Here is a 71,314-nt window from a genome sequence, read left to right as displayed (position 1 = left end):
AAGCAGTGGGATGCCGTTAGAATCCACCACTCACTGAGAATAGAACCCCCACAGAAAGGTTTGCCAAGCTCCATAAGCTCCACATGCCATGGGAACTCTGAGATGTTCACAGACTGCCCTCCTATGATTTCAGAAACACTGTGGGGTTGTTCAGATCTGGCACTTACCCTCTGGCCACATGTTACTAAAAGGAACAAAGAGGGAGGAAAGTTCTAGCACCCAAAAGTCGAGACTGGGCATCTTTGAAGAAGCTTAACTACGACCCTGCTCTCCCCACTCAAACACAGGCAGCAGGCTCAGCAAAGGAACACTGGTAGGGGACCCACAGACTAGTCCAAGTCCACCCCATGTCTCTCAAGGGCTCGGCTACACAAGTGTGGAGGAGACTGGGTGCCACCTTCACGGTCATTTGCTTCTTGGAATGATTCTTTGAGGGCTGTGAGAAGAGAGACTCAAAACCGCATGGCCTGCAGCTGGATCTTGCTATTTCCCCTAAGTCTGTATAGTGGTATTCCTTTCTTTAAATTGTGTCTCACTGTCCCCCGAAATACCCCGTAGATCTCATGTCCCACTGTACACAGTGAATGTGCGTTTTCCTGAACCCTCCAGGAAGCTGGCATATGTTTAGTGGGGTGTATGTGGTGGAGATGGCAGTGTGCGTCAGAGCATTACGTGTGGTAGGATGGTGGCTCTGATGACATGTGGGAGTGGGATTGTGACTAGAGAAAGCTGGAGTAGAAATATTGCTATAATTTCCTCTAACAAGTGTGTGAATGCTACTGTATCAGGCCATCACCCGTGCTCCCAACTCAGCTCTGCTGGAGTTTGAGGCTCCGGAAGCTGGGGTCTGAAGCTAACCTGGGCTACAGGAGTATTGTGTGTGTGGGGGGGGATAAATTTACATTGCCTTTATTGCAGTATCGTTTTGTATTAGGTATTCTGCTCAGAATATCAGCAACACTTAACAAATGTTTGTAAACTCCTGACATCCACTTCTCTCATTGGTCAGAGGAAGAGAAGATGGTCCCTATTCCCGTCCTGGTTTTCCTATTGTGAATAAGGAACAAGCTCTCATGCCACTTTAGTTCCAAAAATCGCCCCAATTCTCCCCAGAAGAGAGTTTGACATCTTCTATGTGACAGGGTTGTTTGACATCTTTTACTGCCTTTCCAGTATTCTTTCTATTTTCTTCTCCTCTTCCAGCTCCCTGTCCTCCTTTCTTCTTCCGTTTCCTCCTCCTCTTCCTCCTCCTCAGTACTGTGTTTCCACCCCTGGTCCCAGTGCATGCTAGGCAAACACTACTGCTAAGCCCACCCATACCCTTCCAGTATTATTCCACTTAAGAGAGAAATGAATGCAATAAAGTCTACAGTATTGAGTACTGGCTGTTTGTAAAGCACTGTCCCGTTTGGTCTACCATTATTGCTGCCCTATTTTAAAGGAAGGAACCCGAGGCTGAACATCAGGCCAAAGGCCAACAGCTTCTCCCCAGCAGAGTTGAGTTGGGAGCACGGGTGATGGCCTAATGACAATGACATTCACACGCTTCTTAGAGGAAAGTATAGCAATATTTCTACTCCAGCTTTCTCTAGTCACAATCCCACCCCCACGTGTCATCGGGGCCACCATCCTACCACACGTAATGCTCAGAGCCACCATCCTACCACACGTAATGCTCAGAGCCACCATCCTACCACACGTAACGCTCTAACGCACTCTGCCATCTCTGCCACACACACCCTACTAGCATGCCTACCACCACAGACCGCTACCATATACCTACTACTCTACAGCCCTACCACACGATCACAACACACTCCATCCACACGGTCTCACTGCACACCCCATCCCCATACAGGCCATCGCCAGAGAGCTCTGTCACCAAAGAACTATACCACCACAGGAGCCCACCAACATATACCCCACTACCAAGAACTCGGACTTTACCACAGGACTTTACCATACCTCCCTGCCACGCAGTCCCATCACCAACACCACAAACCATCGCCACACACCCACCGTTCATCACCACAACACTAGTGACTCCACCTCACATCGCCACCCCCACTACCGGCCGCTGCTTTCTCTTTCCATGTCTTTCCCAATACCCCAGACCTTCTTTCAATTCCCTGGAAGTGACCTGCAGCCTCTGACCTCAGGGTCCTTCCCCTGCCTCTCCTCTGATCTGTGCCTCTGTCTATCCTGGATGTCTTCATAAAGATGTGGTAGTATAGTTCTTTGGTGACAGAGCTCTTTGGCGATGGCCTGGGCTCAATCATATAGCAAGTTTTGCTGAGCTGGGCAAAACTGAGGCAGGAGAAACTGGAGTTTGAGGTTAACCTGGGCTGTGGGAGTGTTGTATGTGAGGTGTAAATTTATGTTGCCTTTATTGCAGTATCATTTTTGTAGTAAGTGTTAATGCTGGAAACCGTTATAAAATGTTTGTAAACTCTTGACAACTGCTTTTCTCATTAGAGTCTAATCCCCATAAGGGCAGGAGCCATATGTGACTAATTCTTAGGGCCACACCACCTAGGCAAAGAGGCTAGTATTATGCAAGAACCCAACACATAGTAATGGAATAAATGATGTACTGGCAGGAGAGTGATATAAGCTGGATGGCTGACTAGATGGAGTAGGTAGATGTGTGGGGAGGTAGTTGACTGGATGGGTGTATAAATGACTGGATAATTATGAACAATCTCAGTATCAGTGATAAAATTCCTTGAACCACCAGTGGCCTGAACAGGTAGTTGGGGATTGAGGAGCCTTTGCTCAAGGCATTAACCCTTTCAGTCCCCCAAATCAGGAAGCCAGAGTAGAGGGTAACTTGGTGATCAACAGAAGTGTCATCTGGTTTCCAGGAGAGTGGGTGGTCTGTAGAAGTGTTGTTGCATTTAAAGATGTGAAGAGTAAATCCAGGAATCCCTGCCTCATCTGCCTTGCTCATGTCAAGGAGGCACGTTGACTCTTCCGGGGAGGAGCCAGCAGACTAGAAAGCACCTACAATCTAATCTCAGATGGAGACACCTGGTATTCTGGCAAGGGAACCTTAGAATTCCTACACAGTCAAAATGGCATGTTGGTCAGGAGTGGGGGAAATTAACCCTTACTTAAAAGGACTATTTGTGAATATGTATGCAAAATGTCATAACTGGAAGTCAGGTTGGGTCCATAAGGTAACTCAATTCAGTCTTATCTTTTTGAAATATAGTGACATCTGCCTCTTCTTGAGCATCTTTGCCGAGCCAGCTAGTGTATTACATGTGTAAGCAAGAGATTCTTAATAACCTCAACAAGCCCCCTCCATGGTGTGTCTGCAGCCCCTCTTTACAGGCAAAAAAAGAAGCTGATCACTCAAGCTCACACAAAAGTAGGCTGCAGAAACAGACTTTCAGCTAAGTGTGACTATGTCTAAACCCAGCTGCTCCCTCGCTTCTTGCTCAAGGCTTAAAAATTCCACACACTGCCCAACCCGCCCGATCTTCAAAAGCCTTATTGGGACCAGTAGCATGTGATTTCAATGATTGCTTACTGGGGTGAACCTGAGACATCCTAGTCTATTGCTTGTCGGGACCCTGTCCACCCTGTTGAAGACTGATGAGGGAGGAAGGCTTCCCTGGAGAGCTGGGTCTGATGAGTAGGTAGTGACTATTGCTACCTTCTGGGCAATCAAGTCTGATGGTGCATCTAAGCTGAGCAGAAGTGCCAGCAGTTTCTGCTGACAGTTGGGCAGTGCTGGGTTGTTGGTAGGATTCTGAGTCCCACAGCCCTGAGAAATGTCTCTCAAAGGCAAATGGAAAGGTCATCTGGTCCTGGGATGGGGTTACATAGCCATGAAGCAGCAGAATTAATGGTAGTACACATGGCACTGTGGATGAACCCCATCTTGTCAGATTTAAACCCTGGGATTGACCTATTAGTGTCACTGTCAAGAACAGACCGGCCTGGGGAGATTGCTCAGTTGGCAAAGTGCTTGTCATGCAAGCACGAAGACCAGAGTTTGATCCCCCAGAACCCATGTGGTGCCCTTACTGGGGAGATGAAGACAGACAGATCTCTGGGACTTTCTGGCTAGCCAGAATAGAGGAACCAGGAACTCCAAGTTCAGCGTTTTGACAAAGGTTGGCATATCAGGGCCCTGTGGGTCTCTTTTCTCTGCACCAAGCAGTCTTTCCCTTCACTCTAACCCATTTATACTGCCCTGTCTGCCTTTGCTCCTTCCCTGTGCAGGGACTGTGCTTCCCCGTGCTTGCAAATATGCTTCTCCACCAGCAAAATCAAGAGTACTGACTCCAGAAAGACCCTGGCTGACTAGCTGATTTCATCATCGGCTCCTCCCAGAGTTTTCACAGTGCTAATCTGTTTTGTCTGTTTCATACCATTGTACAAGAACACAACCAACAAGGTTTACTCAAGGATTTTGTTGTTGTCATATTGGGGGTGGGTAAGCATTCTTCCTGTGAGCAAATATTCCCTAGCCCTCTTTTCATTTTTTATATTGGAAACAGGGTCTCATTAAGTTGTCCAGGCTAGCCCTGAACTCACTTTTGTAGCCTAAGCTAGACTTGAACCTGAGATCCTCTTCACTCATCCTCCTTGGTAGGTGGATTAAAGGTCTGAACCAACGGTCCAGCTTCTGGGTTTATGTTTAAGGCATCATCCCCACCACCAGACAGGCCAAAAACCCTGAGGGAAAAAATCTATGTCCTTCTCTGCTGTAAACACAGTTTCTAAAACAGCACACCTTGGGCAGGGGTTTGAAATTTGTTGACCAACCCATTGACCACAACTGCATATATTCTCTGCACTCAAACAGGAGCCCATCACTGGGGACACTGATGTCCCACCTTGCTTAAGTGCTGTAACATGGTGGCTTTACAATAGACCCTTCAGAAGGTTTTCAGCATGGTGGCAGAAGGAAAGGATTCAAGAAAGATCTTTGGGGACTTAAGCCTTCCTGATGTGACCAGTAGGCATCACTGCCCCCAACAGCTGGCTACCTTTTCTGAAGTATGTACTGGAGTGTCCACTAACCCAAGAAACTCTAGTACTTACATAGATAGCAAATCATGTGTGCATTCGTACACACACACACACACACACACACACACACACACACACACACATGCAGAGAGAGACAGAGAGACAGAGAAAGAGAGCCCAAGCTCTCCCCACAAGCATCTTTAAAGGGTAGGTGTTATAAGAATCTCAACAATCATTTGTCAGGGACCAGCTACCTCAGTTTCCTAAATCCTGCCCCTCTAACTTCTGAATCAGCACCCCAGAGAACCTGCCTTTGGAACTAGCTTCTGAATGATTCTACCACCCCTTAGGGACTGAGCCACAGGCTCCCCAGAGACCTACATGCCAGTGAGCTATGTGCCCAGGGCAGCAGGAAGGCCAATGGCAGCAACAGGCCTGTTCTTCCATCCCGCCATCTTTTCATCAGCTTGCCTGCACAACAGCACCATTAACTTCAGCTGAGGCAAGGGGATGGAGGGTGGGGCCTAGATGGCCACTGAGATCATAATAGGCCTGAGTAGGCCATCCTAGCCAGAGTCCTCCAGGCAAAGGAGGATGGGGAGGGTGCGATGATGAGGGTGATGGAAGGTGGAGTAGGGGAACTCCATAAACAGTGGTGTTCCCAGAGACTGGTTTATGGATGCCCCAGAGAACACAATGGCTGAAGGCACAACCTGTGTCAATGAGAAGGAAGCTAAGGTATGTGGTTACAAAAAACCAGACGACACACCAGAGATGCGAATGCACACTCCATGGGTGTAGCTCATGTCACCAGCAGGAGTCACTTAACTTGGATGCCCATGTCTATCTGAAAATGGATGATGACACATCTCTGTGGTACCAAGAGGGCTAGTACACTTAGACAGTGGTTCTCAGCTTTCCTAATGTTGTGACCCTTTAATACAGTTCCTCATGTTGTGGTGATCCCAATTATAAAATTATTTTTTTTTGATTTGGTAATGATTTTTTTATTAGTTCAAGTTAGGGAACAAGCTTGTTTCACATGTAAGTCCCTTCTCCCTCTCCCTCCCCTCACCCCATCCCTCCTCCCCCACCCCCAACCTACCCCCACCCCATCCACCCACCACTCCCTCAACGGGGGCTCTGCAAAGTCCACCAAATCTTCCTGTGCTGGTCCTGGGCCCTTCCCCATGTGTCCAGGCCAGAGTGTATCCCTTCACGTGGGATGGGCTCTCAAAGTCCCTTCTTACACCAGGGAAAAATACTAATCCACTACCAGAGGCTCCCTGGAGTGCAGAGGCCTCCTTATTGACATCCATGTTCAGGGGTCTGGATCAGTCTTGTACTGGCCTCCCAGACAGCATCTGGGGTCGATGTGCTCTCCCTTGTTCAGGCCAATTGTTTCTGTGGGTTTCTCCAAACTGGTACAGACCCCTTCGCTCTTCATTCCTCCCTCTCTTCAACTAAATTCCCGATTTCAGCTCAGAGTATATCTGTGGATGTCTGTCTCTGCTTCCATCAGCCACTGGATGAGGGCTCTAGGATGGCATAAAAAGTAGTCATCAGTCTCATTTTAGGAGAAGGGCTTTTAAGTTATCCTCTCCACATTGCCTGGATTGTCAGATCGTGTCATCCTTGTAGGTCTCTGGAGATCTCCCTGTTTCCAAATCTCTTCTCGGACCTAAAGTGGCTCCCTCTGATATGGTATCTCTCATCCTGCTCTCCTCTATTCTTCCCCCAACTGAATATTTCTGCTCCTCCATTTCCTCTCCTCTACTCCTCTTCTCCTGCTCTCATTATGGCAGCTCCCTCTCCCCTACCCTCATGCTCCCAGTTAGCTCAGGAGTTCATGCCACTTCCCATTCTTGGGGTCCATTTATCCCTAGAGTCCTTCATGTTTCCTAGTTTCTTTGGTGAAGAGGATTATAGGCTGGTAATCCTTTGCTCTATGTCTAAAATTCATATATGAGTGAGTACATACCATGTTTGTCTTTTTGTGACTGGGTTACCTCACTCAGGATGGTTTCTTCTAGTTCCATCCATTTGCCTGCGAATTTCAAGATTCCATTGCTTTATTCTGCTGAGTAGTACTCCATTGTATAAATGTACAAAATTATTTTCATTGCTACCTCATAACTGTAATTTTACCACTGTTACGAACCATAGTGTAAACATCTGTGTTTTCCAATGGTCTCAGGTGACCCCTTGTGAAAGAAAGGGTGGTTCAACCTCAAAGGAGTCACAACCTATAGGTTGAGAACCACTGCACTGAGACCTGTATCCCAGCACAGGACCTGATGGAATCCCTCTGGATCACTGCTACTATCTCCTTGCAAAGAGAGTGCCTTGACCAGCAAGTCCTCTCATCAGAAAGCTCTGCTGGTACAGCCTGGGGCTATGGGGGCACACCTTTTTGGGGTGCTGGGGCAGATCCTGCCTTACTCACTTCTCATTTGTGTTGTATTCTAGCCCTGTTGAGCATTTCCACATACCAGTCCTGGAGGATGAAGCCAGGGGAACGGTGGGTATTTCCTGAGCTGTGGGAACTTCTATGCTGGGGTTAGGGGGACGCACAGACCAAAGAGAGTGCTTTAGCACCATGGGGTAAGGGTGTGTGCACTGTGCTAGGTGCCTGAAGTAAGGGTGTCACTGGAGGACAGAGCAGAGTCACAGTGGAAGGGGCCATGAGGCAGAGTTCTCAGAGGAAAAAGCAGAGGCAAACAGTGGCCTGGAGAAAGAGCAGGAAGAATTTTCTATACGTTGAATTATGGCCTCCAAAATCTCCGTGACTGGGCTGGGGAGACAGCTGAGTTCATAAAGTGCTTTAAAGAACAAGGATGAATTTGATCACCAACTCACATAAAAATAAAAACCATGCAAGTACCCTTATAATCTCAGTGGAGCGGGGGAAGAGCAGAGACAGGCAGATCCCTCAGGACTTTCTAGCTAGTAAGCCTAGTCTACTTGGTGAGTTCTAGACCAATGACAAACTGTTTCAAAATGGATGGATGCATCCATCTCAGAAGCGACACCCAAGGTCATCATCTGGCTGCCACACACGTGTGTGCCTCCTTCCCAACACATGTTTTTGCGCATACACACACACACACACACACACACACACACACACATTCTATCTCTCCTCTCTCTCTCTCTCTCTCTCTCTCTCTCTCTCTCTCTCTCTCTCTCTCTCTCTCTCTCGTTCAAGGCACAGAACTCAGAAGGTAGAACTCCTTGGGAAATAGTTCACAGCAGATGAGATTCCTCCATCATGACTTGACATCCCTTAGACACACAGTGAGAACGCCATGTGAAGAACACAGGTGTGCTGTCAGGATCGGGTGACCACCAGGAGCTAGAGAGGAGCCACAGAAGAGTCTTCTCTGGCACAGTCTGGGGTGGTGTGCGAATTCATGCTGGCACTGTGAGTTTGGATCTCTTCTCCCAGGACTCTCGGCAACACTTGCTGGTATTCTAGGCTACCCACCCATTTGTGGGACCCAGGCTCAGCAGTCCAGGGAAGTGAACACAGTGTTTCAGGTGGGGAAACCTAAATTGAGGTGTAGGAAGTATGAAAACTACAGAACTACCATCTTGGTAGCTTGAAAACAACAGACTGTTGCAATTCTGCTTAACTAAAGTATTGTCAGACCAATCATGTGGGGCCTATTGACTGAGTAAAGGTCAGAACTGAATAAACAGTCTCCCCAGCTCTGTGGTCACCAAATGATTCCCAAAAGAAAGCCCACAAGGTGACAAATGTGTAAACAGCCATCACTACTGAGGTTTGACTAGGAATTGCAAGTGTAAACAGTTTCCAAGTTTTTCTTTCTTTTTTCCTTCTGTCCTTCCTTCCTTCCCTTCTTTTCAAGACAGGGTTTCTCTGTGTAGTCCTGGCTGTCCTGGAACTCGCTCTGTAGACCAGGCTGGCCTTGAACTCAGAGATCTGCCTGCCTCTGCCTCTGGAGTGCTGGGAAGAAAGGCATGTGCTACCACTGCCCGGCTCCAAGATGTTTTGAGGCTTTAAAATTTCTCAAACCTCTTGCAAGTGGGCTAGCTCAGCAGAGAAAGGAATTTGTGGCCAAGCCTGATGACCTATGTTCAATCCCTGGAACCAACAAAGTTATGGGAGAGAACCAACTCCACGAGTTACCCTCTGACCTCTACACGAACTCTGTGGCACACGGGTACACACACACAGACATACACACACACACACACACACACCCTAAATAAACAAATGCAAATCTGTTTAAATTATTTGAAATGTCTCATCAGAACAACTGAAAGCCTTATGAAATGTTAAACAGTTCATTATTGGATGTGATATTTGTCATACAGAGAATGTCTAACACTGCCAATGGCTATAAGCTGAGTTTTGGAATTCATCCAGTTAGCTCCTACCTTTTCACTGCCAGGTGGGGACCAGAAATGATGGGACAATCTCCTCCCGGGTTTCTTAGTAACAGAACCTTGTGGCTCTCACTGTTTACAAACAATGGGGCCCTGGGGGCATGATGGGGTAGGGGGGTTGGGAGAGGTGGGGGCCACATGTGCATGTGAGATGGAGTAAGCCATGCATAGAAATTTCCCAGAAATTCCCATACGTGCCACCCAGCTTTTCTGTGCGTAGCTTGCAAGAGAACACATATGCACTATCTGCATTTATACCCCAAACAACCTCCAAGCATTCACAGCATTCACATGTTAATCAAAACTCATGGGCTAGGCCTGGTGGCACAGATCTGTAATCCCAGGCAAGAAGATCATAAGTTCAAAGCCAGTCTGGACTACAAAATGAGTTCAAGGCCAGCTTGAGTAACTTAGATCTTATTTCAAATTAGAAAAAAGAGAAGGACAGCTGATGATGAGGCTTAGTGTCCAGTGCTGGCCTAGCGTATGTGAGGTTCTAGGTTCAATACTCTGTTCTGTGAAAAGAAAGGGAAGAAGAAAATGAAAGAAAGAAAATACATGTCCACACCAAAAACAATTCCTAGCATGTGTAGTGGCTTTATCTGCAACTACTAAACCGTAGTAACAACCTACAAGCCCATGCTTTGGGAACTGGTTACACAAAGTGGCACACCTGCAGAGCAGTAAGACCACTCAGTAATGAAATGAAGCCATTACCGAACCAGCCAGAACTCCAAACACAAGTGCATTAGGCAAGTGATAAAGTCAGACACAAATAGCTTCTTGCCATATGTTTGTAATAGTATGACATTCTACAAAGACAAAACCACAGGCATAGAGAAAACACCTGCCATCGCCAGGGGCTGGAGCTCAAGTAGAGGATGGACTTGGAAGAAGAGTTAAGTTTGACATCTTACTTCGAGGTCATATGTATGACTTTCCATTCACAGAGCCTTACACTTGCTCCATAGAAGTGACAATGCAAAAGCCAGACTTTTAAAATACCACTGCACTATGTACACAAACAGATCCGCTGATGTAAGCAACGGGAGTGGTGGGTGTCCTGCTGTGGTTTGAATGTAAAATGCCCCCTATAGGCTCCTGTGTGTGAATGCCATGGCTGCTGCTACTGTTTTGTTAGGTAGGATGGAATCTTTTGAACCTTGGTTGGGCCTGTCTCATTGACATAACCTCCTAGGGGTGGGGCGTGATGGTTATAGCTGGCCTGCTTCTTACTGTGTGTGTGTGTGTGTGTGTGTGTGTGTGTGTGTGTGTGCGCGCGCGTGCGCGCGCGCGCGCGCGCACGCGTTGTGTCTGTATGTTTGTGAGTTGGGTCTTCATTGCTCTCTGCCTTGTTCTCTGGAGACAGAGCCTCTTATTGCCCCCTGAATCTTGTTGTTTGGTTTAGGCTGGCTGGCCAGCAGGTTATTAGGATCTCTCTGTTCTCCCCCACCCCCATTGCTGGGGTCCTGGGTGGTGCAGCCATACCTAGACATGAAGTGAGTGCTGAGGATTCAAACTCAAGTTCTCATACTTGCACAGCAACTGTTCTTAGCCAGAATCATACCCTATGCTGTGGGCCTGGTTCCTCACTCTCTGCTGCCATGATGTGACTAGTGATGAACTCCCAATGCCGTAAGAGTAGCCAGCTTTCTCCTACCATGATGGACTGTGTACACTCTGGAACCTGCTGAGGGAGCCTCTCTACTCTGAGGAAAGTAATACACACTCCACTTGCTGATAGCACCTTCACTAGAATTCCAAGGCCCACCACGTGAGCAGAAATCAGTTTTTAACACTGTACTCTGTTATGGAGGTTTCTCTTGTCCTGCCAGGCCTCTGTTGACCAGTGTTTTAGTCATCAACCATAAGAGAAACATATATACAGAAGGACATCCCCCATCAGTCCTCCACTGCCAAGGCTGCCACCACAAGAAACCTAGTCTGAGTGGATAAAACACTTGGCGCTTATTTTCTGAATTAAGGACAGAGTTGCTGGAAATTTCTCAACAGTGTTAGATGTTCAAGATCTAGGTTCCCAGGGAAGGCTCTCAGCTTCCAGCCAGGCAGCTGAGTGTGTGACTCTTACAAAGGTATTCTTAGGACACTATCCTGTGTGACCTCATTTAACTCTAAATGTCTTCCTTCATGGCTCCACCTCCAAACCAGCTACACAGTAGGTTAGGAGCACACACATTGCTCAGCATACATACACGGCACTGCTCAAGTAATGGTGGTGGTAGTCAGAAAAGAGAGGGGAGGGGGAGCTCAGAGCATAGTGCTGGGCAGAGAACTTGGGACAGACCCAGAGGCTGATGAGGGTGGGTTATCATGTCTGGCTGAAGACATGTAGCTGGGTGGCATTCATCTTGCTTTGCCTCGGTGGGCAGGATTTGAAAGCAGGTGAGAGTCCAGGTTTCAATGCTGCTATTTACATTATACTGCCAGCTACTCCACTGTCTAGATGCTGCTGGAACCCTAGGGTTCTGCTAGAAGGCATCCCCAAAGCTCTCTCAGCAAGCAGATCCCCAGATACCGATAAGAAGAGGGGTCAAGAAGGGACCAGGGGCTATAGTCTCCCAGGGCTCTGTCCCTCCTAATCCCTGGTACCCAGAGGGCTCTGCTCTGTGGCTCTAGGGAGCAAAGACCCTGCTCAGATGTCCTGGGAGCTGTGTGTCCTTGTGAGGTCTGTGCTCCGAACTACAGGCCAAGAACCTGGGGAGCCAGATCAGAGGAGAACATGGCCTATGGGCTTCTATCAGCCCGTCCCCACCTTCCATGACCCAATTTAAGTCTTGGTGGCATCTGCTGCCCAGGCAGGAAACACATCAACACAAGTGGGGGAGGAGAGCAGAGCTATTTGGGGCAGGAGACAGATTAGGAAACAGACATTACTCCCTGTGGATTGCAGCTCTGCCTTTTTCCCTTTTGGATTTCAGCTCTGTCCTAATTCTTTCTTGTTTGAGACCAGTTGGATCACCGTGTGCAATGCTACAGAAGCCCAATTCCAGATCTAGTGATGAGGATAGGGGTGCAAGGTGACAGAGGGCTCTGGCCTTGCATTTCCATATGGAATTTGCCTGATGACTGACCATCTACCTGGAGATGAAATTGCCAGGACATCTAAGAAAGGTGAATCTAGTCTGAGGCTTCCGGCACCCTTCTCCCGAACCTCTCCTGACTGTCTGAATCCTCAACCTGTCCCTTTGAGGTAGAATTAAGGAGGCTGATAGTTCTAAAATTGGCAAAGCCCTGGGTTAGAAGAGTGGGCCGATTATTTCAGTGTGACAGGTTGTATTCCTGAGTGTAGCAGGCTCTACCTACCCCTGGAGAGTTTTCGCTGTCTTGTGTTGCCTGTTTACTTCATACCCAATGCACCCTTCTCTCAGTTAAGGGAGAGGTGTCTCTGTGGCTGTGTAATTAATGCCTATGTAACAGAAACCAAAGCTACCATTTGGGCAAAGTCAGAGAAATTAATATTTTATATTTATTATGGGAAGGGAGGGTGGGGTGAACAAAACATGAGCCCCTGACACTCTCAATTTTAGACCCATAAAGTTTTTTTCCATATGCAGCCTGACCAAGATTCAAGGACCCCTCAACTTCTAGGACTGAAAAAGACCAAAGGATGGCCAGAAGGATCCCTAAAGGTCCCACACCTTGTAGGATGTAGCCCTACTCCCTCTGTCTCCATGTCATCCTCACAAGACCTCTGGTCTGTCCAGAACTGTGAGGAGGTGGAGAGGAACACCGCACTTCAGTAAAAGAAAGCAAGGAAAGGCCATAAACAAAGACAGACTTGTATTTTTTTAAATAAATACACTTTACATTAAAAGAAAAGAGTGAGCCTGAGTTCAGTTAGGGAGGTGCTGGAATTTCACTCTGAAAACTTGGATGGAGACATTCTGATGTTGGCATGAACAGACTAACCAAAGCAGTCAACCATGGGGGAAAGAGGAACTCTTTCCTCCCTAGACCCAGGGAAAGCCACAGGGGTGAAGAAAGGAGGGGCACATCATTGAGAATTGGCCAGTAGCAGTACTATGACCTAAACAGGAAGGGGGCAGGAAAGAGACACCCCTTACCCATCTCACTTTCTGCTCTTGTACTTTGGTCAATGCTTTCTGAAAGGAAGGCTAACAGCATCCGAACAGCAGGTGACTCAGGCTTAGGAGACAGCCTTCTCAGACCCAGGCAAGAGCTGCAAACAGACCTGGAGTGGGAGAACTGGGGCAAATGGGGAAATAACGGGCCAGCATCTTCTAGATCTTTCTGGTGGAGGATGAGTTGACTGCTATAAGCCGTGCTGATTTCAGGACTAACGAGAACACGAAGCTACCTGTGATTAAGCCTCATTGTATGCAGAGTACTATGCTCAGGACTAGGGAGCGTGAACTGACCCCTCCTGGCAACTTTCTGCCAGTTAGTCAGTTCCCACATCAAAGACTGCATTTTAACTCTGCCATTTTAAGCTAGCCACTGGACACGGACAAACTATGTTTCTCAGATGCCCAAGATGCTTTGAAACAAAGCTGACTAAGGTACATGTCTGAGTTCCCTTTTCTCTTGCTGCAATATAATACTCTGGCAAAAGCAACTGAAGGACAAAAAGGGTTGTTCTGGCTCAAACTTTAAGGATACAACCCAATGTGGTATGAAGTCAGAGCGGCAGGAGCTGATCATGCTCATTTACAATTTGGAACAAAGAGTGATGCATGCATGCTGTTGCTCAGCCCCTTCTCTACTTACACAATCCAGGATCCCAGCCAGGGAATGGTGCCACCCACAGTGGGCAGGTCTCCCCACCTCTACGAATACATCATAGTTCCACACAGCATGTCCAGAGACCAGTCTTCCAGGTGATTCTAGATTCAGTTGTGTTGGCAACACCAACCATCACAAGGTGAAATCATTTTCTCAGAGCAGTTGTAGGCAGACATACAAACACCATTAGGTGGTGGCCATGAAATTTAGCCACAGACTTCAATCCCCCCTGATACTAAGGATAACTAGGAAATCATTAGCAGGAGTGGGTTCTGGTGACTCCTATAGTTGACCAAGCCCAGGCAGGATGCTACCATCCCCCCTCTGCACCTCTGTGTGAAGGCCTTCAGTGCTTCCCGAGCCTTCATGTCCATATCCTACATTCCTTTCTGCCCAAGGAGTGCTTTCTTTTTCCCAGACACATTCCTGATACAGACTTTGCCAATGAAAATACTAGAAAATACCACTTCAAAGATGAGACTCTTTTAGGTGTGATTTCAGCCTGGCTTGTTTGAAGTCAATAATGACCTCATTGCTAGTGGGGAATAGATTGTGGTTGTCTGTGGTATGCTGTGCTCCTAAGTCAAGTTAGCCCCTGACTTAGGTGATAACTTAAGTCACCCTGAAGCTCAGTTATCAGTGAAAGGGAACCAAATATCTCTACTGCAAGACTCTACTGTAAAGGTTGCAATTATTAAATGCAGTAGAAAGCTTCAGAAGAGTCAAACTAAACCAACAAAATGGGAACACCCCCACATCTTGGAGTTTTAAATTCTCAATGTCAAGATGTAATCAAAGAGCTTAAGAAGCTTCTACAATTAGTTCCAAAAGAATCTTATTTATTGTATCGAAGAAATCATACTGACAGTTTCTGAATACCAGAGCTTTCCTTGTTGGCTTATGGCTCTGCTTTCTCTTAACCTTTCATTGGCAGGCATTTCCTAAATGATTGGACTAAGTATCTTCAGCAGCATCCCCCCTGTTTCCTTTAACAAACTCAAGAAGAATGCCAGACAATGAACTGATCTGAGAACCAAGTGATGGAATTCCAGTCCTGGGTGGTTCTTGACACAGTGTAGAGGTTAGGATTTACCCCCATCAAGTGCTCCCAAATAGCGATTCCCATTTCACACCCACTGTTAGATCCTAACACCTTAGTGAGCCGAGGTCACTTACTGTTGTGGCTGGAAGCTCTCAGTCCATTTCTTCTCAAGGGAAAGAATTCAGTCAGGAGACACAAATGATTTAAGTAGAAATGTATTTGGCAAAGCAAGGAGAAACTGGGGTGGGCTGCCCCCCCCCCGGCAGGTATCAGCACAGTGGGTCCTGCATTGTGAATCTGAAGGTTATATATTTTGAGATGGGTGGCACATTCATGACATAGGGTGACCCTTTCTCCCTCTGAAATCATGATGGACCAGATCTTCCTTTTAGGGTATGTTTTGTTCCCTCATGATACTCTTGAAAAGTTCATTTAAGGGGGTTAACCACAATGAAATGAACATAATAATGAAGCCAAGGCCCTTTGAGGTCATATACCTTTCCTCAGTGTGAACATGCAGGAACTGGGAAAGTGTCCTGGCACCATGGTTTCTTTAAAGGGCACATCCTAACTGCAGCTTCAAGGATGTTTAACCACACAGGAGCACCTAGACTTTCAGAAGACATATCTGAAGATACAGCTGCGGTTTACCTTGGTCATGCATATCTAAGTCCTTGCTTACCCAGTATCAGTGATGGGTGTATTGCTTTGTGAATTGTTAGTTCGAGGTGTGCATTTGTGTGTGTGTGTGTTCTGGGCCACAAGGTAGGATATATTTCTTACTGTAAGTTAAAAGGTACCACTGTACCTAATAATCCCTGTCATGGTCCAGTGTCTTTTCTACAGATGTTAGTCTACAGATGTTAGACTACCCATTCCCCACAATTCTTAGAAACTGATGGACAATAGAAGATAGAATGAAGTTATATAAAATGTGTGTGTGTGTTTGTGTGTGTGTGTGTGTGTGTAAGTATATGTATGCTTGTATAGTGAAAGTAATTACAAAGAGACCCTGTGAAAGGATGTATAATACATAAATATAAATGTGATGTACACATTTGAAGACACGAGCCTCCCATATCTTATATTTTTCTGTATCCTTCCTATGCATAGTGTTCACAAAATATTCAGATGAATGAATGGGAAAATAAACTCCTGTGTCCATATCATCGGTTGCCTCCTTTATATCTATGCCATATAGACTTGTCCAAGAGGAGATCTAGAGATGTAACTAATGTCCCTTGGATACATGATATGACACTGGTCTTCTGACATGATCTTGTGGTTTTCTAAGCCCAAATTCTTACCCTTTGTTTTGTGACTAGCAATAAGCTACTCTGTTAGTTGTCTCTAGCGGAAGGGCATGTTGGCTCTGATGTCCCTGGATTAGTTCAATCCACTCTCACATATGATGGGCAGTGACTTTGGTCATTGGGATGTTTCAGTCTCCATGTGCTGGAGAAGTGGATTTACATCAATGCCCCTGGAACAATTTGTTATCCTGAAGTATTTTTTGGATAAACTAAAAACTGGAAAGAAAGGGGTGGCCTCCAAATCCTGAGTCATAATCTCCCACTTTGAGCTTGAAATTGGACCAAAGAGCCCTTGCCCTTACCTGTCACACACAGATCTTTATGCATGTTCTGGACATGGAGGCATCTGCAGGCTAGGTTGGGAACCCCTGGGTGCAGACCTAGGTTGGGTGCTGGACTGACATAACAAGGCTGGTCTATGGCTGGGTTTGATCATGTCCCAAGATAGACAGAAACAATTTGGAATGTCAGAGATAGGACTCACAATGCAGGTGGCACCTCCTTCATAGGGAAGGATGGGGTGACTTTCCATGGGAGATTTTCAAAGATTTCCCGAATTACACCCTCCTTTGTCAGAGGACTTGATGTTTTCCTCTGTGGTCCCCCACAGCACCTACATCACTTCTTTTGGCATGGAGTTTGACATTATTACGTTAAAGCATAAGATAGGGAGCTAAGTCTGTGGCTGACTCATCTGATGTAGAGACCAACCCATAGTCAGTCCGAGGAACCTCGGATGCTTGTACTAGGTTGGGAGAGAACAGACTTGACAAACAGTAATAGGTTCAGAGCTTAGCAATTTGATATATCCCCAGCAAACATGGCAGCAAGCAGTATTTGACACCCCAAGCTTAACAATATGGAGCATCGCGAAACGCAAGTCAAGGGGATTCTTGAGGCTTTTGAGAGGGTGAGGGCTCTTCCCTCCCTTTGTGTCTCCTCCAGGATCCACGGGATAAACTGAGCCACAGACACAAACATACCAGGCCTTCCCCTAGAACCGGAGGTTATGCCCCAGCTGAAGACACCCACTTGAAAGAGCCTCCGAGTCTCCCAGTTAGCACAAACCATGGGTGCCCCGCTGTCTCCCTGGGAATGAGAAAAGCAAGGAACACTATGTGTGAGAGGCCAGTGGAGCCATCCAGCAAGAGGATATGAAGGGGTGGCTAGTAGTATAAGCAAGAGCCTCCCTCCCGGACTCCTTCTGGGAACCTAAGAATCATGGGGTGTGGGGAGGAAGGGTGTGGCAGGGGCTGAGTACCTGGCACTTGCCGTTGGTGCCTGCTTCCTTCCAGGCACAAAGAATGTTCCTGGAGAGCTGAGTCACCCTCTTGGCACATACTTTCCATTCAATCTGAACCACCCTCAGCTTCTTCAGGTGCATGTTTAAGCCACTGGTTGAGCCTAGAAAAGCAAGGAAGCTAGCCTGAGAATGAGCATGCATTGGCTGCTAACAGTGAGCACCACACACACATCAGGGTGGAAGTCCTGGAGGGTTGCAGTGGCCAGAAAGTCAGATTCACAAGTCCTATAGTATGGATGGTTTAGTGCAAGACTCCATTCTGTCATCTAGGTGTCCCAACAAATCATCCCTCTGAAGCAAGCCAGTCCCTTACCAGCGACACTACATGGAGATTTCTCTGTGTCCCTATCCTTGCTCTGAAGCTAACCTTTGTCCTAATGTTGAAGTTTAGAGCAGCCCAAGTGCTTGGGCAACAGTGACCCACATCTTGTCTTTAGAGAAATGAACAGAGACACATGGAGGTACACCAGTTATCTTCTAGGGGAAATAACCACAGTGCTAAAGGAAATCCTGGCTTTCTCTCTACTCATGGTCCATGAGTGATCAGCCTGGTGCTCTGCAGGAAAATGAGTGGAGACGCTGGTACTCACTGCCCCAGGGAAACCACTGGTTTGATTATATCAGCAAATGGTGGACTCTATGTGAGGCTAACAGATGTGTGATCCAAACACTTTTTATGGAATCTATGAAAATGACCATTGCTTTCAAGTTTTGAGATTCTTCTATGTCTCATGTATTTGCAGGGGATTTTATCTACATAATTTCATTTATTTCATCTACATGATTTAGTTGAGGGAGGCATTGCTGTTATTCTATGGGATGGCAAAAATGATGACAATGAAGGTAATGAATGCTGCCACAAATTCAAACCTGAGTCTTCCCCATCTAAACCATCATTCTGCTCAGCAGAAGGCAGCCTATAAGTGATCTTCATACTGGCAATAAGGCAAGGTGCATACCGTAGCCACGTGTAGGTGCCCACTCTGTCATCCAGCACCGGTCCCAGGACCTCTCCTTCTGTGGCAGGCAGATGGGCAATTTGACCTGATTAAATTGCACTGGTGTGGCAAGCAGGAGCAGGCAGAGGTCGCTGTCGAGGTGGGGCGGCTTGTAATCTTTGTGAACAATGACCTTCTGCACTTGTTTTCTCTCCAAGTTGATGTTGCTGAAAGTCCTGGTCCCCATGACTACAGTGATGTTCACCACTGCCACTTCTAATCTGAAGAATGAATACAAAAGCACCATAGCTTACAATGGTCATGGGGCACGTATATCTCCAGACACATTTCCAAACAGTAGAACTTACCACAAAGTAGTATAGAATAGTGGGTATGCTGTGGACAGGGAGTCTAGAGAGACCAAGGCGGTCAGAGTCAGGGACCAGACCCAGATGGATCTCTGAACAGGTGAACCAGTAGCTCAGGGGAAGGTCTGACCAACAAAACTATAATGTACCCATTGAAAAAAGAGGATGTAAACATGTTAGAGACAGGAATCTTGGCTCTTTTTTATTTTATTTTTTTGGTTTTTCGAGACAGGGTTTCTCTGTGTAGCTTTGGAACCTATCCTGACACTCGCTCTGGAGACCAGGCTGACCTCAAACTCACAGAGATCCACCTGCCTCTGCCTCCCGAGTGCTTGGATTAAAGGCGTGCGTCACCAACACCCGGCTGAATCTTGGCTCTCTTATTGACCGCTATATACCTACCTCTTAAAACTGTACTCAGTAGGTGCCCAATGCATACACAATGAGTAAATGAATGAATTTAATGTGTCTTAGTGTCCAGGTGGTGGGCAGGAAAAGGGAAGCCTACACTGATTTTTCTAACACTGAGTTACAAGAAGCAGCCAACTTGGGATATAGTTGATCAAGTCAAGAGGGATGAGTAGATAGGAGCAGACTTCAATCCAAAGCCATTGGACGCGGAGCCTATGCCTTCAAAAGCTTCATGTACTAGTGACTAGTCCAGACTGCATGAGTAGTACTACATGTGACATAAATTAAGGCGATGCCCAGACACTTACAGGGTTCTTGGGAAGCAATGTGCTGCCGTCAGAACCCACCACTGATGGATGATGGAGCCTCCACACAGATGTTTCCCAAGCATCTGGATACTCACTTGCCATGGGAATTCACCATTCTGGACTTCAAGCAGCTCACGGAATGGCAACCATGATGAGTTTGGGAAGGCAGGTCTGTGGCCACACAGAACTGATTTTGAGAGAGAAAGCAAACAGACAATTGGTACCCAGACATGAGGGGCCCGGACACAAGGGGCCCAGACCAGAAATCCTCATTTCAGATTCCCAGAACCTTCCTAGCTAAGGTCAGGGTGGCATCTGAGGGAAATCAAATGAGAAAGTTCACAGGACAGATCTTAGAAAATACCTCCAAACTGAAAATGGCCAGTGCAGGAAAATGCAAACTAACAAAAAATGGACCTGCCTCAGAAATCATAAACACATACCCTATGTTTAAAGAGTGATGGAAAAGCAATGGGAGGAAAAGCAACAGAAATTTACCTATTAATGCTGCTGCTTGATAGAATTATAAAATAGCTGTGAGTGGCTTCCAGGAAGATGAGTACACAACATACCCCATACACTCTCACACAAACACATAGATGGATGAAAATAGATAGATAGATAGATAGATAGATAGATAGATAGATAGATAGATAGATAGATAGATGAGGTAAGAAAAACTGGTTAAATACAGCAAAGCCACTCTGTGAACTATAATGCACATCAGCATCCTTTTATGGGGGTCCTACTGTAATTCTGCAGAAAGAGTACCAAACATTTGCATATCTGGTCTATCTACAGAACTTCTCTATGGAGCATCTCCCAGGACCACAGAGCAAATGTTACATGAACCAAATTCTTACATATTATGTGACCTAATAAATATTTTCTAAATTAAATGTATCCCTATTCAACTCCACACCTTTCTGCTGCCTCTTTCAGGATCTGGATCTAGAAAGAACCTTGATTCATTTACAGAAAGAAAGTTGAGTAGGAGAAATATAGCCAGCTGTTGATCTTGCCCCAAGTCCCCTGTGCTTCTAGAACTCTGGGCCCCGATCCTAGGGGATTCACTGTAGGTATCATCCTCAACTAGTGCAATAAATCTGCTATGATCAATAATGAATCATAGTCCCCTCATTTCCTGAGCCAGATTCCATCTGCTGCCACCTCTGGTGGTGAAGAGCTCTGGGTCTCTGGGTGAGATTTTATGTTCTCTGGATTTGGGTTAGAGACCTCTAACTCTATACCCCCTGGAGCTCCCCATCCACTCTAGAGGGCCCAGTGATGAAATGGCAGGCTTTTCCCTACCTTTTGTTCTGGGCTAACCAGACACTAACCTTGGTAGTCCTGGGCATGTCCCTTAGATACCATGAACAGTGCAATTAGAAGGGAGAGCATCATGTTGTCATTCCAGTCCGATGTTGCCCACCTTGATGTCCTGCCTACACTGATACAGCAGCAGCCGCAGCTGCCACAGTTGGGCATCACAAATGCATGGCAGAGCCTGGCCTGGTGACATCACAGTAAATGCTGAGATTAGAGAGGAGGAGCAGGCACAGCCTGATTGAGCCAGGTCCCTCTCCCCGTCCCTTCTGGTTTGCATTGCAGCAAAAGGATACCCTGGATGCTTCATCGGCCTGTGTGCTCTGGCCCAGCCCTTGACCCTGAGCACTTTCAGGATCCATTTATTCTGCTGCCACTTCTGGAAGTAAAGAGTTTTGGGTCACTGGGTGAGATTTTATATTCTCTGAAACTGGGGCTCAAATGTTCCATGTACCTCTATAGGAAACTTCAACCCTATCATGGGTTGGTTGGAAGAGAATTAAAGTGAGTGTCAATGTTACATTAAAATGTTACTTAAGATCACTCTAAGGCAGGTTGCAGAAATAGTTTGGTCAGTAAAGTGTTTTCTTGCAAGTGCAAGGCTTGAGTCCAATCTCTAGAAGCTATGTTTTATTAATAGGGTGGGGGCATGGTGTCACGTGCTTGTAATTCCAACACTAGAGAGGCAGAGGTAGGTAGATCCTTGGGGCTTGCTGGCTAGCCAACCTAGCCTACTTGGCAACTCCCAGGATAGTTAGGAACCCTATAGTTAAAGAAAATATGCAGGGTCAGTGGTGGGTCCTGAAACAAATGACTTATCAATTAAGAACACTTGATGTTCTTGCAGGGGGCCTGGGTTCAACTCCCAGCACCCACATGTTGGCTTACAATATCTGTAACTCCAGTTCCAGGGGATCTGATGCCTTCTTCTGACCTCCAGGAACACTATATATCACATGGTACACATACATGCATGCAGGCAGAATGTTCATACATTAAAATGAAAACACACACACACATATACTTGCTCTTTTGCTGTGAAAAATGCTCCTACAAACGCAACTTAAAGAAAAAGTGCTTCGTTTGGCTCACAGTTTGAGGGTACAGTACATTGTGGTGAGGGAATCATAGTGGCAGGAACTTGGGGAAGCTGGCCACATTGCCTCCATGGTAGGAAGCAGAGAAAGAGGTGGATACTGGTTCTCAGCTTGCTCTCTTCTTTTCATTCAGTCTAGGATCCCAACCTAAGAGATGGTACTGCCCATAGTTGATGTGGCTTTTCATACCTCAGTTAACTTCATTTGGATAATCTCTCAGAGGCTGTCTTTTAGGTGATTCTGGAGTCTGTCATTTTGACAGCATTGGTCATCACACTGATCCTTGTTCAAGCTCCTCTCTATGTCCTTTGCCTGCTCTGCCTTCCCTTACCACCAATGGATATCCAACACAGTCCACATCCTCAGTATTACCACTTTGTTCCCCCTGTTAGGTTCTAACTCTAGTGAGGCAAAGACCCTTTCTTTTTCTTTGCTTTTACATCTTCTGTTCTTAGAATGCTACCCAGTACTTATTAGGTATTTAGTAAGTAGTTGGAATTGAAGTGGATGGGAACAACCACAAGGACATGAGATCATGTGTTTCCTTCACCCTCAATGCTTACCTCTCTTGGCTTTGTTGTAAAACACAGGATGAGGCCACACAAAGAGAATGTTTATTAGGGTCTTCCCTGAACCCTCAGCTTGTTCAGACAAGCACCCACTGGGTGCTGCTAAGCAAGAGACACTAGATGATAGCCCTAGGACCCATCCGATACAGCTAGCATCCCTTTGCCTAGCTCAGAGGTGAGCAATATAGTAACACCCCACTACCTTTGCTTGAAGATAGCATCCCTAATCTGTGGGTTAGATAACAGTTACCTAGCTTCTTTTGTATAATGTAAAGGTGTCTTTTTTTTTTTTTACCAAAGTAGGCCATTCTTATAAAGTCCAATAAAAGCCTGCTGCACTCTGTGTTGTGTGGCATGGTCTGGTGGATATCCTCAAGCTGCCCTTCTCTCATCCTTATCCCCAGAGAAGTTTTGAATGTCTTATTCAAAATGTGTGTCTTGGTCTTTCTATTGCTTCCATGCCAAGAGATCCCTCATTCCCACATCAGAATGAATAATGGGTGACTGAGAAGTCTTGCCTCCTACTCAGGGTGGAGGTTGTTCCATTCTGGCCCCACCCCTCAGGGTCTATATTATCTTGAACAAATCATTTAAACTCCATGAGGGCCTTCTTCCCACATGAATGTCGGAGAACATTAATTGAAACTATGGGAGAGTTAGAGATTGTTTGTCTAACGGCCCGAGTCTTCCCCTCCCCCAACAAAACAAGGGAAGGGCTTGCTCGACATAGTTTATGGAATTTTTATGCACACTGAAGATGGACAGCAAATGACTTCATTGCCTGGAGTAGTCATGAGAGCAAACCAATACTCTACACCTGAGTTGTACCTCACTTTTTAACCTAAGAGGGGAGCAGCAAGGTGACCTCCAAGTTTATGGCTAGGATAAGCCAGAGATTATGATCTTTTACTGACTCCAAATGCAAATATAGTGGTTAAGTTGTGACCTGTGTCATAGACCTTTTTTTGTCATTGTCACAACAAATGTCGCTATGACCACAGTCATCCTCTCACCAGCTGAGAGGGCTGTTACTGGAAAAACCCTCTGAGACGAAGTACCCCCAGGTCCTTATGGGCATAGTGAAAGCTGCATTTGAAAGTGGGTGGCTTGTACACCCAACTGCAGAGTCTGCACTATCATGTAGTATGAAGGCTATCTCCTTTCAGTTTGATAGCTGTCTATTAGTCATGGGCACTGTGAACAGTGGGACACCTCCAGGAACAAAGTGTCCCCAGGTGAGGTTCATGGCCTTTTCTGGATGCTGGTGAGGCCCTGTGCCCGTAACGCAATGCTCCAGTCGTGACCGTGGGTTTTATTGGTACTATGGTAATGGCTGCCCACATTGCACCATTGAAGAAGATTTGAGGTCAATCCCTAGTTCCATAGAAAGCAGTTATGATCAGCTGTCCACATGCCATAAGAACTTGGGCACAAATGGAAGATGTCACTCCTACTTGCTATCTACCTCCCTACATCAGGTCACTTGTTTGACTCAAACTTCCCACAATGCTTTGGAAGAAATTCCGGAGCTCTGGCAAGATTTTTCCCAATGACCATGAGGATAATCTTGCAGCAAAGGCCCCAGAAAGGGGAGGGTGATAAGACTTCAACGCTTGCACAGAGCAGTGTAGGACTATGAACAACCGCAGCTCCGAGCTCCCTGCTCTGTTTACACACCACACAGAGAAGTGACTTGCTGCACTCTCACAGAAATGCTTCAGGTGCCTCGTGTCTTCTCTGCCAGTCTTGTGCAATGGTTCTACAGTCATGGTCCCCAAATCCAGCTGCAAATCCCCTGACCACAGTCAGGACCTTTATTCTGACTGGGTGAGAGTTTGGCTCCCTTCTCAGACAAGGTATAAAGGCTCCATGGCTAGGGAAGAATGTGGGTCAGCTGAGCTAGTCCACACAGTAGACCCGTGTCCTCTGGGTCTGGAGACCACTTATGGCTAATTCTTGTGGGTGGACCTGTGTGTGGGATCCTCACTGCTCCATGCAAGCCAAGGAAAAACTATCAGGGTGCCAAGGTCCCATTCGCCTCTCAGGTTCCAAGTGTCTATTGTCCGTCCCCTGTGCTCTCCTTCTAAAGACTCCCGAACATCTTCCCAGATGTATGGATGCATTCTAGGACTATCATCCCAAGTACCTCTCCCCTACCAGGACCCACTGGGTCCACAAACAATCTAGAGGTTAAGGGAAGACCTTACCCCGCTGTAACACTTTCAACTCAGCCAGCCACACTCTGGATTTCCCAGGAATAAATCAGCGTTTGGCCCTGGGATGGTACTGAAGATATGCAGAAAGAGCTTCAGGAAATGCTTGCCCTGATACTTTGCCCTGCTCTACTCCACTAAACACACTGGATCAAAATTTTCAGGCTAAGCCTGTAAGTTTACACACAAGGCTTCCCAAATAAAACATGGAGCATCGGCTAAATGTGAATTTCAGATTGTATCTTCTTTTTCTATTTGAATGTCCCAGACATTGCATGGGATATACTTAAATGTAAAGAGCCATCTTTAATGGTGGCACACACCTGTAATCCCAGAACTTGGGAGGCTGAGGCAGGATTGCTGGGAATTCAAGGTGGGTTGAACTACTTAGTGAGTTCAAGGAATTCTAGTCTAAAAAAAAAAAAAAAAAAAAAAAAAAAAAAGGAAGGAAGAAAGAAAGGAAGGAAGAAAGAAAGAAAGAAAGAAAGGAAAAGAAAAAAGAAAAGAGCATTACTATTTTTTATCCCCTCCACGTCCTTTTCAACAATGCCCCAAGCTCTTCAAAAGTCCAGAATATCACTTTTGATAACACCACCAAGAGGATGTCATTCTAGTTGCCTCTGGAGCTTCAGCCAGATAGCCGTCCCTGAGTGACACATCTTACCCTGTTCCTTCTTTTGAGTTTCTGCAGGTTCTTTCGGGCCCTAAAATTGCTTTCTCTACTTTGAGCCCAATGCTCATCCAATTCTAGGGAGGAGAAGGAAGGTGCCCACAGTAGTCTACAGGAGGCTTCTTGCCTTAATCTTTTTTCTATTGTAGTGAAGAGTCACAGGGGCCATGCTCATCAAACAATCACACTTTTTAAACATTTAAAAAAATCTTTGATACCTTTTCACCGAAGTATATAAAACATGTATATATAAAACAAATCAAACATTTATTAGTATAAATAATACATTCATTTTAAAATAACTCTGGGATACACATGATTTTATCATTTACTAAAGATGAGAGCAAATTTGTGTACTAGAGAGGTAGGTGAACTTGCTTGGTTCCATACAAAGAATCAAATTTTGTCAGGTGTAGTGGTACCCATTTTCATCCCATTTCTCAGGGGCAGAGGCAGATGGATATCTATGGACTCAAGGCTAGTCTGGCCTATATAAAGAGTTTCAGGCTAGCCAAGGTATATAGCAAGACTCTGTCTCAAAAAAAAACTTTTTTATTCTTTAGTTACTACTCATAATTTCATATCCATCCCCCCATTCCCTTGCCTTTCCATCCTCCCATGTTCCCCACCAGCACCCCCCAACTCCTCCCCAGGGATAGGGAGTCCCTCCATGGAGGACCTTCAAAGTCCATCATATCATTTGGGGAAGGGCCTAGGCCCTCCTTGCTGTATCTGGGCTGCAATAGTATCCCTCCATAGGGGAATGGGCTCCCAAAGTCCATTTGTGCTTTAGGGACAAAGACTGGCTCTACTGTTAGAGGTCCATAGACTGTCTTGGCCTCCTAGCTGGCACCTACATTCAGAGGGCTTGGTTTGGTCCAATGCTGTTTCCCCAGCTTTATGACTAGGATCTCCATGCTATCAGTAGGTCATGTCCACTGTTTCTGTGGGTTTCTCCAGCCCTGTCTTGGCACTTTTGCTCATCCCTCCTCCCTCTCCACAACTGGATTCCAGTAATGTAGTTCAGTGCTTAGCTGTGAGTGCCTGTTTCTGCTTCAAACAGCAACTGGATGAAGGCTCTAGGAATGGTAACCAAGGTAGGCATTAATTTCATTATAGGGGAAGGGCATCAATGGCATCCTGTCCACCACTGCCTGGCTTCATAGTTGGGGTCATCCCTGTGAATCCCCTACATTTTCCCTATGCCAGACCTGTCTCCAAACCTGTACTGTCTCCCTCTATCAAGCCATCTCCTTTCTTGCCCTCATCTATTCCTCCCCTGTCTCGGTCCTCTTGTTCTCCTCCCCCCTCCCCTTCTTCCCTCCCCACCTCCTTCCTCTCCATCCCCCCAGGCTCCCACTTTAGTTCTTGTTCCCATCCCCTTCTTTGAGGGACTATGCAATCTTCTCTTAGGGTCTTCCTTGTTTCCTAGCTCCTCTGGAAGTGTGAATTGTAGACTGGTAATCCTTTACTCTATGTCTAAAAATCAAAAATGAATGAGTACATACCATGTTTATCTTTTTGTGATTGGGTTACCTTACTCAGGATGGTTTCTTCCATTTGCCTGCAAATTTCAAGATTCCATCATTTTTTCCCGCTGAGTAGTACTCCATTGTGTAAATGTACCACATTTTCTCTATCCATTCTTCAGTTGAGGGGCATCTAGGTTGCTTCCAGGTTCTGGCTATTACAAATAATGCTGCTATGAATATAGTTGAACATACATCCTTATTATATGAGTGTGCATTATTTGGGTATATGCCCAAGAGAGGAATTGCTGGATCTTGAAGTAGACTGATTCCCATTTTCCTGAGAAACCGCCATACTGATTTCCAAAGTGGTTGTACAAGTTTGCACTCCTACCAGCAATGGGGAGAGTTCCTCTTTCTCCACATCCTCTCCAGCATAGATTGTCATTTGTGTTATTGATTTTAGCCATTCTGACAGGAGTAAGATGGTATCTCAGAGTGGTTTTGAGTTGCATTTCCCTGATGACTAAGGATGTTGAACACTTTCTCAAGTGTCTTTAAGCCATTTTGGATTCTTCTGTTGAGAATTCTCTATTTCTGCACTCCAATTTTTAATTGCATTGTTTGATGTTTTGGTGGCTAGCTTCTTGAGTTCATTGTATATTTTAGTGATCAGTCCTCTGTCAGATGTGGGGTTGGTGAATATCTTTTTCCATTCTGTGGGCTGCCCTTTTGTCTTGCTGACTGTGTCCTTTGCCTTACAGAAACTTCTCAGTTTCAGGAGGTCCCATTTATTAATTGTCTATCTCAGTGTTTATGCTACTGGTGTTATGTTCAGAAAGCAGTCTCCTGTACCAATTTGTTCGAGGGTACCACCTACCTTCTCTTCTAGGAGGTTCAGTGTGTCTGAATTTATGTTGAGGTCTCTGATCCATTTGGACTTAAGTTTTGTGCACGGTGATAGATATGGATCTAACTGCAATCTTCTACATGTCCAGATCCAGATATGCCAACACCATTTGTTGAAGATGCTTTCTTTTTCCATTGTATAACTTCAGCTTCTTTGTCAAAAATCAGGTGTTCATGTGTGTGATTTATAACAGGGTTTTCAATTCAATTCCATTGGTTTATCTGTCTATTTTTGTGCCAATACCAAGCTTTTTTCAGGACTATGGCTCTATAATAGAGCTTAAAGTCAGGGATGGTGATGCCTCCAGAAGTTCCTTTATTGTACAGGGTTGTTTTGGCTATCCTGGTTTTTTTTGTTTTTCCATATGAAGTTGAGTATTGTTTTTTTAAGGTCTGTGAAGAATTGTATTGGGATTTCAATGGGAATTGCATTGAATCTGTAGATTGCTTTTGGCAAGATAGCCATTTTTACTATGTTGATCCTACCTATCCACGAGCATGGGAAATCTTTCCATTTCTGATATCTTCTTTAATTTCTTTCTTTAAAGACTCAAAGTTCTTACTATACATGTCTTTCACATTTTTGGTTAGTGTTACCCCAAGATATTTTATGTTGTCAGTTGCTATTGTAAAGGGTGATGTTTCTCTGACTTCTTTCTCAGTGCATTTATCATCTGTATGTAGTTAATCTTGTATCCTGTCACTTTGCTGAAGGTGTTTATCAGCTGTAGGAGTTCCCTGGTAGAGTTTCTTGGGTCACTTATGTAAACTATCATATCATCTGCAAATAGGGAAAGTTTGACTTCTTCCTTTCCAATTTGTGTCCCCTTGATATCCTTTTGTTGTCTTAATTGCTCTAGCTAGAACTTCAAGTACAATATTGAAGAGAGTACATTTGGAGAGAGTGGGCAGCCTTGTCTTGTTCTTGATTTTAGAGGAATCGCTTTGAGTTTCTCTCCATTTAGTTTGATGTTGGCTGTTGTTTTGCTGTATATTGCTTTTATCATGTTTAGGTATGTTCCTGTTATTTTCCAAGACCTTTATCATGAAGGGGTGTTGGATTTTGTCAAAGGCTTCTTCAGCATCTAGTGAGATGATCATTTTTCTTTTTCAGTTTGTTTGTATGGTGGATTACATTGGTGGATTTTTGTATGTTGAACCATCCCTGCATTCCTGAGATGAAGCCAACTTGATCATGGTGGATGATTTCGCTGATGTGTTTTTGGATTGGATTTGCCAGTATTTTGTTGAATGTTTTTGCATCGATGTTCATGAGGGATATTGGTCTGTAATTCTCTTTTTTCGTTGTGTCTTTGTGTGGCTTGGGTAACAAGGTAATTGTAGCCTCCTAAAAAGAGCTTGGCAATGTCCCTTCTGCTGCTATTTGTGGAACAATTTGAGGAGTACTGGTATTAGCTCTTCTTTGAATTTCTGGTAAATTCTGCACTGAAACCATTTGGCCCTGGGCTCTTTTTGGTTCGTAGACTTTTTGATGACTGCTTCTATTTCATGAGGGGTTATAGGTCTGTTTAGATTGCTTATCTGTTCTTGATTTGATTTTGGTAAGTGATATCCATTCAGAAAATTGTCCATTTCTTTTAGATTTTCGAATTTTGTAGAGTACAGATTTTCAAAGTATGACCTGATGATTCTCTGGATTTCCTCAGTGTCCGTTGTTATGTCTGCCTTTTCATTTCTGATTTTTTAAAATTAGCATGATCTCTCTTTGCCTATTGGTTAGTTTGGATAAAAGTTTGTCTTTCTTGTTGACTTTCTTGAAGAACCAGCTCTTTGTTTCATTGAGTCTTTGTAATATTTTCCTAGTTTTTTATGTATTTTATTTATTTCAGACCTCAGTTTGATTATTTCCTGGTGTCTACTCTTCTGGGGCAAGTTTGCTTCCATTTGTTCTAGAGCTTTCAGTTGCACTGTTAATTCTCTAGTGTGACTATTCTCCAGTTTCTTCATGTGGGCACTTAGTGCTATGAACTCTTAGCACTGCTTTCAAAGTGTCCCATAGGTTTGGGTATGTTGTGTCTTCATTCTCATTAAGTTCTAGGAAGTCTTTAATTTCTTTTTTATTTCTTCCTTGACCCAGGAATGGTACAATTGTGCATTATTCAATTTCCATGAGTTTGTAGGGTTTCTGCAATTTGTGCTGTTGTCGAATTCTAACTTTAAAGCATGGTGGTCTGATAAGATACAGGGGGTTATTCCAATTTTTTTGTATCTGTGTAGGTTTGCTACGTTGCTGAGTATGTGGACAATTTTAGAGAAGGTTCCATGTGGCACTGAGAAGAAGGTGTATTCTTTTGTGTTTGGATGGAATGTTCTATAGATGTCTGTTAATCCCAATTGGGTCATAATTTCTGTTAGTTCTTTTGTTTCTTTGCTAAGTTTCTGTCTGGTGGTTCTATCTAGTGGTAAGAGTGGGGTGTTGAAGTCTCCTACTACAAGTGTGTGAGGTTTTATGTGTGATTTGAGCTTTAGTAATGTTTCTTTTACAAATGTGAGTGCCTTCGTATTTGGGGCATAGATGTTCAGGATTGAGACTTCATCTTGATGGACTTTTCCTGTGATGAGTATGAAGTGCCCTTCTTCATCTCTTTTGATTGGTTTTAGTTTGAAGTCTAATTTGTTAGATATTAGGATTGGTATACCAGCTTGTTTCTTGGGTCTATTTGATTGGAAAATCTTTTCCCAACCCTTTACTCTGAGGTACCGTCTGTCTTTGAAGTTGAGATGTGTTTCTCGTATGCAGCAGAAGGATGGATTCTGTCTTTGTATCCATTCTGTTAGACTGTGTCTTTTTATAGGCAAGTTAATACCATTGACATTGAGTGGTAGTAATGACCATTGATTGCTGATTCTTGTTTGTTTTGCATTTATTGGTGGTGGTGTTATTATGTGTGGCTTCCCCCCTTTTTATTTTGGTGTTTAGTAAAGTGGGATTATTCTATTGCCTAAGGTTTTTAGAGCATAGTTGTTATCGTCATTGGGTTGAAGTTTCCCTTCTAGTAATTTCTGCAGGGCTGGATTTGTGGCTATGTATTGCTTAAATCTGGTTTTGTCATAGAATATCTTGTTTTCTCCATCTATAGTGATTGAAAGCTTTGCTGAATACAGTAGTCTGGGCTGGCATCCATGTTCCCTTAGTGTTTATAGAACTTCTATCCAGGATCTTCTGGCTTTCAAAGTTTCCATTGAGAAGGCAGGTGTAATTCGGATAGGTCTGCCTTTATATGTTACTTGGCCTTTTTCTTTTGCTGCTCTTAATATTTTTTTCTTTATACTGTAAGTTTGGTGTTTTGATTATTATGTGGTGAGGGGACTTCTTTTTGTGGTCCAATCTATTTGGTGTTCTGTAAGCTTCTTGTACTTTCATAGGCATATCCTTCTTTAGGTTGGGGAAGTTTTCTTCTATGATTTTGTTGAATATGTATTCTGTACCTTTGAGCTGAAATTCTTCACCTTATTCTATACCTATTATTCTTAGGTTTTGTCTTTTCATGGTGCCCCATATTTCCTGGATATTTTGTGTTAGGGACTTGTTGGACTTAATATTTTCTTTGGTTGATGAGACTACTTCTCCTAGTGTATCTTCAACTCCTGAGATTCTCTCTTCCATCTCTTGGATTCTATTGGTTATACTTAACATCAGTGGTTCCTGATAGCTTACCCAGCTTTTCTATTTCCTGTATCCTCTCATTCTGTGTTTTCTTTATTGTTTCTAGTTCTGCTTTCAAACCGTGGACTGTTTGAATTGTTTCCTTCACTTGTTTGGTTGTTTTTTCTTGGCTTTCTTTAGATTCTTTAAGAGGTTTGTTTATTTCTTGAATGTTTTGGTTTGTCTTTTCCTCCATTTCATGTAATTTTTTGCTTGTTTTTCTTCTATTTCTTTAAGGGATTTTCTTGTTTCCTCTTTAATGGTCTCTATCATCTTCATAAGAAAATTTTAAAGGTCCATCTCTTCTTCATCCTCTGCGTTGGGCTTCTCAGTTCTTGTTGGTATGGAGTACCTAGATTCTGGTGGTATCATATTGGTCTTTCTGTTGTTGAGTGTGTTCTTATTCTGTCGTCTTCCCATCCCTTCTTCCAGTGTGTGCAGGTAGCGTCTCTCCCTCTCTTTTAGTCTCCTCAAGCCAAGGGTGGAGGGCGGATGGGGGACCAAGAGTGAGGTGTGTCCAGACTCAGGGTGGGCTTTCAGGTCTGGGCAGGTCCACTCCTGTTGAGGGGAAGGCTCAGGAAGAAGGAGGAGGGATGATGGGGGAAGTTGCGGCCAGAGCAGAGCTCAGACTTACCTCAGAGGGCAGAGGGTGGAGGGGGAACAAGGACAAGGTGTGGCCAGACTCAGGGTGGGCCCCCTGGCTGGGCAGGTCCACTCTACTGGAGGGGCAGGCTTAGGAAGAAGGAGAAGGGGTTTATGGGTGAGTTGGGGCCAGAGGAGAGCCCAGACTCACCTCACATGGCAGGTAGAGGGCAGAGAGAGCTCAAAATAAAAAAAAAAATCTTGACTGAACATTTGACAAACTATCTTCAATGTTTTTCAAGGTTGATTAAAATTTTCATTTTATAATCTTCAGTGCTGAGAATGCAGCTTCACATAAACACATAGTATAAAATGGCAGAAGGATGGGCTTTTTCAGAAATCATAGGAAACTGTCTTAATCCCAAGCCAAAATTCACTGAACAATTTGTGAAACTCAATAACGTGAATAGCAATTTTAAAAATCAAATACTCTAGCCCAATACAATGTAAAGATATCCTAATTTGGTACTATGGACATGATTGCAGGAAAATATGGAAGGTCTCTTTCCCATCATGAAACTGTTTCTGTAAGAGCAGAAAACAACTGTAGGAGCAGTGAACACACTGCAGTTCATGACACTCGGTAGCCTTGAATCTGAGTTTGAGGCAGAGTTTGTTGACATTGTGAAACATGGCACACAAAATACAAAGCATACATGTTGTATGTTCAGAAACACAGATATGGCCAAGTCACACAGTGACACACAAGCAAGCTCTACCTGAAATACTTTGGATCATTACTCCTTTTATTTTCATTCACTGTTGCTCAAATTTTCACAGCTCCCACATTCATTTATGTGACCACCAAACGGGGTCATGATCCTCAGTTTAAGAAGCAATGGTCTACTGAGACTACTCTGAGGGACTACACAGCCTCAGTTCGGGTGGCTGGGTCCCATGGCTCTGCTCCCATCATCTGTTTTTCCACCCACTGTGACATGGAGAGCTGATGGAGATCTCCTATGTTGTGGTCATAGGTGGTACGTGTATCAGGGTTCTTCAGAGGAACATAACCAATAAAATGAATACACATGTATGAAAAGTGGGATTTATTCGATTGAATTACACAATGTGGGCCGTGTGGTCCAACAATGGCTATCAGCATTCCAAAGAGACTGAGAATCTGGTAGCCACTTAGTCTACAAAAATGGCCATCTCAACAATGCTCATCTAGTTGGCCAGTTTGCAAATCTCACCTGACTTTCACAGGTATGCCCCAATGTGATAGGCTCCCCAGAAAGGGAACACATGAAGAAATAGTTACAACAGGGCAAAGAAAAACCTAAGTGTCCAAAAAAGGCTAGGTGATAAAGAGTTAAGCCAGAGAAATTCCAAGGAGAAAGTTATCAAGGATGAAGTCCTGGGTGAAGCATCACAGAAACTGACTTAAGAGGAGTCTTCATGACTTCGTGTGAGCTCTTAACACAGCCATTATGACATCGATAGCCTGGCTAACTTAAGGAATCTAAGCAGACAGCTGGCACCAATGACTCACCCTAGCCTCCTAACCTCCAGCACACAGCACAGCCAGGGCCATGATCCTGCCTTCCATTCTGCTGCTCGTTGCCCACACCCTGGGAGCAAATATTGGTACGTGGACTTCTCTCCCTCTGGCCAGAGCCACTGACCCAAGCAGGGGCAGCCAGGATACCTGCTCTCCTTGCCTCCCTTCATCCTATTGATATGTGGTGAGCATTAAGGACAAAGGAGATAGCAGACATGACCCATGAGTTAGCTAACAGGCCACCAGGAGGTCACCTCCAAGAGCACAGACCCCTTACCCATTCCTCTTAGGGGCTACCTGTCTTATCTTGGAGTTTTGACTTGGAAAGTTAAAATTCTACCTCACCAATACCAATGAGTGAGGAAGTGCCCAGAGCTTGGCTAGGAAGTAACCAAGTGACTTAATTTTTTCTCCCCATTTCTGTGATAAAATACTCTGACAAAAGCACTTAATGGAAAAGGCATATTCTGGTTCACAGTTCAAGCTTACAGTTCATCACTGGTGGGAAGGCAAGGAGATGGGAACTTGGCACAGTTGGTCTTATCACACCTACAATGAGAAATCCAAGAGTGATGAACGCACTCTACTGCCTAAGCCCCATTCTCCTCTTATACAATCCAGCTTTATTTTACAACTTTGGGGGTGGGTGGAAATTAGTCCATAGTCACTCTGCAGGAACACAGCATTGACATGCAACAGTCTGAGCAATACCCAGACACCCTTCCAGTTCTCTTGACACTACCTCTGATCAGGGCCAACCTGTCTCCCCAGCCTTCAGTGTGGCCTGGGGACACTCCATGGAATAGGGCATAGGGACAACATTAGCAGAACTGGTCCCTGTGGAGTTCAAAAAGAAAAGACTCTGAGTCACTCAAATGACTCCCCATGGTGTTCTGGCTGCTTCCATGTTGGCATTGTGGAGTGTTCTCAGGGCCAAGGATGTGGAGAGTGAAATTTATCTGCCAGTCCCATGGGGACTTTGGTGCAAAATGGCTCTGAGAAGTCCTGAGTCAACTGTGGCTTGAGGATTTTGCTCTATGCCAGGCACTTTGAGGGACACTTCAAACAAACATCATCATCACATTTGATCCCTAGGCTAGCCTAATGGGATGAAGGGCTTCATGCCCATTCTAAGGATGAGAAGAAGGGAGATAAACAAGGCTAAATAGCGTTCCCTCTACTCACTGGATAAGGACATCACAAACCAGCCTCTGCTGTCTGCCCAGAACCTAGGCCCCTAGCAATTTCTGTAGCTGTATCAGAGAGAGGGGACTGGAGCATACACTCACCAGTCATTCAAGTCTCTCTCTGGGGTTATTTGATATATCGGCTCCTATACATACACATACACATTTCTTTCGTTTTCCTTCTCACATACATATTTTTAACAAGATAAACCACACAAGGTTCAAATGTTTTTTTTTAAGTTACTACGTTTTAGTGTGTGTGTGTGTGTGTGTGTGTGTCATCTCATAGCACACATGTGGAAGTCAGAAGGCAGCTGTAGGAATCAGCTGCCTCCTTTACACCATTTAGTTCCCCTGGGGTGGAACTCAGATGGAAAGGCTTGGCAATAATAACTTTCCCCACCGATCCATCTCACTGACCCCTCAAATCTGGTTTCTATCCTAATCTTTTCATTCAAGTTTATATCACAAGTACCTTCCCTGCATCATTAGAAACTCCCCACAGGCCTCGTTTTCATGTCTGAGAAACAGTTCAGGACACAGATACCACAACAGCAGCTTGTCTTCTGTCTGTGGCTGTTATGAACTCTCGGAGGGGACATCTTCCAACAGGCAGATAACCCCCTTCAGACAGTTCCAGCATAGAATCCTTCAGTAAGAGGATTGAGTCTTCAGGTTGTCGAATGCCTCTCTCACAGGTATGGTCCCATCCTCAAAACAGCATCACCAAGCCATGAATGCTGCTCTCTCCACTTGGAGATGGCATCCTAGGGTCAGTGGCAGACAGAAGCACTCCACAATGACCTGATGTCACTGGAATGCAATGGACTCACCTAAGGCTGCATAGACAACAAGGAATGTCCAGGGCAGGGGCCAGGTTGGAGGAGGCTTCACTGAAGAGTGGTTCTTAGAAGCCTGTAGGGGAAGCTGTAGCCATGCCTACTTAGGGGCTGGCTACAGCTTCCCCTACAGAAGCCTAAACAAAGAGCAAGCAGGCAATCCAGGAGCAAACATTCTTGGCAGAGTGCTCAGGAACAGCTAGCCTGGCTTTAGATTTTGGTCAGGCCACTGGCTAGGCTGTGTGCCCTAAGACAAGTTACTTAACCTGTGTCAGGGTAGCACTACTTCAGTGTGATCATGAAAATACATATGAGGTCATCTTTCTACAGTGCCAGATACAAGGTGAGCACTGCCAGTGTGTTTGGTGAGCAAAAAGAATGTCCAGGCCAAAAGCCCTGAAGCAAATATCTCTGTGTTACACACAGTTTAAGGCTCTGCTAATTCCAGGCTTGCTTGCTTGCTTTTTTTGTTAGTTTATTTTTTTGTTTTGTTTTTCGAGACAGGGTTTCTCTGTGGCTTTGGAGGCTGTCCTGGAACTAGCTCTGTAGACCAGGCTGGCCTTGGGCTCACAGAGATCTGCCTGCCTCTTCCTCACGAGTACTGGGATTATCGGCATGCACCAACAATGCCCAACCAGGCTTTCTTTCCCAGCCCAGCAGCTTAAGTCTCTGTCCCCAGCTGTCAAGTAACACAATTGTTCTACATGGATCAGATGACAATAATAAAGGCTTCTGGTGGGTTCTGGCACTTTCATGACTCCTTGGGGATCTTGTGTACCTCTTCCTTACCCAGGGCTTCTGTCACACCAGCACAGGCTAAGTGGTTTAATTCACACCAATAACTTCTTACTGGTCTTTAGGATACAAGCGCAATGTGGAGATCTTAGGGTGAAGGCAAGCATTGACAAGACCGTGCCCTGTGTGAGCACTGGGGGAGAACTTCCACAGTCTGTGTTCTGACATTGAATGGCTGGTCTGGGTCTTTGTTTCCTTCCTCAGAGCCAGCACTGTAGTATCTCTCTTTGCATCGACTTTCCCTCCAGTGTGTGTGTGTGTGTGTGTGTGTGTGTGTGTGTGTGTGTGTGTGTGTGTGTACTTGTATGTTTGGGGCAGGGCACATGAGTATGCACCTGTGTGTAAAGATCAAGGGACAAACTCGTATTGTTCCTCAGGTACTGTCCACCTTGTTTTTTGTGACAGGGTGTCCTCGTTGGCCTAGAATTCATCAATTGAGTGAGGCTGACTGGCCAGTGAACCCCCAGAGTTATGCCTATCTTTGCCTCTCCAACACTGATATTACAACCATGCTACCACACCTGGGTTTTGTTTTTTTTTTTTAACATAGGGCCTTGTGTTTGTATGGTTCGAGCTTTGTCTACTGAGCCATCCCTCCACCGGGGCCGCTATCTTCTTCGGGGTCTTAATGATGACAATACCATGCCATCAGCCATTTGATGGTCAGCAGATTAATTTCATCCCCCAAATCTCTGTTACTTTGTAAGGGGAGCTACTTGCCAGTCCTGTCACACAGTTACTAGACCTGCATGTACCTCTGGTGGTCACACTCTGCCCACCACACAGGAGTTGACTTTTGAAATTACTTTCTTCCAGGTTCACTGGGTAGAGACAGGCTTAGTAAAGCTGCCAGCCTGAGATCCCATGCAGGATGTCAACAGGGCATACACCTTCACCCCGTGTCAATGCAATGGTCTCCTTCCTATCACAATGGGGAAGCCTTGGTGTCCTGGCTTCAGAACATCCCCAGGGATTTCTCTCCCCAAGTTAGAGCCAGCCTGTCCTGCCAGAGGTTGACTGATGATCTGTTTTTCCCTTTGGTTTTCCATTCCTGCAGAATGTGGTGTGAGACCCCTGTATGATGGCAAAATTCGATACTCCAGGATCATAGGAGGGCAGGAGGCTGAGGTGGGTGAGTTTCCATGGCAGGTGAGCATTCAAGAAAAAGGACATCATTTCTGTGGTGGCTCCATTATCAGCGAGTGGTGGATCCTCACCGTGGCCCACTGCTTCTATTCTGATGAGATTTCGTAAGTATTGAGGGTCCAGGTTATCTGGGGGTGGCATGTACTCAGTCACACACAGGCTGTGAGAGGTAACCTAGTGCAATTGCTCCCTAGACAGACAAAAAATGACTCCCCTTCTCCAATCTGGAGACTCTGATGCAACTGGCCTGAGGTCACCCCTGTCCCTTCTAGGGGCACCTGCAGCTGACAGAGCCAGAGGGGCTTGACCCCTTACTTCTCTAAGACATCCAGGTGTTCCTAGGAGGCCATTCTAAATCACTTCCTTGGTTGTCTGTTGCCCCCTTTCTTGGTTCTTATGGAGAATGATTTGTCCTAGACCCAGTGGGCACCTAGCATTGACTAACAATTACCTGTGCACCGAGATCTTTGCTAGACTTTTCTTCTATACTAGCATTTGACTTTACAATGACCTTTGGAAAGACATAAAAGAAATCATTATTTCATAGATAGGGAACCCGAGGTCTGATGAATGTATATTGCCCAAGTGCATACCCAGGAAACAATGTCAGGAAGGGAATTCTGGCTTTTGCCTTCACCTCCTTTAGAAAGTTCAGAAAACTACAGGAAGAGGAGGTGTAGCCTGTATTCCCAGCTACTGGAAATGCAAGACAAGAGGAACACTCATTTGAGGCCAGCTGAGGCAACTAAGTGAGACCTTGTCTCAAAATAATAAGATATAGAATGAGATGTAATAGGGCACATTATGCCAGACATGCTTGATGCCATAGGTTCTGTCTCCAGACCCACTAAAACCAAGAATGTAGTTCCTGCTCTTGCAGGAGACTTGGGACTGATTAGATAGCTAAGAAACCCCTGGCCATCTTTCCTGACTGTTGCTATGCTCTGGAAGTTCTTTCTCTGTGGCCGCTGGAAGCTCCAAATGAAACTCTGGTCCTCATTTCTAAACCATGGTGGATCTAATGACATAAACAGTGACTACTGACGAGCGTAACACCACCTTGCCTCTCTGACAGCTGCTTGGCTCTATGCCAATCGGTCCTATGGGAGGTCCTAGTTAAGGTTACTATTGCTGTGATGAAACACCACAACCAAAAGCAACTTGGGGAGGAAAGGGTTTATTTGGCTTACACTTCCACTCATAGTGCATCACTGGAGGAAGTCAGGACAGGAACTCAAATAGGACTGGAATCGGGAGGGGGGAGCTGATGCAGAGGCCATGGAGGGGTGCTGCTTACTGCCTTGTTCCTCATGGCTTGCTCAGCCTTCTTTCTTATAGAACCTAAGATCACCAGCCAAGGGTGGCACTGATCAGAATGAGCTTGTTCCTTATCAATAATTTTAAAAATGCCCTACAGGCTTGCTTATAGCCTGATCTTATGAAACATTTTCTTAATTGAGGTTCCTGCCTTCTCTGCCTTGGTGGACTATGTCTTAAACTAAGCCCAAACAAGCTTCTTACATAGTTTCTTGTCAGATATTGGGTCACAACTAGGAGAAAGGTAGATAGCATGCTCTTTCTGCAGTCTTCAAATCTGTAACCGTTCTAAGCAACTGACCCAGCAGAACAAGTCCTAAAGGCCTCCTGACTTGCGGTGGGTTTAGAATTTTTAGACTCATTGGCTTCTCTGTTCACTCAGGCTTCCTTTCTTCTTCTCCCTTCCCTCTGCTTCTGTGCCACCAGCCCATTAGACCTGATAGTCATAGCGGGATCCAGTGACTTAACTACCGCATCCATGGAAATACAGGTCGCCAACATAATTCGACACAAAAACTTTCAAAGACTCACCATGGACAATGATATTGCCTTGTTGAAGCTAGCCACGCCCATCTATTTCAATGACATGACAGTACCAATCTGCCTGCCTCTCCATCCCACCCCTCCCAGCTGGCATGAATGTTGGGTGGCAGGATGGGGCGTAACCAATTCAGGTATGTGACTGCCCAGGGCCTCGTGGGAACTATGGGATCCGGGAAAGCAGTGAGGAAAAAGGACAAGAAAGAGAGGGTAGTGGAATGGCTTTCCATGGAGGAAATCTCCACACACACACACTGGGCTCTTGGGAGCCTTGGCTCAGCCTCTTCTGGGTGCCAGAGAGATGCTGTGGCTGAGATGCCAGCTCTGGACCAGTCCCTGAGTGTCATCAGCCCACACAGAATAGTCTTTTCTATGTATTTAATGGAATTTTGAGCACCATAGTTGTTCAAAGACCCCTCTGTTCTATTCTTAGTTCTCACATAGTAATGCCTCCTACCTGATTCCTTCAGGCTTTCATGATGCCCAGCCCCAGGCTGGACTTCCACTGCTCAGCCACTCTTAGAAGTTAATGTTATCATTTACAACATTTAGACGGTTATTTGGTCAAAATAAGAAACGTATGTGGAGCAGGAATGTGTGGGCAAATCCCGACTTGACTGCCCCCCTAAGAAAAGCCCCCAAAAGCAAAGCAGTTGGGAGGACAGAGACAAGAACCACACAGCCTAAACTGAAGCAAGCCTCTGGCTCATGACAATGCCTTGTGTGAGCTGAGCCTGGATTTTGGCTTCTCTCAGCAGCTTAGCAGAGAGAGACAGGTAAGAGCATGGCTTCTGGCTCCAAATGAGACTTAGAAGTGGGGAAGGAGGCAGATGATGACCTACAAGGTTAAAGCATCCTGGGAAGAAAAAAAACTACACATTTCTGTGATGAAAGTTGAGAAATTCAGGCAAATTCCTCCTACTGGAAGCCAAGGTCATCCCTTATGTATTAATTATTTTTGTGTAGGAACAAAATATCTTCCAGAGACATGAGAGAAGAAAGGGTTATTTTGGCTCAGGGTTTCAGGGATCTTGGTCAATTATTTGGGAAAGGCCAGAAATAGCAGTCCTGAGCCCGGGGGTGTCAGCATGGGACAGAGGCTGTTCACACTGCAATAGGCCAGGGAGCAGAGAACAGGACAGAACCAGGAAGCAAGAATCACCCTCAAAGGCCTGCTCCTAGAGGCCTACTTTCACCAGCTAGGCCCCGCCCATAAAGATTCCACAGCCTCCAAAATTAGCAGCCTCTGCTAAGAAACAGGTGTTCAGAACACCAGTCTGCTCTGAGAGACATTTCAGCTTTAAACAGTGCACCTCCTGAAGCTCCAGCCAGGAGCTAGAGAGACAGCTCAGCAGGCAAGGCACATACTGCTCTTGCAGGGGATCTGAGCTCAGCTCTCAGCACCTGTGTTGAGGGGTTCATAACTGCCTGTAACTCCAGCTCCCGGGGATCTGATGCCCTCTTCTGGCTTCTGTGGCCTCTCTCTCTCTCTCTCATGTGTTTGTGCACACACAGATACATACACATACATGTAAATTTTCTAACGTTTAAATCTTTTCAAAGGACAACCCAGCTAATCAGTCAGTGCTGGAAAGCCTAATAATTTTTTCACTATGGTACAAATGTAGCAGGGATGGAGTGCCGTGCTCACAAGGACAATAGTGATGGGAGTTTCGGGAAAAGGCTCACTAGTGTGTTTTCTGTTGATGGAGTCTAGAAGAGGACTAAGGTTCTAAATGAGAGGAACACTTGCAGGAGGCAGGGTTAATTAGAAGAGTTTAGATGATGATAAAGTCCAAGTGTGGGTTATCTGAAGGCTGTGGGTACTGAGTCTATGAGGACCATGAAGGAGAGTGTTTTTGGCCGGTACTGGAGGTTACGAGGCTGACTCCAGGCCAAATCAGCTCCATTGTCTGCATAGAGACCCCCCAACCTGGTGGCTTGTCCAATGTGCATTCTCTCTATGCCAGATGACAAAAGATCTATGAAGACCGACCTGATGAAGGCACCGATGCATATTATAGATTGGAAGGAATGCACAAAGGTATTTCCAAAGCTGACCACCAACATGCTGTGTGCTTCATATGGTAACGAGAGCTATGATGCCTGCCAGGTAATGAGGGGCAGCAGCCCCCCTCCCTCAACCTGTAGCCCGAAGGTGTTTCCCTTGCAAGAGTGTCTCCCCTCCCCTAGGAATAGATTCAGATTCTAGAGTGCAGGCTCCAGAAAAGGCTCAATCAGTAAACTGCATGCCATACAAGCATAAGGACCTGAGTTCGATCCTCCAAACCCATGTTTAAAAAAAATAAAAAAAGCCAGACCTGGCGTCATACACTTGTATTCTCAGCACAGAGAAGGCACGAGACTCCCTAGGATTCTCGGGCCAGCCAACCTAACAGGCAAGTCCATGCTAGAGAGAGACTATCTCAAAACAAGCAAAACAGACAAACTGAAACCAAAACAAAAGGACCAATAGTAGTTGTGAACACGATGTCTGAGAAACTAGAGCTGAGGTTGTTCTCTGGCCTCTGTGTGTACACTTGAACCTATGTGTACACTTAGGAGCATTTGGGTGAAGGCTATGCGTACAGTAGCCCTGGCATTGTTGTGGCCCACCTAGGGGTCAACATGCAACAAGTCCACAGACGATTGCAGGTCTTCATGGACACTAAGCCCACAGGATTCCACCACTTTTCCCACCTGTCTCTGCCTCCCTGGCACTGGGATTGCAAACTTAAGCCACCATGCCTCGCCTTTTAATGGAGAATCTGGGAGTGGAAGTCTTGTCCTGACTGAGTCCTGCCCATTCTGCATGTACTTTTCTTCTCTGCCCTTGCCAGAACCTGGTTTGAAAAACCTCACTTTTCCTTCTACCAATCTTCCATACCCTCTCTGGAGGTCCTTTCTTATCAAGCCCCCCCCCTCTGATCCTGCACACTGATGGCCTTTTGTGCTGCACCCTCTGCTCCACAGGCTACTCAATAACAGCAAATCTCTCTCTGGGGCCAGGATGGGGTCAGTTATCACCTTTGTCAGTGATGACCAAATTTGACATTTATTTGAGTAGGCAAGGTCAAGGGTTACCTTCCCATAATGAGTTGTACCTGGCCTCAATGGGCAATTTAAAGTGGACTTAATATTGTACTGTGCTCTCTGCCCACAGGGTGACAGTGGGGGACCGCTTGTCTGCAACACAGAGCCTGGCAATAAGTGGTACCAGGTGGGCATCATCAGCTGGGGCAGGAGCTGTGGGAAAAGAGGCTCCCCAGGAATATACACCCTGTTGTCAAACTATACCCTGTGGATAGAGAAAATAGCCCAGATAGAGGGGAAGCCCCTGGATGCTAAGCCTAAGAGGGCCGCTGTCAAGAAGAAAATGAGAGGGCGCAACCAATCCTCCAAATGCCCAGCACTGGGCTACCCTCAAAGCTGGCTCCTGTCCTGTCTTCTGCCCTGTGTGTTACTCAGAGCCTTGTCCAACTGGGAATAAAGCGATGTAGTCTCTAACCCCCAGCATGTATATGAGAATGTATTCTGGGGCTGACTATAAATCTGAGCCAGCATCATAGAGATTGGGGTGAGCACAGAAAGAGGAGACCCCAAAGAGAGGCTGGAGCTCTGGTTCAGAGACTGAATGCAGATACAGCCAGATGGAATGACTATCACCTTGGGAGGCTGGAGAAATGGCTCAGCAGTTAAGAGTACTTGCTGCTCTTGCAGAAGAAACAGGTCTAGTTCCTGGTATTCATGTGGCTGCTCATAACCACCTGTAACTCCAGTTCCAGGGGACCAAATGCTCTCTTCTCACCTCTTTGTTCTCCTGCACACTAATGGTGCATATGCATACCCCCTGACACACGCTCGCGCACACACACACACACACACACACACACACACACACACACACACACAGAGAGACTTTTTTTTTTACATTAAACTAAAGGGAATTTAGAAATGGCTAAAGAACAGAAATTGCCTGGTCTGTTTGCTATTAAAATGGGAAAAAAAGTCACAAGGAGATGAAGTGACTTGACCGAGGTCACATGGCTTTTACATCTTACTGCTGGCTTTAATCCCAATCCCCTGTTTATCTGGTTCAGAAACAGGTCTGGGATCAGAAAGAGACTCTAAATTAGTGCAGACGAGTTGGAGCATGTGATAGCCACTGAACTTCCCACAGGCTACAGTCAGTCCTCTGAGGAGCCCCTCCTGCCACTCAGTGGGGATATGCTGATGGCCAGTCCAGCCATAGACAGGCAGTCCTCACTTTAGGAGTTTTGGGGCAAATCAATCATCCCCTGATGGTCTTATAGTAAAGTCCTAACCTTCCCCCGAAGTCCCTCACAACATGACTGTGTTTGGAGATGGGGGCTGCCATGGTTAATATTGCTTGTCAAGCTGATGGTGCCAATGTAACCTAGGAAACAGACCTGTGAACAGGTCAGTGAGGGAATTCACATTGTTAATTGAGATGGGAAGGCCCACCCTGAATGTGGGTGGCACCACTCCAAGTGCTGGAGCCCTGTGGTTATAAAAGGGAGAGTGAGTTGAACACCGACATCCATTGCTATCTGTTTCCTCACTGTGGATGCCGTGTGACCAGCTGCCTCCTGACACCATGCCTGTCCTGCCATGGCGACTGTACCCTTAACTCTGAGCCAAAATAAACCCTCCCTAAGTCGATTTTTGTCAGATATTCTATACTAACGCAGGAGTCTTTAAACATGTCACTGAGATGAAATAAGGTCCCAAAGGAGACCGAGTCTAGTGTGGCTCATGTTGCTAAGGAGAAAATCTGGACACAGACAGGGACAGAGGGAAGACTGTGAAAGCTCAGACTTCCAAAAGTGAATTTGCAGTCAAAGCCCTAATTTGAGAGTTTGGGGTGCATCATGACCCTGACGCCAGTGTCACCCTGCCCACTAGCCCTGGCTGCCCAGCTGATAAAGGCAGCAAGAGGACAATACTAAGTGAGAATTGAATAATTTTCTAGACCCTGGGCTCATTGTATTGTTTCCTCTGTCCACACTGCATTGTCACCACCCCCAAAACCTGTCTGGATGATGGTCTCCTGAACTCTCAGATGCCAAGGAGAGAAAGTGTGGGACAGCTGCTCAGTGTGAAGTCACTGCCATGAGTGTTCCCAGGAGCTGGTCTTGAACAAGTCTCTCATTTCACTGAGTCCCCAGGTCCCCCAAAATGGAATACACAAGTCTAGCTCCTAACCTGCCATCATACAATGGCAGAGATCAAATGTGACTGTGCATACACACGCACACACACACACACACACACACACACACACACACACACACACACACACACACTCACTCACAATGGTAGCCTTCTAGTGTTTGCCATGAATTATTTGTTGAGCTGTTTTAGTAAGGCAGGAATAGAGTTATACACAGAAAAACTGCCTACAAGATGACATAAGGTTACCTGCAGTTACAAACAGTAAATGCCTAGAGAAAGCATGTTGGATGGTCTCAAGTCAGCCATTAAACATTTGCTGAGTCGTACCACCTGGATGAAGCAGGGAGCAGAATGCCTGCCCTCCATGCTACTGGGGGAACAAACACAGCTCAAAAAAGTCGCTGCCTATGACAGGTAGAAACAGAACAGAAGAGGGGAGAGAGGCTGGGCCTGGGGAGGGCAACTTCTTGGTAGTGATTCTTAGGGAGAGCTAACAAAGAGAGGGGTGCCTGGGGGAAGTTAAGGGCAGGCTGTGTGAGCTCACAGCCAACAAGCTGAGAATGGCCTGGAGGAGCTGTCATTCCCAAATGAGGCCACGAGATGGCAGAGTGGTTCAAGACAGGTAGTCTGCTCAGGACTCCTCGGGAAGAACTTTGGTTCCTCCCAATGAGGTGGACTTGAACAGGCCTCTGAGTGACAGGATACCCAAAAGGTGACAGACACAGCCTTGAAGTGAGAGAGAAGATAGGAGGTCCTATGCTGTGCCGGGTAACTGCTGAAATCTTTGCATTAGCCTCCACTCAACCCCACAAACCAGCTCTGGCCCTGCTCCACTGTGGCCCAGCTGTGGCTCAGCTGGTGTCATCCTTAAAGCACAGTTTCTCTCTGCTATCAGAAGGATGCTGCCCCTGGAGGTAGAAGCCCCAGGTTGATGGGACCAGGCTCAGCACCCTGCTTTTTCACCTCTGGATTGACCTCAATGTGCTTGACCTCGAGCCTGTGCCCATTTGGAATGTGTCTCAGATCAGTAGAAAAGAAAGTTAGCTTGCTAGAGCCAGGAACATGACGGCCAGATGCTCACTGTCAGTGAGCTGCAAACTCCTTTCCTGCAGGATAGAGGGGTCAGGGCAGCCTGTCCGCAGCCTGGTGGCAGTGAGACGGACTCCAGTAACCCCCAGACAACCCAGATCCTCAGAGGCACATGTCTCAGAGAGGAACTCTCAGGTCAGATTCACCATAAAGCCAGCATGGAGTAGAGAACACAAGGCCTCCACATACATGCAAGGGTGCCAAAGAAGGATCCGGGGTCCTCGGAGATAAGTTCCTGCTGCTCTGCTCACCACCACTTGGTGGCAGTCACTAACTGCAGGTTTTAGGTTTTTGTTTGTTTTCTAGTTTTGTTGTGCATGATTTGGGGTTTCTTGGTTTTGTTTTAAGATGGGTGTTAACTATGTCACTTTCTCTGACCTTGAACTTGGCTCCTTCAGCCTCTGAAAGGCTGAACCACTCACCATGTCCTAGCTAACCGTTCAAAAAACAAAACAAAAAAAATGTTAAGGTAGTTCTTGGGACTTACGTTGGGAATCCTGGTGTAGCTTCCAGGACTCCCCCAACCAGAACCTCTTTGCTCTTTGGGCACAGCTATCCAACCCTGCTCCCCACTGTGGAGTCAGGGTTTCCCCACCTGCCTGCCTTCCACCTCCTGCCTGTCTCATGAGAACACAGGGATCCTAACCTGATGAGGATGTGGTATTGAAGTTTCTGCCCGTACACTTTCCCAGTTTCCATCCCATGTCTGTGTGACCACACAGAGTACTTCAAAGAAGAGGGTGGGTGTGTATGCGTGCATGTGTGCCCGAACATGTATGAAGTGAGGGAAGGCAGGTGGTAGGGGTGTGGACTCAGTTGTTCCATCTCTGTCACATTCAGGCAAGGCGTTATTAAATCACAGTTATTCCTACTAAGACCTTCTCTTCCTAAGGCCCCCACAGCCAGAAGAGGCCCTGACTTCTCCCACAGCCACATTAAAGGCCTTGCCCTTGTCACTGTTTGGTAGTGTCTTCTTATTTCAGAGCATGCATCCCAAGACCCTGAAAGGGAGGGCTTGGAACACTGTCCCTCCTGGGAGAGCAGTGGAAGGATATCCTTTAGAAGCCATCTGCGCTCAACAAGTAGTAAAGGTCACGCCTCCTAGCTGAAGGTCAAGAGGAACAGGAAGCAGTTGGACACTTGGGGCTTCTGCCTGATCCGTTCCAGCTTGTTTGCCCTGGGAAATGGAATACACCTTGGCTTTAAGAAGTGCTCACACACTCCCTCCTTCCCTCTCTTTCTTGTGCTGTATTGACTCAGATGAATGGTACGTGTGTTTGTTCCTGTAGCAAGAAGCAGAGGACAGAAAGGTGGCTCTAAGTTTCCGGCTTAGGGCAACTCAATGCCAGCAAAATCTTGCATCTGTGCATGCAATGCAGTCGGACTATCTACTGAGGGCCACTGTGTCCCAGAAGCCTGAGGATAAGCACTCTGTGACTGTGTGCTAGAGTACCCGGTCCCACAAAGGGACTTCTTCCAGGCAATGCTGACATCTAAGACCAGGGTATGAGCTATGAGGAACAGCAGAGTTGAGGGATGGAGTGGTGTCTTCTTGTCTGCATTGACCTCTACTGGCATAGTGTTCTTGAGTATGAGGGAGAATCCTTACTATGCTGCCCTGTGTTAACCATTTCTCAAAGTAGGACCTTTGAGAAGCCTCTGCCTTCTGGTGTTCCTGCCCAAAGGGGTAGATGAATAATAGACCATTGCCCTTTCAAATAACAGTTAGACAAGGCCACCAGGTATTGAGAAATGTTTCAAAAGATATTGAGGTCCCTAAGGAGATAGCTGGATGCCATGCCCACCTCTTTGAGGCTTAACAACCACACTTCAAATGACAACTCCTTATGTCTTGCAGAAAAGGGCAGTAGGAGCCACTGGTCATGAAGAAACTCTTGGTCTCCTTAAGAGCGAAACTGGTACTATTTGATATAAATTCTGACCTGTGCCTCTGGGATGGAACTCCTTGAGAGAGGGAGAGAGACGTCCTATCGGTAAACACAAAGTTAGAGATGTCAGGAGACTCTGGAGAGGACCACCTTCTAGCCCCCATGCACTGTGTGGAAATGCCAAGCCTGCGTTTGAGTCAGGGAGCTCAGACACCACAAGCAGACAGACCAATTCTAACAGAGAGACATGCTCTAGCCAAGACAAGGAAAAGCATGCACCCAGTGAAGAAACCATGAAAAGCATTGGCAAAAGTCCAATCGGAGGTTCAATAGCAAAGAGACTACCTGATTTTCAAAGTGAGCCAAGTCTGAATATACAATTCTCAAAAGAGGATAGAAAACCAGCCAATGTGTATTTGAGAAGCTCAGCATCACCAGTCACCAGGAAAAAAATAGATCATGACCACACACGTGAACACTTCCGTCTATCCAGAATGATGGCTACTGGAGTTTGTAAGCGTTGACAAGGATGTGGAGAAAAAGAAGTCACACACACTGTTGACAGGAATGTGGACTTGTTTAATGATTGTGGGAAACAGTATGGAGCTTCCTCAAAATTAATAAATAGAAGCTGGGGTTGTAGCTTAGGGGTAGGGTGCTTGCTTAGCATGCACGAGGTCCTGGGTTTGGTTCACAACTATAAAAAAAAAAAAAAGACAACAGGGCTACCATGTGATCCAGAGAGAGAGAGCCCCAGTATGGAGCTGACTTGCAGCTAGCATCAGAGAGCAAACCTTGTGTTCCCCTGCCAAGTTCTACAGAATGTCTCTACCCCAGCTTCACAGCAGAATTACTGGAAAGTTGATTGTGTGTCCAGGCCAACTCTGAAAGACACAGAGGGGAGTGTGGCTTTGCCACAATCTCTAGCAACCTGCATGGTCCACACTGGCTTCACAGAAGCACATCTTATCAGGGTTTCTCGACGGAACATTGTGTAACCCTGGAGCACAGAGAACAGAACCAGTGAGGAACAGATGCCAGCCCATCCCACCTCTCCCTGTCTCCTGGGATGGGTGGGTTGAGGAGGCCTCTCTGGGTCTGAGAAGATGTGGGAAACCATAGGTTCTGCTCAGATCAGAGATACAAAACCTAAGACCACTTCACTGCAGCACTTAGACTTTGCTCCTCAGCAACTGGCTGTCACACTCACGGGCTCCCTTTGCTGTGGTGGTGTCTGGTGTTTCCAGATCACCTGGAACTGGTATCTCTGGCTTCTGCTTCACCTGACTTCAACAGTGGCTGGCTGTGCTAGGCCTTAGCCTGTCATGTGTGTGGTGACAAGTTCTGAGGCAATGTGCTTGGAGTTTTGGGGTGCACAAGTTGTGTGTGTGTGTGTGTATGTGTGTGTGTGTGTGTGTGTGTGTGTGTGTGTGTGTGCGCGCGTGCGTGCGTGCGTGCGTGCGTGCGTGCGTGCGTGCGTGTGTGTGTGTGTGTGTGTGTGTGTGTGTGTGCGTGTGTGTAAGCCAGAGGGCAACCTCTGGAGATGGTCCTCAGGTGCTTCCCACCTTGTTTTTTTGAGATAGGGTCTCCTCATTGGCCTGTAGCTTGAGATGGGGCCAGGCTGTGTAGCTGGTTTTTAACTGTTTACTCTTTGGGGGCCCACCACCCAGCTCCCAAATAAATCACACACAGAGTCTCATTCTTACTAAGAATGCTGGCCTTAGTTTGGCTTGTTTCTTGCCAGCTTTTTCTTAATTTATCATGTTTATCTTTTGCCTCTGGGCTTTTACCTTCCTATATTTCTGTATATCTTTTCTTTCCTTATTCTGTGTCTGGCTGGGTGTCTAGCCCCTGATGTCCTCCTCCGCCTTCTCTTGTTCCTCCTATTTATTCTCTCTGCCTACCAGCCCTGCCTATCCCTTCCCCTGCCTAGCTATTGGCCATTCAGCTCTTTATTAAACCAATCAGGTGTTTTAGACAGGCAAAGTAACACAGCTTCATAGAGCTAAACAAATGCAACACAGAATGCAACACAACTTTGCATCATTAAAGAAATGTTCCACAGTATAAACAAATGTAACACATCTTAAAATAATATTCCATAACAAGGCTGTCTGGCCAATAAGCCATTTCTGCCTTCTTAGTTTTGGGATTACAAGCATACAACACCATGCCTGGCTTTTTACATGGATTATGGGGACCAAACTTAGGTCCTCACATTTGTGGGGCAAGCACTTTATGTACTGACCTGTCTCCCCAGCCCACTGTGTTTGAAGTTTCAATTGTTAGTTTTCATTTTAAGCTAATTATGACACCACAGAAAGCTGTGAAATAACATACCAGAAGTGCTCGTATTGCTTCCCATGGCTTCCCTCTCTATAGCATCAGGGGTAGGTCCTGAAGGTGAAGCTAGTACAACATGTGGACTCTCCAAGTTTTATATTTGGGAAGTGTAGCTGTGTGGTTTTATCAGCAAGCAGCACCTATGGTCTCAATAAACTACAGGCTGCTTAACCAGATACCTGTTAAAAGCCATCTAAGCTGTTGGTAGTTTGGGACTATTACAAATAAGGCCATGAGTGCCAGGCGGTGGTGGCACACGCCTTTAGTCACAGCACTGGGAAGGCAGAGGCAGGCAGATCTCTGTGAGTTCGAAACCAGCCTGGTCTACAAGAGCTAGTTCCAGGACAGGCTCCAATGCCACAGAAAAACCTTGTCTCAAAAAACAAAAACAAAAAAAATAAGGTCATGTGTGCTTGCATACAGGTTTTTACATGAGCTAGAACTCTTCACTCCCTGGTATAGATGTCTGAGATCTGGTACTGGGCTGTGTGGCAGTTTCGTGTTCTATTTAGAAGACACTTTCCAAGCCACTTTGCAGAGTAACTGCCTAGCCCTAGGTCTTAAGCTCCCCTTTAACTTCCATGCACAATAGTGATGCAGAGCGCTGCTCTCAAAATTAATGGAGGCATTCTCAGGGCTGTACTGTAGGGCTTGGGGAGTCCTGCCACTGGGACTTGGCTAGTAGGAGCAGGGGGCCTTAGCATGGGATAAAATGGACTTCATTTGCAAAGATGATCCCTGGGAAGTTTCTCCGAACCTTTCCCCAGTGTCTGAAGCAGGTCCCCACGCACTTACCACCTACCCCTGCCTTCACTTTGGTGCTTAGATATGGTCCCATCAAAGTGTCTTCTTGGGGCTTCCTTGATGTTTGGAAGCCATTGTACCGAATCTGGCATCTGTTCTGGTCATGGGTCAGGAGTGTGGAGGACAGTGTCTGCACTAGGAACATGGGTAGGGCATCTTTGGACTTGTTTCCTGCAGTGCATGGGGAGGAGCTGGGAGTCACAGAATCCCCTCCTGACAGAGCTCTTGATCTTGTTTTCCCCACCCTTCCAATAGTCACCAGTACCGCCATGTTTGATTTGTTCACTCAGGACTTGGGACACCTTCCACAGAGTTGTAGGTGCCCCTGCGTGTGCAGCAGACAACCCCAGCATGCAAAGGTCCCCCTTCAGAGCATTCCCTCTTGGAGGACTCAAAGGCTTTCCCAAATTCCATCACACTGCCCTGCCTGGTTCCTCGCTGATGGTCACAACCCCTTCAGACTCTCAGACCAGGGAAGTCAGGGAGGGGGCCACTTTCTGAAGAGCAAATTTTTTAAAGAGGGAAACCAAAGTCAGTAAGCAGGAGAAGAAATCCCCTGCCCTCCCCAGAGCACACAAAGGAGGTGGTGGGAGAGGAAAGTCCCAGCTAGAGGAGCTGAGGGTCCCCTCATTGTTCTCCCCTAGGTTGTGATGACAATCCCAGACCCAGGTCACAGTCCCCTTCCCTGCAGCCCCACCCCCTCCTCTTTCCCACCTTAGGCCCCTGAGAAAGATGCCTTGAGGCAGATGTCCCTGAGCTCAGAAGTGGTTCCCACAGGGGGAGGAAGTGTGGGCTCACAAAGAGCCGGCCTTTCCCTGAGGAAGCTTGTGGCAGTGGGTGTGCAGGGACTGACTGCCCAAGGATGAGGGACAGGGGAGGCTGAGACCCAGGGGACAGTCCTGAAGAGGACCTGTTTCTCCGGAGGAAAGCCGGCATTGTGAGTATTTGTTTATGAGGGACAGGGGGCCTGACCTTGCCGTTTGTCAACAGACTGGAGGTCCCCTCCTCCACCACGGTCCCATGTCCCGTATTGTTGTGGAGCTGCCCCATTCATAATTTTATTTGGGGGTGGCTGGGTTTTGGCTTCTAGCCCTGCCCCCAACTGGCTCACTTTCAGCATTGTAACCCGGATAAAAGGCACGATATCCTTCCCCTTTCCAGGAGCCAGTTTCCTTTCCTATCTGGCCTGTTAACCCTTGGAAGGACAAGAGGGGAAACAAACGGGGGCTCCCCTCCACAGAGCCCCTTCTTTCCAGAATTGACTACAGACAGTTGAACCAAGTTCTAGGAAGGCTTGACACAGAAGCCTTCAGGCATCATGAATTTAGACACTGAAGGGCAGACTGCTAGAGACCCAGTGAGCTGCAGAAGCAGGTGGAAAGTGTCAGGCTGGGACAGTGCCCAGAGTGACTGGCACCCAGAAGCCCCTAGATCGTATACAAACTTCCAAAGAAGAGTGGAGATCAGCAGAAGAGTATTGGGGCTGCTATTATGGAGATGTCTGAAAGTTGCTTGGAAAGCGGAACAGATGAGTAGTGTGTGGAGGTCAGGCCTAGAGAAAGATGAGGGACGGGGATGGGGGTTCAGATCCACTGGGGTGAATTATTCTTTGAAACTAAGACAGGAAGATGCTGCTGGGAAACAGTTTATGTTCCCATGGATGCTCCCCAATATCAGAGACAGATGTGTACCTCAAAGGAACAGTGAACTCCCATCAACCAGAGGTGTCTTGGGGACCAGGCATTGTTGGCCAGGGTGCTGAGACCTACCCTGAGGGCTAGTCCAGCTGCCTAGAAAACCCAGAATGGAGCCAGAGCCCAGATGCACTCCAGGACCAGTCCTGTCCCATGAGCTCATCATTCACCCTGGGGCCAGTTGCTGTCCCAGAACCTCTGAACAAGCTGCAGGTGAAGCCAGCTCTTTCCCCATGGGGGCTCCAGGCTCAGAGGGCTGTCCAGCCCCCCTCCATCTCCGTCCTTCATATCCCTGTGTATTCAGAAGCAGGTCTTCCCTCAGCTGGGCCCTGGCCTCAACCAGGGCTGTCCAGAGGGCTGTCCAGCCCCCCTCCATCTCCGTCCCCAGCCAGCCCCATCTCCAGCCCCCCTCCATCTCCGTCCTTCATATCCCTGTGTATTCAGAAGCAGGTCTTCCCTCAACCTGGGCCCTTGCACCTTCTACCTCCTCTCCCTGCACCCCTAGATCTAGTTCAGGAAATCCAAAAGCTTGGCAAGGATTCTGACCTCCTAATCACAACACCTCTCCAAAACTATTTTCCTGTCCTAGAGGTGTCCACCTTCTACCATCAGCGCCATGACCCTGAGTGCAGCTGGCTAACATCATGGCTCACCTGCCCCTAAAGTCACCCTCTGTAGGCCACAAAGTCTCCAAGGGCTCTGGCCACCACACCTCCCAACAGCCACCATCCCCTTTGCTCCGCACACATTTTATACTCTCTCTGTCATTGTTTGTTTGCGTATGGAACAGGAGTGAGACAAAGGCAAAGCCTGACATGCTGCCTCCATTTTGGGGCCATTGCAAGGTGGAGAGAGGGTGACACCCCTGCCTTTGGGAAGATCACAAGCTCCTTACACACACACACACACACACACACACACACACACACACACACACCCTCTGGAGCCCCATTTCTTGCTGTGGCACATCCTGAGTCATCTACGTACAGGGGTGGGCTGTTGCATCAGGCCACCAAAATAAATGCCACAGACTCCAGGCTTGAGGCAGAAACGTGTTTGCTCATGGTCCTGGTCCTGAATGCGGCGGGCAATCTGCACTGAGGTGAGACATCTGAGCCACAGCATCATCAGGACGGTTCCTATGGAGGCCTCTCGCCTTGCATGGGAGATGCTAGTCTTCCCCTGCTCCTCATATCCTGTCCTTCTGTACAGGTGTCCTTCTCTCTACACCTGTGTCCTCCCCTCTGTCCTCCCCTCTGTCCTACTTCCCCTTCCCTATGGGGGCTCTGGTCAGGTTGTTTTGGACTCATCCTAATAACCTCATTTGTCCTGACCATCTCCTTAAAGACCCTGGGGTGCAACCCTGGGGTGCAGGATTAGAATGCAGTGTGGCTGGTGGGGCCCTGTTAGTCCACAGCAGAGGACTGGGGTACACTGAGATCCTCTCTGGAAGCTCTGGTTCTATGAATAGCAAAGTGGTGTCAGAACAGAGCAATGGATACAGGAAGGTCAGTGGAAGGAACAGAAGCTGAGAGTCAAGGCCTGGGGGGCGCTGGGACCCACTGGAGGAGCAGCTATACCCTCGATGGGAGGAAGGGAGGGAGGGAGGGAGGTGGACACACAAGGAGGAAAGGGGTGGACAGATACAGGGAGACATAGACAGATGGAGAGACACAGACGTAGACAGACACAGAGAGGGGAGGGAGAGGAGAGAGTGAGGGAGAGAGAGAGGGAAGGAGGGAGAGCTGGTCCTCAACCCAGATCTTTGTTCAGCTGTTTCTCCCCTGGCTGGCTTAACTGGAACCCTTTGAGGTCAGAGGTTGGCTGGTGGTTGGGATTGCCATAAGTTTTCTATTTCATGTCTAATAACTCAAAACGAGCAAAACTGCAGATTAGAACTGAGACAGTAGGGTGACCAGAACCGTTCTGAAACCTGTAGGAGTTGAGGATCTATGGTCCACAGAGCTTCCCCTCTCACAGGAATGCTGATTGCAGCTAGGGGGATTGGGCAGGTCCCCATTCCCTCCCAGTCCCTCACATACTTCTCCAGGTACTCACTGAGGACTGAGCCCAAGGAGTATCCCAGAAACAGCCCTGTTGTAAGCCCAGGTACCTCACCCTCAGCTACAAGCAACTAAGATGAGTCAAGTGGCAAGAAGTGCCAGGTTCCATTACTTTCTGTGCTTGTCACTAATTCCCAAGTGAGGGCAAGGACAGGGGCACAACAGCCTGGGATCCCATAGCATCGTACTGCCCTCTTTCAATCTTCGGCTTGGAATCAGAGTTAACCAAGTCATGATCTAGTCTCAGCTCCATGGCATCAACCTCAGAGCCATGGTTACTCAAAAGACAAAGCCATGGCTTTTGCTTGTCAAGATGTTTCCATGTTTTGGGTAGAACATGGCAAAATCCCTCTCACAGGAGAACTTTATGCAGGCTCCCCTGACACCAAGTTCCTGACTTGGGCTCATCCTTGGCTTCCAAGTCTGTCCTTGAGGAATTCAGTTTTATTCAGAATCTGGGCAGGTTGGCTCATAGGCAATCTCTCTTCTGTTGTGTCTATCCACCCTCCATAGCCAAACTCCTCACCCCACCCCTCTGGCCCACCTTCAGCAATAGTCCCCTTAAGATGGTCTACCAGAAGTTTCCATCTTCTAAATCCCTATCTGCAATGGCAGGTATGCCCAGACTATGCTTACACTTGTGTTAAACATCTTTCTTCCCTGTTATGCAGTCTTGACATCCATTGGGAGAGTCCTCAGTAGTCCCCCTTACCATTCTGACACATCAAAACAATATCCTTTAATAGATGCTGAGATCTAGTAAAAATGAATTGCTTATCTGTTCTATGTGCTATGACACACAGATGTTCACTCATATGTGTTATGATCTGTCAGCTGGTTAGAGCAATTGTCAAGGCTATCACCAAGCCAGGATGTGGGAGATGAAGGCTGTCAGAGCACCCTTTGGGAGAAGTATCTGGGACGTGGACGGGAGCCTCAGCAGCTCCAGGCACTGCCCCTCCATGGAGAGTGGCAGGCACTGTTCTATTGATGGCTATCAATGCTGGATACATCATCAGAGAGGGGCTGGTTGAGCATGTGCTGACCTTGAACCCTGAAAGTGCCCTATGGCCAAGGTGTGCTGGCCAATGAGCGTGAGGCAGTGTTGGCCCCTGGAGTTATGCTGGCTTCCTATGGAGAGAAAGCAGGTGTGCTCAAGCCCTCTCCAAGTGCAAGCTTCCCTCCATGGGCCACATGAGCGAAAAGCAACGCCAGTGAATTCCCAGCATTTGGGGGCTTAGAAACTCTCCAGACCTGATCCACTCCCCCATCTGATAGCTGGGAACTAAACCATTGGGCTACTTCTCTAACCCCATATCAACTCTCCAAGTGGGAGTCAAGCCAGTGTTGGAAGCTAGAGTTGGTGATGAGAAGAGTCTCTCGCCAGCCTACAGGCCCAGAAGATTGCAGTGATGAGAGACAGAAAGGACTGAGCAGTTGTTTTTCAGTTATTTCTTACGGTTGAGAGAACACCTTCTACAGTTTTTATTGTAAGAATAGGAAAAAAATAAGCTAGGGTTCAGACGGGAATGCAATTTTAAAAATAAGTCTTAGGGCCAATGTGTTTAATGCCCGCCCCGTGGGGATCTTGGGCCCATAACTCAGAAGCACAATGGCTTTTCTTGTTATGAATGAGTGTGAAGTGCCAGCAGAGGAAATAGGAAGCCCCCAATGCAGGCTGAATGGACCTGTGAACAGGGCTAATAAAAGTTGTCCTGGATTTCCGTTACCACCAGGTGTTTCCGTCAGGACTTCCATTCATTCAGTGCCCGGGGATGGCCAATCCTGCCAAACCTTCCCCCCACCGACCCTAGCCCTTTGCTCTGTGCCCCTGCCCTCACCCCAGCCCAGGAGGCCATTCATGCCTGGCAGGCTCCTGGGCCTCTGAGATGGACATGATCTGATCCCTTGTAGCTCCGGCTCCATAGAATTTGTCCTAGAGTACAAGGGATGGCCAGAAGTGGAGGAGGGGACAATCTGATGACAAGACACTCCCCTTCCCCCCCCCAACACACACACCAAGACCTGATGTCCCCTCAGTGTCTATAGAATAACCTTGGAGATGGGTGGCCACAAATTCTGAGTGACAATGACACCAGGGCCAGGGAGGAGGGGATTAGAATCTGAGAAGGAGCATCCATCCTATGTGAGTGCTGAGATACATCAACTCAAGTGTGCATCCCAACAGCCAGCGTGACTATATCGAAGTCCATCTCAGCCACACCCTGTAAACCTGATGGTGTTTCTCATATCACCAAACCCATCCTCCAGTTCCCAGAGGGCAGCTGGAAACATCCTGGCCACCTGGTACAGCATTCCCTCATCAAAAACCAGCTGACAATCTGAGAATGTCTCTAATCAGAGAGCATCTAAAATGCTCATATAGACAGACAGATGAGTCAACTTGGCCTGGTGTCTGTCCACAGAGAGTGGTGGGGACCAACATGAATGTAGCCCACCACCCTGACTACAGGCATCCATGGTCAGTGTATCACAAAAATAATGTGGCCCACAGAGCACCTAAGCGCTTTCTTGACAGATCTGAGAAGTTACTGATGTGAGATGTCAGAGCTGTATTTTAACTGTCTTAATGGAAAATTTGCAGCTATGGAGCCCTGGCCAGGCAGAGGGCATTGTTCTGAAGTGAGAGGAGTCATCCTCTTGAGGTGAAGAATAGCACAACTTCCTTGGCTCTGTACAGGGTAGGTAGTTCTGTCAGTCACTTTCCTCACTGCTGCTGCCAAATATTTGACGAGAAGCAGCTTAATGGTGGGGGGAGGGTCACTTTAGCTCACACCTTGAGGGGAAACAGTCCATTAACATGGCTGAAGGGTGAGGTAGCTGTTTATACACTATCGGCCCTCAGGAAGCAAAGAGAGAAGCAGGACCAGGCTTAGAAACCTCAGGGCCCGCCTCCCAGTGACCTACTTCCTCCAGCGAGGTCCTCCTCAAGACATGCCTCCAGCTGGCAACCAAGTGTTCAAACATACATACTTATGAGGGGACACTTCACATTCAAACTACACAGTTTGCCTAGCAGGCACACTTGCTGAGTGAACAGGAGGTCTTCAGCCAGCCAAGATCAGCCGTCATCACCACTGTGGCAAGTGGGGGAAGTTCCACTCAGCCTCCTCTGGTTCTGCCTTTCAGATAGGCCAGGCTGCCAAATAACCAGTGTTTACAGAGTGTGCTGGGAGTAGAAGGATCTTCAAAGGGAGACTGCTCAGAGCTCAGGTCCATCCATGTGTCTTCATCAGCTACCTCAGGCCAGAGTGTGAACACTGACATCCGTGAGAATATGCACCTTCAGGGCCCTGGGCCACGATGACAAGGACAACAGTAACAGAGATGACATGATACTCTGGATAATCAGCTTTGGGCTGAACACTGAGCTGGCGTTCATCATGTTGCATGCTTTATTTCTGGTCTGATAGCTAAAGATATATGAAGGGAGTCAGTCAAGGTAAGGACCAGAGCTCTGATACTCCTAGAAACCCACGAGGTACCAAGAACCTGGTAACTGATAAGGAGCAGAGATGATCTTTGGGGCCGAGGAGGCTGGTCTGCAAAGCACTGTGTCAGTGTTGACTCAGAAGACATAGAGCTCCTTAGCATTGGGGATGTTTGTTGGGTTCTGAATCACTACAAGGATGGGGTGACTTTAGCTTCTCAAACCAGAAACATGGGGTGCCAGATCCTCCTCTAATTCTGGAGAACCAAATGGGCTCAGGGCCTCAGCTAGAACCCTGAGATGATAAGAATCCTTCACGCACACATTGTACTGGGGACCAACAGCCAAGTCCATGAGAAGCAGATGCCCAGAATCTTCAGTTAAAACAGAGATGGAAGCTGCTCAGTGTCTTCATGGTCGTACCTGGGTGAGCTCCTGCCCCAGTTTCCTCATCTGCAAAGCTGTGCTATTAAACTAGATGATTTGGGGGTTCCACCCAATTTATTGTTGACTGCTTCCGAGCTGTCTCTGGGCCCCTTTAGGAACTACTTACTACCCCTTCAGGAAGTGAAGCCGAGGTCATTCTGATGCTACCCTGTGTTTAGAATAATTGGAGACCAAGAAAGAGCAGGAGGCAGGGGGCTGTCTCTAAGTGAAGTAGTACTTTCTCTGCTTCCTATCCAAGTCCAGTCACACCCTGGGCGCAAGATCCTGCTGTGGAAAAGCTGCTCCCAGGAACTTCCAGACCTTTCCTCAGCTGGCCCTAACCCCTGGCCAGTTGCAAGGTTGGCAGAGAAGGAGAACTGGAGGGTTTGATAGCTGTGGCTGGGTGAAGATGAAGCATTGAAGAAGCTTCGAGACTTTATGGTGGGAGGGGGCATGCAAATGGGCAAAGTTCAGCTTTGTCTTAGCATCCACCCCATGTCTGTTTGTCTTTCTCTTTCTGCTTTCTCCTTATCTGCTGCTGTCTGACGTCATCACTGCTACTAAGCATCTTATCAACTCTACATTGTTCATTTCTGCAGCTCTCGCTAGAGAATTCCACTGAGCAGTCACTGGTTCATCTTCTCTGTCATTGTGTGTCCCACAGGTAGAAGAAGAAGGGTGACAGTTGGTGTTCAATGAGCCTGGGAATGAGAAATACAGCCTGAGTATCACTATGGCCAGGCCAGTCAGAGTTCAAGGAAAAGGGCAACATACAAAGAGGTTATCTGTTTATGACACAGAGAGAGGCAAGCCCAACGCCAGGTCTTGGGAACCTAGGTTATATTATAGAGGACATGTCTCATGGTCCCTTGAAAGCAGTGTCAAGCTCTTTAGGAGTCTTCCTTTGTAATTCTTTTCTCTTGTGAACAGCCCTGTACCCTCCCCCATCTTCAACTTGCCTTTCCTCCTTTCTGCTTAAACAATAGGAGCCCCTTGCAGGTCATCTAGAGGCCACGGGTTATCTTATCTTTGCATCAGGTCAGCAGGGCTCCCTGAGGAATGTCTGCAGCTACTACTTGCTCTATCAGAGCGGCCTGGTGAAGGGGGGCACCTCCCATCAGCTCCACCTCATCCAAGGCCTGGGTTGAAATGGTTAGGGTCGTGTGGCCATCTTGTATGGTTGTTACTAGAACTATCAAAAATGGGAGTGGGAGATTTGGAATTCAAGAGCCACCCTCTCTCCTCCCAAAGGCTCACTCTCCCTCTCAAGATGAAAATGATGCTTTACATGGAGTGGGTGGGAACAGTAAATAGAATGAAGCATCCCAAGGCACCATTATGCACCATGCATGCTTAGGTCTCCATAAGTGACAGCTATTGTCAGCAACAAAGATGAGAATTGGTAGCAATGGTCCCAGATTAACACTGTGGTCCTCATGGAGGGCAAGGTGGGAGCCCTGTCCAGGGTGGAAGCTCATCCCACCCTCAGGCAGGTGGCAAGAAGGAAGCAGCTACAACCTCCGCACCTAGCACTTGGCTGTGAGCCAAAGATGTCATTCAGTGAGGGCCTTCCAGGAAGGAAGATTTAGTGGGAACACCCTTGGTGGGCCTGGCAGAAGGCAGCCTGTGGTTCCAGCTTCCCAGCTGCGTGACCCCAGGCAAGTTCTTCAAGCCCACCATCTCCCAAGTTCTTCCTTTGCAAAATAGAGGAGGGGAGGTTTCCAAGGGGGGAGGGAGTCTTTGTGAATTGGGCCTGGAAGCACCAGAAAGATTTAGAAAGACAGAGGAGGGGAAAGGGCATTGGGCAGAAACCTGGATGGGGAGAGGGCAGTGAGCAGCCTTGTCCATCAGAAGCGTGCTAAGGGAGACAGATCAGGGCCTTGGGTGTCAGTCGAGATGAGCTTTTTGAGGGAAGGTTTAGACCCAGGGAGGCCATATGCCCTGAGCCTCTTGATGACTTATAAGTAGTCTCATGGTGTCAAAGGGTCCTTTTGTGGATTCTAGGAAGAACCAGCAATGGCAGAGTATGTGAAGAGCCCAGCAGTATATCATGTTCTTGGATGCATTTCTACAGGTCTGTGTGTCTCAGACATGAACTTGGCCCACTGAGGAACGTGTGTGTGTGTGTGTGTGTGTGTGTGTGTGTGTGTGTGTGTGTGTGTGTGTGTGTTCTATTCTTCCCACCATACTTCTAAAGCCAAAGAGAGCAAGGTCAGGCAGACAAGATTTCTGAGAAGTTCTGCCCTAGGATTGAAAAGGGCACCAAAGAGAAGCAATGCAGCAGCAAGCACCTGGAATTGGGATAGAAGTAGTTGGCCTGAGCCTGTGAGAGCTGGCCACCAGAAGCCAGCATGGCAGGAGGAGCCAGACAAAGAGCTGGCACTGGATCAGGTCAAAACAAAGAAAAGTGCTAAATTCTTAGACTCTGGGAGTTGGGTGAGAGCTTGCAGGTAGGATCAACAAAACCAGAACTCAGGGTCCAACACCCGATCTGATGGAGCCAACACATCTGTGCCAAAAAGTCTCATAAGCTTCCAAAATATATCACACTATCAGCGATCGAGGGTGATCCAAGACATTGAACTGGCACAGATGTGAACAGGGCCGAATCAGGTCCCCATGATCTAGAAGGGGCACCAATGCAGAGTCTGATTTAGGAAGGAGGCAAAGGGTGGAGTCTCTGCCCTGCTGTGCAGGCAGGAATAAATGAACAGAACAAATGTCTAGACCAAGGGTTCTCAACCTTTAATATAGTTCCTCATGTTGTGGTGACCCCCAACCATAAAATTATTTTCATATTTACTTCATAACTGCAATTTTGCTACTATTATGAGTTGTAATGTAAATATCTATGTTTTTTGATGGTCTTAGGTGACCCCTGTGAAAGGTGGTCATGACCCACATGTTGAGAAGCACTGGTTAGAACTGTGCTATACTTTATCCCAGGACAGAAGTTACTTGGCTCTGTCTTCACCGATTGTTAGAGAGTGGCTTGTTGCCAGGCACTGTCCTTGCCTCCAGCTCCTTGGCTAGGGTTTATCTTCATTACTCTTTATGTAGTTACTTTGTTTGGTGGCAGTGGGGATCGAACCTAGGGCCTCATGTGCCTCAGGTAAATGCTTTACCAGTGAGATAAACTCTAGCCCACCCCCATGACTTTGATGGGAAACCAAGAATGTGGATTTTTTTTTTTTTAACTTTAAGAACTTCAGATCTAGGCAGGGTAGTGGTGGCGCACACTTTTAATCCCAACACTGGAGAGGCAGAGGCAGGTAGATTTCTGTAAGTTCAAGTGTTGTGTGGTCTACAGAGTGAGTTCCAGGACATCCAGGATTACACAAAGAAACCCTGTCTTGAAACACACACACACACACACACACACACACACACACACACACACACACACACACACACCACCATCACCAACAACAACAACAACAAAACAAACATACAAACAAACCCTTCAGATCAACAGGAAGATAGATTCCCAATAGCAGATAGTCCAATAGCAGCCAAGCTATAATATTTAGCTATGTTTCAAAGTTTCCCGATAGATCAAACCCAGGCAGATGAGGCAGATACTTTCCCCTTTTATCAGGAACTCTGATATCAGGATATCTGATATCAGGATATCTGAAGGGATATCCCAGGGAAGGAGGGGCACTCCTGAGGGAAGAGCTTCTTGTATGTGGTATGAGGTAAATTACTGGACTGCGGTGTGGGGGTGTAGGATGGATAACTGGGCTCTCTGAACAAGAGAACTGGTTAAGGGTTCATAGAGTCAGGACTGTTCTAACTACTGTAAAAGTGCTGTAGAGATGGAATTGTTCTAGGTTTTGGGTTTATGGATTGCTGTTCATAACCTGGAATGCCCTCTGTTCAAAGTTGCTCTTACTGAGCTCAGCTTGTCTCCAGCTCTCCCTGGGTGGCTAGGATGGTGGAAGAACTAGGCATGCCACTGGCTCAAGTGAGGCCTTGGTGATGGGGAGGGAGTTCAGGGAGCACCCAGCTGGCTACACCTGCCCCCTCCACTTGTTGAGAGGCTAGCCATGGACTTGTGCTGGGAGCACTGGGAAAGAGTCTTCTGGGAGGCAGGTAGAATGGGGCTGGGAATTGCTGACATGAGTACTCCCTGAGTGATTCCTGGGCAGCCTTGGCAGGCTTCTCTGGAGCTGAAAGGCCAGCAGCTTACAGGGAGTCTCTCACTACTGGAAGCAGTGTGGTATGGGAGGAAGAAGCTAAACACAGAAAACCCAGTTTCCACTCTATCCCGTCACTCATTTGCTCTGTGACACTCAGTGAGTCACACCCTCTATCCCTTGAAGCCTTAGTTTGGGACCCAGAATTATTTCTAAGATCTTTGCTAAGATCCTTGCTAATTCTTTTTTAAAAATCATTTTTGGTTTAGATTTATTCATTTTATGTGTATTGGTGTCTACCCTGCATGTATTTATGTGTATTGAAGAGACCTTTTGGTCTCCTGAAACTGGAGTAGTGAGTCTCCATATGGGTACTGGAAACTGAATACGGGTCCTCTCGAAGAGCAGCTGATGCTCTGAACCACTGAGCCCATCTGCCTGCCCATACCCTTTGCTTATTCTTAAAAATCCCTTGTAACCTGTGTCTTGACCTACGTGCATTAACTTGGACACAGAGGCTCCAAGGTCTGGAGGGTACACACACAGGGTGCGTGCACAGGGTGTATGCACGGTGTATGCCCAGGGTGTGTGAACAGGGCGTGTGCACACGGTATATGCATAAGATGTTTACACAGGGTATATGCACAGGGCATTGCACAGGGCCCAGCACTACGGGTGAATCTGCACAGTACATGCTGTGGCTGGCTCTCTGGGTGACCACCTGTAGGACTGTGTGACCTTTGCCCTTGTATTTCAGAATTTACAACTAAACACAAACCTCTTTCTGACTCATTTTTCCATGATGAGAATTGAATCCAGGGCTTCTTGTATGAGAGGAAAGCATGCTACCATTGAGCTATATCTCTAGGCTTACAACTTCCTTTCAATCCCACTAACTGACTCCAAGAGTTTGACTAGACCCTTCTAGGTCTAGAATATTTATCCAGGTCTCATCCTCTCTCCTTGAAGGCCTTCTTTGACCTGCTATCTTTTCATAAACTGAGATTCAGGCCCCAGAGAAAAAGATGGGGACCCCATCAGCTAGATCTCCTTGAAGGCTGTGTCTGCCCCCATACCTCCCCTGTTATATAATGCATGCTGTTCTTAGAATGAACCCCAACGTTTAGAGCCAGTTACTGGGTATTCCTGCTAGGCAGAGGTTATTTGCTGAGGCAAAAATTCTGGGTTTGTTAAGACTGTCAAGGACTTCACAGGCCAAGACACATAGGCACTAGACTATGCTACCTCATTAGAGGATGAGGTCACTCTGTGATGAGTTGGTACCCAGACAGGTTGGCAGCTAGATGAGTATAGAGTGGAGTGATAGTGACCAGTATCTTAGGAGACAAGATATACCCAGCCTGGCAAGTGTTCAGATAGTTTGAGTTGTTCCTTCTATAGGCCAGAACTGTTTCCCCAGGCCCCAGAGGAAGCTTTAAGAGCTGAACCTGGCCATGAGGGTGCTTCTTTTGCAGGTGGGGAGTCAAAGGCAGGAACTCCAGGGGTGGCTTAGCCATGCTCACTCCACCAAGTGATGGCATGGAGCACTTTCTCCAACCTCAGTACTTGAAAAGACAGTACAGGACCCCTCACAGTCCTCCAGAAGGTCACCGAGAGAGCCAGCCACAGCTCCCACAGGGAAGGTCCATCCATAGTGCTGAGCTCTGTGTATGCACCTTCAGGGCCTTGGGGCCCCTGTGTTCAGTGCACAGTGAATGGGGATTGTTCCAGGAGATGGTTTGCACTGCACTCTTCTGAATTGTTTGGGTCTGTGCCAGCTCCTTCCCCAAGCAATGCCCTCTTGGCTATTGTGTCAATTATGGCTGATGGTTATCTCACTTGTTTATCCAGTTGCTGTATAGATTGACTCTCTGAATGTCAGGGTTTGGCTGTTTCCATAACAGGAAGCCACTTGCTGTCTTACTGTATTAAGAAACTCCAGTCAACACAATAGAATCTCAACAAAACCCTAAACACTCCATTTGCCGGGGGAGCCTCATTGAATCGAGCTCTTATTGTTCCATTTAGAGTTGGAATCCTGTATTTACAGTCAGAAGGGTGTGTGTGTGTGGTGTATGTGTGATTGTGTGTGATTGTGTGTGTGTGGGCATGCACGTGTGTGTTTAATGAGGTCAAGCTTGACTTTTCACTTTCTAGGTTCCCCACCCAAAAGCTCCACAAACTCAGCAGAGACAAGGGCGCCAGGATTCCCCAGCTGTAGACCTTCTGACGCTGGAGGGTGGGGACTTGCAGGACAGAGTCCCTGGGGAGCTTCCTCCTGGTCTGCTTGCCTTGGGTCAGAGGAAGAGGCTTCTGTTTTCACACTGAGGCACAGTCAGACAGTAGAACAAAACCACAGTGTGGAACCAAGGCGCCCCAAACCCTACAGAGGAAACATGATCAAAGGGAAGCCACCGGGCTCTCCCTCTCTTTCTTTCTGTTTGCTATCCCTTGTAGTGGCTCCCATGCCCTGGGAGTTTCCAAGAAGCCTCTGGGTACCTACTTGAATTGTGTGGATTTCTTTTGTTTGCCTTTTGTTTTTATTTTGGCATTCTCTCCCATCCTCAGCTTGGTGAGGGGCTTAGAGAAGAAAGCCACCAGCCCACAGTGATAAATGTGATTCTTCATTAAGAGTCACTTCCTCCAAGACAGACTTAGCACAGCTAGTACTGTTGCAGAGCTCCAGGGGATTGATCCCCAGTGTAGGAGACACAGAGCAAGCATGTAGGCACTACCAGTGTCAAACTGAAACCTGAGGATAAAGCCTACCTAGATCATGAACCTAGATCCCATGGGATGCAGTCTCCTGATCCTATTAAACCCCAAGTATATCATAAATAGGAGATTTGGCATTTTTGATTGGTTAGCCAAACCAGTTTAACAGCTTGTGAAACCAGCCCCATGGGTTAAGTGAAAGCTTGGATGCAATGTCCCCCACAGACTGAGGGCTCTCATTACTATCGTTCTTTCTTATACCATAAGTGAATAGCTACATCCTGTCTTCCGATATGAACTCGGGCTACAGAGTGACCTGGAATTAGGTACATTAGGGATGCTCTTGGTGCGATCCTCTCTTCTATTCCTGGGAAAGCAACTGGTCCACCTGGAGAGAAGTGTGGGAGGGAGGGAGGGATGTGGTGTTGCTGGCTTTGGGAGGGGAGCTGGAAGACAGTGCAGGTATCATCCAGTTCATATCTGCTTGTCTCTTTACAGGTGAAAAGGGAAGGTGAGAGAGCCTAGCAAGTGTGTGGCTCACAGGAGGCCTCAGTAAAAGAGAATAGTGTAAATGGCTCGCCCTTGAACACCAGATGGAAAGGGCTGACAGCTACACTGCACAGAAAGTCAGGGAATCCAGGGGAGGTGGACACAAGGCTGACGTGTCAAATGACCCAGTCTGGTTCTTCTTGATCACCATGAACCTCCAAACCTGTTTAGATTTTCTGGTCCAATATTTTATAGTACACAAAGCACAGGGGGCAACAGGCTTGACCTCTTTCTAAAACGATTTATTTTTATTTATCTGTACAAGTGTTTCCGTACATGTTTGTAAATGTACTGTGTGTGTGTCTGATGCCCACAGAGTCCAGAAGAGGATGTCACAGAGGGTGACAAGCTGCTGCCTGGGTACTGGGAACTGAGCCTGGTCCTCTGGAGGTGCTGTAAGTGCTTTTAACTGCTGAGCCATCTCTCCAGCCTCCAGTCTTGACCTCTTACATTGCATAGAGTTTCCAGGGGGATGTGTGTAGTGCTTCAAATATACTCTGAACCACAGCCTCCCATTCTCCAGGGGACATGTGAGTACCACACAGACTGCTGGAGCTAACTAAGTAGAAAAGGTCCTTTGGTTCTTGGTGGTCCAGTAAATTTAAATATTCTTGTCTCTTGATGCTAATAGAACTCTATCCTTCACCTCACACACACACACACACACACAAAATCTAAATAGTTATCCCTTGATATCCTCAGGGGACTGATTCCAGGATCCCACACAGGTGTCCAATGCCCCAGAAACTCAAGTCCCTTATAGAAAATAGCATATTCTTTGCATGTAGGCCATGCCAAGCTCCCTACGTATTTTAAAGCATCTATACATTACTTAACCATACTTAACACAAGGTAAATGTTATGTAAATACTTGTTCTGTTGTTTAGCAAATAACAAGAAAAATGCATCTTCAGGACAAAAGGCAACTTACATGGTCAGACCTAATCATACTCAGAGTCCACAGGGAGCTCAGTCCTGGGACACAGAACTCTGAGTGTCTGAAGGCCGCTGTCTGTTGCTGATGCAGAAACCTCTGTTTTGGCTGAAAATGCTTGGTGTCTTACAGAACACACCATTTTACCTATGCAAACTCCATTGACAAGTTTCCAGGCAAAGTAGCTATCCTGGAAACTGTAATGCAAGCATCAGATCAGTAGAGTGCGCTGTTGACCTAAACTCAAATCGTGACCCTACCAGGAACTAGAATTCCAATCACTAAGAGTAATCAATCATCCAAAGGGTCCTCAGGGCTCCTCCAAGCCCTGTCCAAACCAGGCCAGAGAACAAGAAGGCTGTTGGCTTACAAAGAGCTTCCCTGCCTTGCCCAGGAACTCAGACCTGAGCCTGGTGAGCTGTCCTGTGTGGAGAATGGTTCACACCAGCCTGTATCCATTGTGTTGTACTTCCTCCTGTTCCTCTCGTTCTGTTCCACTGACTTTGAACCTTGCCTTTACATCTCTGGAGACCAAATTACTTCCTCCAAGATGCCCCCTCTATTAGTCTTGTTTACCAGCACATTGCTGCTGCGCTGCTGCCTCTGGGGTGGAGGAAAAGCTAGGGTGGGGGTAGTACAAACTGGACCCACTTTAAACATTGGCAGAGTCAGAATAGTATCGCTTCAGAGCTGAGGAAAATGATAGATCTCGGAGTCACCCTCACTGGGCTGCGTTTCTTGGAAAAGTACCCCCCAAAACACACTGACAAACGCCCAGAATAGCATCATCTAAGTGTCAGCCAGGATTTTGTGGACAAGGTCCACATTATCTGTGTGGAGCTTTTGGCCTTTACACACCTTTAACCCCAGCACTGGATCTGAGTTCAAGGCCAATCTGGTCTAGAGGCCAACCAGGGCTATACAGTGAGACCCTGCCTCAAAACACGCATGTCCTGTTCCATTGGATTGCTGATAGTGAAGGACACTGTGTAGAGGGGGCAGGCAGCACAGGAACTTGGGACATCTGGACACCATCCACTCAATTTTCTTTCGAGCTTAAAACCACCTTGGGTAATAAAGTCTGTATCAAGATATGCTAATTGTGACTTACTGATTCTTCCCAAATGAATGCTGACTTCCAGACCTAATTGTGGATTCATGATCTTGCGTTACCCTGAGAGACCTCCAAGTAGTTGAGGACTTATAAAACCTGTGCCTGCCCTATCTGTGGGTACCAGAGCCTGTATGAGTTCAGGCTCACAACTCTGCCAGTCTTCCACTCAGAGCATAAATACCATGAGGCTGAAATGGCCCTGCCGTGTCTTGGTGTGGCACATGGAGGGAGCATGTGGGCCTTCCCCTCTGCGTGTAGTGTTATTGGACCTGGGGCCTGCTGAGTAGAGTGTAGAGAACTGTGCTCTGACATGACTGGTCATTTGGAAGTATCCTGAAGTAAGACACAGGGAACCATGGGGAGCATTTAGTCTTCCATAGCAATTAGAAGGCACAAGCAAGTGGCTTTGCAATTCTTTGGGGAATGACTTCCTGCTCTGGTGTGAGGAGAGCCTCTGCATCTATCTTGTCTCCATTCCCGGAGTTTCTATCCTCTAAATGGCTTGAGCCGCCGTTAGTCCAGGAGTGTTGTGGGCTTTTCTGTTCCTAGAAATTTCTGAGTTGACTCTGGGAACATAAAATTAGTGAACTTTGTATCATTTTCTCTAAATTCCTACTTGACTGCGGTAGAAAAAGAAAGTTGGTTTTTCAGAAATTGGAACACATGGAGGATGATTTTTTTCTTCACAAAAAGCCACAGTTCTGATTTTCCCCAGGCAGATGAAGAAGAGTGGTCTCAGGTGCAGAAAGGCGGAGGCTGCCATGGCAAATAGTGACCAAGACAATGTAATATCTGATGCTGCCAGCAGGGGGCGGGGGAGACACACCACCTGCAGAAGAATCACTAACCTGGCTACTGCTGGGGCTGGGGCTGCTGGCTTTTGCAGGGGAACACAACAGCTGGGCCAGCTTCTTCTGTGCCCACAAGTCATGATAAAGGGTTCCACCTGAGGAAGCAGAAAAGCGCCTGGGGCTTTTCTTTGACAGAGGCTGCTCTGAAGCCACAGTGTGAGAGCATCTCCAGATCTCTTGAGGTCAGTCACCTGCCACTCTCTTAGTGGACCAGACAAAATAAAACAGATTAGCCAATTACATTTGCATTTCAGAGTAGCAAGGGGCAAGGTTTTAAATGTTTTAAATATCACATGACCATACCTGTTTCATTCATTTGAGATCAAGTCTCCAGTAGCCAGGGCTTGCCCCAAGCTCAGTATTAGCAGAGGATGGCCCTGACCTTGGAATGCTCTTGCCTGCACCTCCAGTGCTCTGATCACTGGTGTATGCCACCATACCAGAAGGATAAAGTACACTTTTAAAACTGTTCTTCATTGATTTGAATATTCAAATTTAACTATTCATCTAGTAGTTTTACTTTGCTGCATCTGTACCACGCACACACTTTCTTGAGTGCTCCAGAATATTCTAGACTAATGCAGACCCAAAGTGAGTTGCCCCCACTTCCTGATAGACCTTGTTCCCCAAGGTCTGGTAGGAGCTGTCTTAGTAGGTCTAAACCATTCCCTTCAGAAAGGGTTCAGGAACAGCAGATTTCACAGCTGCTCCCAGCCACCAGCCTTCTTTGGTTTTCTCAATAGCATCAGCCTATGCTTGACAGTCATAGACTGGAGATTCTCCACTATGGGGCGTCGGAGTGAGTGCAAAGACTTGGTCATGCCACACGTGCCTCTTGAGGTCTCCGGGACTGAAGTCTGTTCTTCATCATCCTCTACTTTAATGACCCCGAAGAGAAGGACCAGCCAAATGCTGCACTCTGTCACCCTAGTGGACCCGTTTGTCCAGGCTCGGGCATGGGCCTGCAGGCTCCTCGATTGTGTGGCAGGCCACCTGGCATCCACCGCCCAGGCGACAGCCTCGGTGGTGGCCGTGCTTTCCTGTGCAGCCACCACAGTGTGTAGGATGCTGATAAGGGACAACAATGCAGCAAAGGAAAAAGTGGCAGTGGTGGGACAATGAGCGGCGGCAGGGACTCTCCCAGGCTGTGTCTCAAGAAGGATTTTCGAGTCCCAGAAGCGACAGAGACAGCACGCTGGGTGTTGTAAGTCCAATCCCCCAGGGATATCCCCAGTCAGTCAGCCTTCCAGGTTCTCCTCTTTCCACAGTGGAGCAGACAGAGCTACTAACCCAAGAAGGGCCCTTGCAACCTTCCCTGGGGGACAGGTAGATGGCAAGAGCTCCAGTGTGACCCAGGGCTCCAGTTCTCTCCCCCGTCCCCCACAAGTCAGGGCATGAACTAAGGACAGGAATGAATACACAGTTTTCAATGATAACTTTGAACATTAATGAACTAAATTCTCCAATCAAAAGACACAGACTAGGGCTAGTGAGATGGTGCAGCATGTAAAAGCATTTGCTGTGCAAGCCTGACAACCTGAGTTCAATCCCCAGAGGCCATGGTGGAAGAATCGACAGACCAACACCTGAATATTATCTTCTGAGTTCCATACCCCTGTGTAACACACACACACACACACACACACACACACACACACACACACACAATATATATATATATATATATATATATATATATATATATATATATGTATATATATATATATATATATATCATAAACAAGCAGGATGGATTGAGAAACAGGAGCCATGTATTTGTTATCTCCATGAAACATACTCTACCATCAAAGACAAATACTGCCCATAAAGAGGGCTTTTTACCCCAGTCTGGAAGTTAGGCTGAGACAAACAAGATCCCAGGCAGGCCTGACAGTCAGATAGGCTACCCCTTGGAGGGTTTAGGGAAACCACACACTTTGAAGCTTGTGCCCAACATGAGACCAAGCTTTCCTATGGCTAAAAGGTTCAGATATCAATCCAGGGATCTCCTGGAGGTTCAACCACTTTGTGGTCAATACAAACTATTGATGACAGAAGTGCCATCATTGGCAGCTTGTGTAACACAAGTGTGGTGGGTATAAAGCCACACCCTCTGGGGTAGAGCCACTGCAGACATGACCCCAGGTACATGAGCAGCCTTGAAGGTCTGCTGTCCCTTCCTGAGCACTGTTTGAGTCCGACCTGACCCTTCATTGTTGAGACCACCTTTAGCGGACCAGGGTTAGAGCAGCTTGTGAGAGGTGAACAGTATATACTAAGGGAGCAAAAGTAAAGAAGAAAGAAGATTGTAAAGGAAGCAG

At 46.8% G+C, this 71,314-nt stretch overlaps 3 protein-coding genes across 3 annotated transcripts in view; 1 reads left to right on the top strand and 2 right to left on the bottom strand.

Moving 5' to 3' along the window:
* The window catches only part of LOC103160871 (serine protease 52), a 9,323-nt gene extending 3,874 nt beyond the window's left edge, over positions 1–5,449 (bottom strand). The window contains exons 1-2 of the mRNA XM_027390037.2: positions 5,368–5,449; positions 1–184 (exon numbers count right to left, since the gene is read on the bottom strand). The exon at positions 1–184 is cut by the window's left edge and continues 15 nt beyond it. Of these exons, the coding sequence (XP_027245838.1) occupies positions 1–184; positions 5,368–5,449 (266 nt within the window). The remainder of the gene's footprint in view (positions 185–5,367) is intronic.
* Positions 5,450–17,310: 11,861 nt separating this feature from the next.
* Positions 17,311–19,961, bottom strand: LOC100752889 (serine protease 55-like). The gene is made up of 4 exons (XM_027390038.1): positions 19,942–19,961; positions 18,781–19,040; positions 17,780–17,922; positions 17,311–17,607 (listed from the first exon to the last, which is right to left on the bottom strand). The coding sequence occupies exons 1-4, from the start codon at positions 19,959–19,961 to the stop codon at positions 17,311–17,313; spliced, it is 720 nt and encodes a 239-aa protein (XP_027245839.1).
* Positions 19,962–33,943: 13,982 nt separating this feature from the next.
* LOC100753188 (serine protease 55) lies at positions 33,944–43,226 on the top strand. The gene is made up of 5 exons (XM_027390680.2): positions 33,944–33,998; positions 37,791–37,983; positions 39,623–39,870; positions 41,707–41,849; positions 42,900–43,226. Exons 1-5 carry the CDS (start codon positions 33,944–33,946, stop codon positions 43,224–43,226), a joined length of 966 nt encoding a protein of 321 aa, XP_027246481.1.
* The last annotated feature ends 28,088 nt before the right edge of the window (positions 43,227–71,314 follow it).

This window comes from Cricetulus griseus, assembly GCF_003668045.3.
Source record: "Cricetulus griseus strain 17A/GY chromosome 1 unlocalized genomic scaffold, alternate assembly CriGri-PICRH-1.0 chr1_1, whole genome shotgun sequence".
Lineage (NCBI taxonomy): Eukaryota > Metazoa > Chordata > Mammalia > Rodentia > Cricetidae > Cricetulus > Cricetulus griseus.
The sequence above is the reverse complement of the archived record's forward strand: the minus strand, read 5'-3'. Positions and strand labels throughout refer to the sequence as shown.

Coding starts and splice junctions, on each gene's coding strand:
- LOC100752889 (XM_027390038.1), bottom strand. CDS start 19,961: ATGGTGAATTCCCATGGCAA. Junction 19,041..19,941: donor ATGGTGAATTCCCATGGCAA/GTGAGTATCCAG, acceptor TTCATTCTTCAG/ATTAGAAGTGGCAGTGGTGA. Junction 17,923..18,780: donor GGCACCTACACGTGGCTACG/GTATGCACCTTG, acceptor TTGCTTTTCTAG/GCTCAACCAGTGGCTTAAAC.
- LOC100753188 (XM_027390680.2), top strand. CDS start 33,944: ATGATCCTGCCTTCCATTCTGCTGCTCGTTGCCCACACCCTGGGAGCA. Junction 33,999..37,790: donor CACCCTGGGAGCAAATATTG/GTACGTGGACTT, acceptor CCATTCCTGCAG/AATGTGGTGTGAGACCCCTG. Junction 37,984..39,622: donor TTCTATTCTGATGAGATTTC/GTAAGTATTGAG, acceptor CTGTGCCACCAG/CCCATTAGACCTGATAGTCA.